General features: G+C 58.7%; 2 protein-coding genes and 1 long non-coding RNA gene across 4 annotated transcripts; 1 reads left to right on the forward strand and 2 right to left on the reverse strand.

The window, feature by feature from the left end:
- The first annotated feature begins 10,530 nt into the window (after nt 1-10,530).
- Nucleotides 10,531-27,068, forward strand: SNX7 (sorting nexin 7). Of its 2 annotated transcripts, none has more exons than XM_084865379.1 (9): nt 10,531-10,684; nt 14,497-14,679; nt 16,627-16,737; nt 17,259-17,423; nt 17,879-18,077; nt 18,203-18,402; nt 18,627-18,713; nt 23,209-23,361; nt 26,678-27,068. In XM_084865379.1, exons 1-9 carry the CDS (start codon nt 10,571-10,573, stop codon nt 26,753-26,755), a joined length of 1,290 nt encoding a protein of 429 aa, XP_084721505.1. In that variant the 5' UTR covers nt 10,531-10,570; the 3' UTR covers nt 26,756-27,068. The 2 variants fall into 2 exon arrangements, with proteins under 2 accessions (XP_084721505.1, XP_084721506.1); XM_084865380.1 differs by having other exon boundaries at nt 10,536-10,684; nt 14,569-14,679.
- A 3,679-nt stretch (nt 27,069-30,747) lies between these two features.
- PLPPR5 (phospholipid phosphatase related 5) lies at nt 30,748-58,179 on the reverse strand. Its single transcript, XM_084865394.1, has 6 exons — nt 57,966-58,179; nt 48,302-48,428; nt 47,115-47,365; nt 40,794-40,970; nt 38,511-38,630; nt 30,748-31,452 (listed from the first exon to the last, which is right to left on the reverse strand). The coding sequence occupies exons 1-6, from the start codon at nt 58,167-58,169 to the stop codon at nt 31,420-31,422; spliced, it is 912 nt and encodes a 303-aa protein (XP_084721520.1). The 5' UTR covers nt 58,170-58,179; the 3' UTR covers nt 30,748-31,419.
- LOC311612667 lies at nt 36,161-36,733 on the reverse strand. The gene is made up of 2 exons (XR_014793328.1): nt 36,557-36,733; nt 36,161-36,356 (listed from the first exon to the last, which is right to left on the reverse strand). It is a non-coding gene; the product is annotated as an uncharacterized lncRNA (long non-coding RNA).
- Nucleotides 58,180-69,338: the final 11,159 nt, after the last annotated feature.

Consider the following 69,338-nt stretch of genomic DNA (forward strand, 5'->3'; position numbering starts at 1 on the left):
CGTGTGTGTTTGCACATTAAGTCTGTGGACGATGAGGCCACATGCTGACCTGACAGCCCAGGGGAGGCCTGCGTGGCGGCTTGCAAACTCAGACCTAAAGCCACCACAGAGGACGGTCTGACATTAAACTGTAACTAAAGGCTGTGATGGTGGGCAGTCACCTCCTGGGCCTTATCTTCACCGACAAGGTCAGCCTTCACCTTACCTGAGCCTGTCAGTCTTTGCATCTGTGATAACACACCCTTGAGATGTCTGGGTAGCTTGTAACTTCCCTTTTTCCAGAGCCCCTGGGGCCCAACCCAATGTGGGCCCCAGGACAGAGACCACAAATCCCCTCATTACCATGTTAATTGTTCCTGCACCCACCTAGGCGTGTGTCCTGTCACTTTACTTTTTATCCAATCCCGGCCGTTATTTCTCTCCCCCCTTCCCCGCCCCTTAGCCTTCTCCTACCTCTGTCACCAATGGATTTCATGGAACCCACCCGAGTCTCTTTGGTGGCAATGTATAAACACAGGTGTAAGCCGCCCCTCTCCGGAGCATTATCTCAACTTACTGAGGTTCTGCTTCCCAGCATCTGTCAACAGTTTGGCTCCAATAAACTCACAGAAATTCTTCACAGGTTTCAGTGGTTTTTGACGTTAACAAGTTGTCCAAAATGATGTTCATGGAATGTGATTGCTTATGCTGGCTGCTGGGACTGGGTTGTGTTTGCACTTCCATCTTTGGGGTTTCAGCGTATTTTTTGAATTCTTTATAATGGACAGGTGCCAGTTTTTACTTTAGTGTGATTTTTTTTTTCTTCCTTAAAAAGAAACACAGGCCCTGGCTGACTTGGCTCAGTGGATAGAGCGTCAGCCTGCGGACTGAAGGGTCCCAGGTTCCAGTCCTGATGAAGGGCACAGGCCTGGGTTGTATGCTCGGTCCCCAGTGGAGGGCGTGCAGGAGGCAGCCGATCGATGATTCTCTCTCATCATTGATGTTTCTGAAAGATAAAACAGAGGGGGCCGGAGACTGGGATGCCAGGACACAGGCTTTATTGGAGAGCAGAGCACCCCTGCCTGCTGCTTCCAGAGAGAGAGAGAGAGAGAGAGAGAGAGAGAGAGAGAGAGAGAGAGAGAGAGAGAGAGAGAGAGAGAGGAAGAGGGTGAGGGGTGGGGTACAAGCACCTTTAAGGGGAGGGAAGAGAGGGGACGGGGCTTAGGGCACTCAGCACACGCTGATCTGTGGTTTCATGGAAGGCCTATGATTAGGGACCTGAGGACTCAGGAACCGGGGGCTTAGGGTGTTTGGCAGGTGCTGATGGGTGGATCAGTGCTCAGGAATGTCCGGCTACAGATGGGGTTTATGTCTGTCCATCAAATGGAGGAAGGAGGATCTATCATTTTCTAGCAGTGAGTCCACAGGAGCCTCCTATTGGCACAGAAGATGGCCTCAGGCAGATTTTCCCTCCACACCCTCTCCAGGCCCCTCCGGCTCCCCGGGGCCTCCCTGCCCGCCTGGCCCTCTGGCCCCGGCTTGCTCTCTCAGGCTTCGGGCCATTCCCGGGCCATTGGGACTCTAATCTCTGCCACTGACCGGCTCTTCCTCTGCCCTCTCCGTCATCCCAGCTGCCCCGGTAACGCTGGGTGGTCTGGTGACATTCCCACCGTCCTCCGTCTCAGCAGCCCACCCGTGTCTCCGCCCCGCCCTCCGCCTCAGCAGCCCACCCGTGTCTCTGCCCCGCCCTCCGTCTCAGCAGCCCACCCGTGTCTCCACCCCGCCCTCCGTCTCCGCAGCCCACCCATGTCTCCGCCCTGCCCTCCGTCTCAGCCCTGTCCTCCATCTCAGCAGCCCACCCGTGTCTCCGCCCCGCCACAGCTCAGGGGCTGGGTCAGAGTTTGTAGGAACAAACTGGTGCTGGCCTGATGACTTGTATTAAAGCTGCAGGTAGTGCTGGGATCCTAAAATGCAGGCATGAATAGCAAGCCTACAGGCAGGAATCCCAGAAAGTTGTTCCTTGGTTGGCTGGTTGGCTGGTTGGCTGGTTAGCTGGTTCCTGGTTAGCTGGTTAGTGGGGTTAGCAGGTTAGCTGGTTCCTTGGTTGGCTGGGTGGTTGGTTAGCTGGTTGGCTGGTTAGCAGGTTGGCTGGTTCCCTGGTTAGCTGGTTGGTTGGTTAGCTGGTTAGCCGGTTGGCTGGTTAGCTAGTTGGCTTGTTAACTGGTTGGCTGGTTGATAGCAGAGGCCTTCCCCAAACCCTCCCTCCATGGCACTTAGCAACCTCATTTTGTTCTTGCTTTTTGAGTAACTCCTTAAGATCACAATAAAGCCCTAACCGGTTTGGCTCAGTGGATAGAGCATCGGCCTGCAGACTGAAAGGTCTGGGGTTCGATTCCAGTCAAGGGCATATGCACGGGTTGTGGGCTCGATCCCCAGTAGGAGGTGTGCAGGAGGCAGCTGATCGATGTTTCTAACTCTCTGTCGCTCTCCCTTCCTCTCTGTAAAAAATCAATAAAATATATATATTTTTAAAAAGATCACAATAAAGCCCACTGTGTCCAGGGCCAACGAGCCCCACAGTACATGCCCAGTGACGCCACTTTGGATGACTTAGGAATCAACTGGTTCGTTAAAAGCAAAGTCACTCATTTCTAAAATAATTATTTTAGAAAGACGGAGTTCCCGCTGCCCTGAGGGACTCTGCTCCTCTCTCCGGGAAGAAGGAAATAACAGACTCGCCTTAAACCGGTCGTGGGAATGTGTGACATCTCAAGGACAGCAGCCCTTCAAAACGGTGCCACCGCGCTGGGACCCTGAAAGAGTCACGTGATGTCGCTCCCGCTCGGCTCCTTCCCCTTTAAACGCGGGGACGGACAGTGGGTTTTAAAGAACCATTCCCGCCGCCGCCCCCCCCCCCCCCAAGTCTCACAGACTGTGGCTTCCCAGTGTGTCACAGCGGCATCCACGCTTTGTCAAATGTATTATTTAAGGCTTCATTGTTTTTTATGCTACAGTAAGTCCAGCTTCTAAAGAATTAATCACTTGAACTGGTATTTATGACTTTTAAAAATCCTTACTGTGGAATGGCTTCAGTTTTGAAATGGATAGAAATCCGATCGCTAAGTGCCTTTGATGCCGTTTAAGAATTTAGGGTGAATTCTGATCCTGGGAGGGAAGTTCGGATAAAAAGCACGAGTTACCGGCACTGGGAGGACATGGCTTAGTGCCCACGATCATAAAAGGAGATCCGAATTGTCAAAATGCACTCCAAAGCGGAAAGTTGAGAACCTAATTAATTTGTAAAGGTGAATACTATTTTTATAGATTTGTAAAATTGAAATTCTACTTTTCTTTATAAGACTCTCTTGAATGTTTATAACTTACATTTTAATATCTTCTTATAATCTTTCAAAGTCACCTTAAACTTTTGTGAAAATTGTGTGTGTTGATACATAAGAGAAAGAAATAAACAGATTTCAAGAATTCCACTCAATTACCCAAACCAGGTTCACTTTTTGCTTGTTTGTTTTGTTAATCCTCACCCGAGGGTGTTTGTCCATTGATTTTTAGGGAGAGTGGGAGAGAGAGGGAGAGACAGAGAGAAACATCGATGTGAGAGAGACACATCGACCTCTTGCCTCCTGCAGGAGCCCCAACTAGGGCCCAGACAGGGAGGACCTGCAACCGAGATACGTGCCCTTGACCGGAATCGAACCTGAGACCCTTTGGTCCGCTGGCTGCTGCTGTATCCACTGAGCCAAGGTGGGTAGGCTGTGGTCACTTTTGACATCAACTTTTTTTCTATATCCCTTTCCAGCCGAATAACCAAAGGTCCCTGTTCTGTTCTCTCAGCGCCTTCCCGGCCCGTCTTACATCAGTCCTCATGGCTCCTTTGGCTTGCACTGAGGTGGCTCAGTAAGTGATGGAGAACCTCCTAGCTCAGTGGTAGCAAACTGCGGCTCGCGAGCCACATGCGGCTCGGGAGCCGCGGTTTGCTGCTCTGTTAACTAATGAGCTTACCAACCACTGCATAAGGCATTACCCTCACCCAGAAATTTTGACTTCAGGTTAAAGACATTAGTACATTATTAAAAATGTTTTTTAAGTGTTTTTCCCTAAGGCAGTGGTCGGCAAACTCATTAGTCAACAGATCCACAGTTTGCTGACCACTGTCCTGGCTGATCACCTGGCCTCCAGAATCCCCTGCTCTAAGCTTTTCTTCCTAGACAGCCAGAGTGAAGGCCCACTAAGAACAACACAAAAGCATCAACTCATTACCATGTGCTCTCCTGCTCAGCCTCACAGGGTAGGGGTCCAGCTTCAGAACCCAGTCCCAACTCCACAGCCGCACCTAAGGCACCTGAGGCCCCGCCTCCTGCCGCCCCCTCATCCCAGCCCCGCCCCCTCCTGCCGGCCCCGCCCCCTCACCTCTGCAAGGAGCCTCCTCAGTCTGCCTCTCAGCCCCACTGAGCTGTTCTGATTTCCCCTGGAGGCACATGCTCAGCGTTCCCTGGCCCTGCAGGGCCCGAGCGAGCTGCCCTTGGATTAATAAAGGATCCGGTAGCTTTTTAAAAAAATCAATGAATATTGGCTAGAAGCCCAGCTCCAGGAGCAAGGCCATGGTGGTGGCAGGTGCCAAAGGCACCTAAGAGCCCCTTGTTCAGGGAGGACGGAGAGAGGGCAGACACGCCTGAGCCCTCCTGGCCGGAGACCAGAGAGCTGGAGCAAATCCAGAAAAGAGGCCCCGCTCCTGGCACCTCCTGCACCTTTTGCTCAGCTCGCGGGACGCCTGGCAGTTATGTGGCCAATGAAGGGTTCAGGGTTGGGCTGGGGCCACACAGAATGGACTCGGGACTCGGGGCTCGGCGTCCTCAAAATGACCATTTATTCCGGGCACCTGGGTGCAGTGGACTGCCTCCGAAAGAGCCAGGGAGGGATGGGGAGGGAGCAGGCTTCTGTGCTCAGGGGGAGCTGCCGTCCGGGCTCAGCTAGGCCCAGGCCTCAGGACCCTGCCCTCCCCCGCCCCCATCGAAGTTTAATGGCCTTGCCCTTTGTCCTTCTGCTGGTGCCAGATGGCCTCTCGGCCTCTCTGGGGGCCGTGCAGGGGCAGAATCTTCACTCAAGGGGAGCGTGTGTGGGCAAGGCTCCGCTCACAGAACCAGCTCCCCCTCTGACATCCCCTAGGCTCCCTGAGGCTCACACTGTGTTCTCCAGTTACCCCTTCAGCCAGCAGTCTCCGTGCCTGGCCTCTGGCTGAGGGGTGCCGCCCTCTCCCTGCAGGAGGCATCTTCCTGTTCCTGAAGGCGGACTGGGAAGGCTGAGTCTCCCAGGCCCCGCCACCCTACCCCCCTGACAGGATCTGACAACGTGGAGAAGATGGCCAGATGGCCCAGAGAGAGAGAGAGAGCGTGTCTGTGACGAGAACGAAGCTCCTTCTGTTTGCAAGCCCGGGTTTAAAATCCTGTGTCACGGCAACCAGTTCCCAGCCTCCATCGCCTTCCGGGCAGGGCGGCCTCGGCCCTTTCCTGGAGCGCGCAGGCTCCTGGCCTGGACGGCCTCCGGCCGGAGGGCGGGGCGGGCTCGGAATGAGGAGCAGCTCCTTGGACAGAGGAGCGGATGTCGGGGAAGCGATGGCCTCCATTAGAGGAAAGTGTACCCATTAAAAAATCAATACCTCCCTCGGGGGGACCGCAAATGCGTCTGGATGCGGACGGAGAACAAATGGAGGCCTGGGTAGCATCTCGCCTGGTGCATGCTGTAGGCTGAGCACTGCCAGCGGACGTTGGGCCTCAAGAAGATGCTAAAAAAGCGGACAAAAGACAACCCCCTCCGTATTGATGGGCAAAGGATTTATGGGACCCACATGTCGTGAAAGTGGTAACTATAGAAACGAGACCCGCCCGGGCCATGTTGTTCACTGATGTGTTTTATAAGCGGGAGGCGAGAGAGGAAACACGTGAACTTCGCTCCCCCGAATCAGGCCGCGGAGGAGGTTTTCCGTGATGGGCACTGGCTCCGGGTGCGCGGAGGGCGCTGGAGAAATGTTCACGTCCGGCCTTTTCCCTGAGGGCCCTACAGCCTCACAGGTGCCATCCCACCTCAGGGGCATCGTGGGTAATGCAGCTCAAAGTCAATGCCAGTTCCCCGTCCCCATGGGGCCCAGAGCTTCTACAGGAAGCCGGGCCGCGCACACACAGCACCGGGTTTGTCCGGGGAGCCCCCTGGGCCAGGCAGACCGTGTGGTCAGCTGACGTGGTGAGTCCTGTCCTCAGGCTCCGGCGGGACGTCCCGCCTGCGGGACCAGACAGTCATGGACGCAAACAGCATGGCGGGACCAGTTACCGGCACTGGTTTCCTCCCCCTCAGCCCGTGCACATCACTGGCCTGTCCTCCCAGCAAACCAAAGGCACCGTCCCCTCGGTGCTCCCACCCCCACCCCCCCCTCCCACCCCCACCCCCCACCCCCACCTCCCACCCCCACCCCCCACCCCCCCTCCCACCCCCACCCCCCACCCCCCCCTCCCACCCCCACCCCCACCCCCCACCCCCACCTCCCACCCCCACCCCCCACCCCCACCTCCACCCCCACCCCCACCCCCCACCCCCCACCCCCACCTCCACCCCCACCCCCACCCCCCACCCCCCACCCCCACCCCCACCCCCCACCTCCCACCCCCACCCCCCACCCCCACCTCCCACCCCCACCCCCCACCCCCACCTCCACCCCCACCCCCACCCCCCACCCCCCACCCCCACCCCCACCCCCACCTCCCACCCCCACCTCCACCCCCACCCCCCACCTCCCACCCCCACCCCCCACCCCCACCTCCCACCCCCACCCCCCACCCCCACCTCCACCCCCACCCCCACCCCCCACCTCCCACCCCCACCCCCCCCTCCCACCCCCACCCCCCACCCCCACCTCCCACCCCCACCCCCCACCCCCACCCCCCACCCCCACCTCCCACCCCCACCCCCCACCCCCACCTCCCCTGTGCGCGGCCGCAGGAGATAAACCCAGTGGGCGCAGGTGTGCAGTGTGTTTGGGAGGTGGGTCACAGTGGCGAGATCCTGTGGGAATGAGGCAAGGGGGTGCCCCCAGGGGGCAGGATCTGACTGGACACCCGCCTGGTTTATCTGTTCAGGAGACAAGGAAGGGAGTATTAGCAACGTGAATGGTACTGCTTGCATACACGTTGAAAAAGACTGAAAGCAATTTGGGTGTATTTTTGTTTGTTTTAAAATATATTTTTATCACCCTGGCTGGTTTGCTCAGTGGATAGAGCGTCGGCCTGTGGACTGAAGAGTCCCAGGTTCGATTCTGGTCAAGGGCACATGCCCGGGTTGTGGGCTCCATCCCCAGTAGGGGGCATGCAGGGGCAGCAGATCAGTGATTCTCTCTCATCATTGATGTTTCTACCTCTCTCTCCATCTCCTTTCCTCTCTGAAATCAATAAAGATATATTAAAAAGTAAATAAATAATAAAATATATCTTTATTCATTTCAGAGAGGAAGGGAGAGATAGAAACATCAGTGAGAGAGAATCATGGATCACCTCCCCCCTACTGGGGACGGATCCCACAACCCGGGCACGTGCCCTGACTGGGAATTGAACCGTGACCTCCTGGTTCCCAGGTGGATGCTCAACCCCTGAGCCACGCAGCTGGGCCCGGATGTTCTGGTTTAGGAAACAATGAGACCGGCTGCAGAGCAAGGGTAGGTGCGGCCGCTGCAGCCAGATGCCCAAAGGCTCCCAGGTCTGAGCATGGACCTGCTCCCCTCCTCTCACCCCAGCCTGAGGCCTCCCGTTCCTTCTCCCCCCCCCCCCCCCCCAGCCCCCAGCCCTCTCGGCGCCCACAGACATCTCACCGAACGCACAGCCTCTGCTGCTTCCTCCAAAGGCGCGTCTTTCTCACCAGCCGGCGCCTATTAGCTCCAGTCCTCTGTCAGTGTGATTGCTGACAAGTCCGCTTTGTAAGCCGCCTTGTATTTCTCCTTGACTTTGCTTATCTCCCCCTGAGCCCCTCTCTCTAAATCACTCTTCCCGGGATTGCTTTCCCATAAACAGAGCCGGGCGCTCCGGTGATATAAGGCGCAGCCTTTCGGAGCCGGCACACGGCAATTTCTATCGATTGCCGGGCCCTGGGGCTTGACCGTCATACACCCCGCTGATCCCGGCTCTGGCCCTTTTGGGTTCCCCGCGGGCAATGCCGAGGCCCCAACGCTTCAGAGCGGAGCCCCAGCCCAGCGAGGCCTCAGAGGGCGGGCGCCCCGATGGGGCTCAGACCCCACCCCGTGGGAGGCCCCCCACCCCGGGTGCGGGATCCGGAGTACAATGAATCCCTCCCATCGGCACAGAGCCCTCGGTGCCCTGTGCCGTCCTTTGCCCCTCTCCCGTCCTCTCTGAAGTCCACGTCTGTCAGCGCCTCCTCAATCTGCCGGACTGTCAGCCAGGCATCAGCGTGATCACGGTTAGGATTTTGAGAATGTGTTCTCTCTGTTTCCCTCAACACGGGCATCTTTTAAGGTTACTTTTGCAAACATCACGTAATCGAAGATCTCATGCATGTCACCTGTTTTTCTAAAGAGTGTGTTTACCCCCCCGATACCCATGTTTTACCCTACACACACACACACACACAAACACACACACGCACGCACACACTCACATGCACACACACATAAACACACACAAACACACACGCACACACTCACACACATACTAACACACACAAACACACACACATGCTCACACACACACTCACACACACTCTCACACACACACGCTCACACACACACACGCTCACACACTCACACACACTCACATACACACACGCTCACACACACACTCACACTCACACATACACACAGCTCTTGTCCTCACGCTGGGCGGAGTCACACAGTAGGGCCACCCCCCTCCTCCTGGAGAACAGACTGTGCCCCTGGGAAGTTTTCCTGAGGGGATGGGACTGTCGTTCACTTCCTAGGGCGGGGGGCGGGGATGGCATTTGGGGACCGAGCACAGGAAGGACTGGCGGTCCCGGGCCGGCCCTCTGCCCCAGGAAGGTGGGCAGGCACTGACCGGCGGGCGGTGCGTGTGCGTGCTTGGGAGGGAGTGCATTCCTCAGGCCTGTCCCTCTTCATTTCTTTATTTTTTAAATATGTTTCTATTGATTTCAGAGAGGAAGGGAGTAGGAGAGAGAGAGAAACACCAATGATGAGAGAGAATCGCAGATCAGCTGCCTCCTGCACGCCCCACACTGGGGACCGAGCCCACAGCCTGGGCACGTGCCCTGACCGGAATCGAACCCTGACCTCCTGGTTCGTAGGTCCAAGTTCAACCAGAGCCACGCCTTAGGGCACGTTTCTCTGGGGCTGGAATGTCTCCCCTGGTGCTGGATCTTGGCCAGGGAAGGTCTGAGCAGCCCCTGGCTGTTTGGATATCTGACATTCTTCCCAGGGGATGGGAGGAAAGGCTGGGCCTGAGGGAGTCACCCAGAGCCCAGCCCAGTTCGGGCACATTCCTCACCGCTGGGATGGAGCAATGGAGGCTTCTGGAAAGTGTGGGCAGCAGCACTGACCGCGCCTCAGGGCGCGCAGGAGTCAGTTATCTTTAAAGTTTAAGATAGCGGCTCACCCCCGGGTCCCTATCCCACAGGGAAAGGTCCCGAATCCGGTCACCGGGTCCAAACCGGCTCCTAACGGAGAGGGAGCGCGGCCTTCTCCCCCCCTCCCCCTCCTCCGGGAGGCCAGGCGGCCCGCAGAGGAGGGGCCCGAACCCTCAAAGCCCAGCAAACAGATCGCTGCTCCCCCGGCCAGGCCGCTGGGACCCTGGACCCGCTGGGACCCCGGACCCGCTGGGACCCCGGAGGCCGCTGGGACTCCGATCCGCTGGGACCCGGGGCCGCTGGGACCCCGCGCGTAGAGGCCGCGGAGACGGTGCCGCCTCCGGGATCCTCAGGGGTCGGCGTCCCCGCCCCCGGGCCCCGGGCCAGGGCGCCGGGCGGGCAGTTCCGCGTCTGCGCTGCGGGGCTGAGGCCGCCGGAGCCAATGGGCGCGGGGCGGGGCGCGGGGCGGAGCGGCCGGCGGGGCGCGGGGCGGGGAGGCCGGCGGGGCGGGGAGGCCGGCGGGGCGCGGGGCGGAGCGGGGCCGGGAGGCCGGCGGGGCGGAGCGGGGCGCGGGGCGGGGAGGCCGGGGGGGCGGGGAGGCCGGCGGGGCGCGGGGCGGAGCGGGGCGCGGGGCGGGGCGGAGCGGGGCGCGGGGCGGGGAGGCCGGGGGGGCGGGGAGGCCGGCGGGGCGCGGGGCGGAGCGGGGCGGGGAGGCCGGCGGGGCGGAGCGGGGCGCGGGGCGGGGCGGAGCGGGGCGCGGGGCGGGGAGGCCGGCGGGGCGGGGAGGCCGGCGGGGCGGGGAGGCCGGCGGGGCGCGGGGCGGAGCGGGGCCGGGAGGCCGGCGGGGCGGAGCGGGGCGCGGGGCGGGGAGGCCGGCGGGGCGGGGAGGCCGGCGGGGCGCGGGGCGGAGCGGGGCGGGGAGGCCGGCGGGGCGCGGGGCGGGGAGGCCGGCGGGGCGGGCAGCGGGCGGCGGGCGCTCGGGATGGAGGACCAGCTCCCGGCGGGGGGCGCGGGCGGGGACGGCCCCTGCGCGCTGCTGCCGGCCGAGGCGCTGGCGCTGGACGGGGACGAGGACGACCTGGAGGTGTTCAGCAAGGTGAGCCCGGCCGGCCCGCGGTCCTCCTCCTCCTCCCTCCCGCCGCCGCCGCCCTGTGACCGGCCGGCCGGGCGGTGCAGGGCTGTGATCCCGCTTTGATCTCCCTCCTCCCGGCGGACTCCGGGGCCGCGGCCAAACCCAGGCGGCGCCCGCTCCCCGCCCCGCGCCTGGGTTTCGGGGCGGCCGCCCGGCCCGGGAGGGGCTGGAGTCCAGAGGAGGGACTTTGATTTCCCGTCCCGGTGCGGCTGCGGGGCTGGGGACACCGAGGTGCCTGCCTCTCAGGTCCCGGGAGAGGCGCCGGGCGCCCCCTCTGCGGGGCGGGGCGGGGAGCTCCCTGGGACCCCGGGACCCCAGCACCAGCTGCCCCCTCCCCGCCCCCGCCCCCGCTTCTGTCCGCCGGGCATCCGGGCCGGCCCTCCAGCCTGTGGAGTGGGCGGAGAGCGCTGCTCGGTTCACGGCAGACAGAGTGTGTGGACTGTGGATACAGTTGCTATTTGTAAAGAAAAATGCCTTTCTTGGTGGGAGGCGGGAGGCGGGAGGGAGGGGCGTTGACTGTCACCCCAGCTCCTCACCTGGCTGCCCAGGTGAGAACAGAAGACAGGCTGTATTCATGGCCCAGACGCCTGGGAGGAGCGGAGGGTACCTGGGGGGTTAGGCAAAGCCACACATGTGACCAGAGCTTCATTGTGGGAGAGCCACGGAGGGAGAAGGTGCCCAGGGAGACTCAGACCCAAAGAGGAGGAAAACGTGGGGGAACACATACAGGCAGGCCGGGCCGCGGCCCTGTGCCTTTCCCACGAGTTCCCCTCGTTTCACCAGGGGGTCCATGAAGGTCCCCTCGCAGCACAGAGTGAACCTGCCTCCACGTCCCCCACGCCCTCTCTGTCCAGTGAGGGGCAGCTGGCCGGCCTGGGAGGGTACGGTGAGCCTAGGACTGTCTCCAAGGCTCCACAGGGCACGTGGCCGGCCAGGGAGGGGCCGAGGGTGGGAGTGGCCCCGCCGTATCACCCGGGATCCTTCTAAACGTGTCACATGACTTCTCGTCCCAGATTCCGAGCGCCCCAGCCCTCTCGAGGCTCTCCCCGTAGGCAGAGGCGGATCTCAGGCGAAGCTGATGGGGCTGGAGCTCCCGGTGTGGGGCAGCAGGGCCGGGAACCGTGGGCCGTTACCGGGGCTGTGGGCGGTGTGGGTGGGAAAGCGGTGCAGCCGGGCCGTCCTGTGGGTCCTGTGTGTATTGTAGGTCCGGTTCCTAACCCCCCCCCCCCCCAGCCTTACAGCGGGCTCAGCGTTCTGGGGAAAGGGCTGCACGGAGGTGATTAAGGAGCCCGTGGACGAAAGGTAGTTTGGAAAGACATCGGGGGTCAGAGGAGCTTCCGCTGAGGGAGCTAGAAGACTCTCCTCCTTGACCAAGGACCGGTGCTTTGATTAAACACAATTTGTCCCGAGGCGAGGTGGAGACATACACTTCAAAGGGTACGGTGTCCAAGGGTTTGCAGAGATTGTCCGTTTCGGGAATAGCCTACAGTTTGGCCAGCAGGAGGCCATGCAGTGCCCTGAGCTGGCTGGCAGTTAGCAATCCTATTCAGGTTTGGGGGAAGTGCCTTAGCCGTTTCCAACAGGCAAACTCCCTGTGACTCCACCCTGCCGAGCTCCCCAAGCTTACCAACTTTTTGGTAAAACTCTTGTAATTATCACACGCTGGAATTGCATGGACTGGGGTGGCATTGGTTCACGAAACCAGCCAGGGTTCAAGTGGCATCTGACCTCCTGCCACAGCCTGGAGGGACCTGGAGAGCCTGTGCCGAGCGCAGTCAGCCAGCCAGACAGACAAGCACCCTGTGAGCTTCACGTCTGAGTGGAGCCTAGTGAGCAAACTGAACTGACGGACGGAATAGGAGCAGACTCCTGGGTGCGGAGACCAGCCTGGCAGCGGCGGAGGGGAGGGGGTGCTGGGGTTGGGTGAACAGGGGGCAGGATTAGGAAAAAAGGAGCAGGTGCATTTCTGAGTGCCCTCTCCTTCCATCGCCTGCAGCTGTCGGGGCCTGATCTCCAAGGCACCCGGCTGCGCAGAGGTTTCTTCATGCTAGCCGACATTTGTTCCCCACCTAATGCTGTCCTCGTACTTCTGCATCTTCTGAAAAGGACGGGGCCTCGGCCCCATCCCTGGCCCCGCTGCTTGTGAGTGCTTCCAGCCCCCTGTCAGGCCCCCAGGAAGGTGAGGAGCCGCCTGTGGCTCTTAGGCTGCGGCACCTGGCCCCTCGGTTTAGGAAAAGACGTGCCACTGGGGAACGTCTGAGAGGGCGCCGGGGAGCATGGAGATTCGCTGCCCGTTTATGCTAAGGTGACCAGACGTCCCGCTTTTGGCGGGACAGTCCCGATTTTTAACAATCTGTCCCGCGTCCTGCAGCGTTTTAAAACGGTCCCGATTTTTGGAAAGAAGGTTGGGTGTGGTGGGGATACACCTACAGCCGCCCGGACGGACTGAGTGGAAATGATGGGAAACTTTGGGAGTCCAAGGAGGGCCGTGAAGGCACAGGCAGGAGGCGGTGCTTCCGGGCTGCGGGAGTGTGTCTTGGAGGCTGTGTGTGTGTGTGTGTGTGTGTGTGTGAGGGGGTGTCTCTGCTCCCGTGACTCATCCCTCATAGGCCTCCTGGCTGCTGAGGGCGACAGGGAGGGGCCTGCTGGCGTTCCTCCCCCAGGGTGAGTTCCAGGTCCCATAAATGCGCCCGGAGTGGGGGCGTGGCTGGTCTCGGGCCTCCCCTGGAAGTTGGGGGAGAGGGGGGCCCAGCCGGCCTCAGAGGGGCAGGCGGACGGGCTGCATTCCCCGCGGGGCTGGGTGTGCAGAGGCAGGACCACATCATACTTTCCAGCCCGGGAGCTCTGAGTAATGGCCGCCCCTGCTGAGTCATCCCTGAAGCCACAGGCGGCGGGGGTTCCCTCACGTCCGTGGGATCCCCGTCCAGGGCAGGAAACCCCTCCCATGATTTGGCGTCCGTGGCTTTGAGTGTCTCTGGCACGTAGCTGCGCATGTCACATGCATGTTACATGTATGAAGGAGCCCTGCCCGCCTTTCAGCCTCCACATTTCACTTGTTCTTTCCTTGTTCTTGCTTCCACATGCAGCCACCTGCACCGAGCTGGTTACAAACATTCGTGAGTGAGTGAGTGTGTGTGTGTGTGTCTGTCTGTCTGTCTGTCTGAGGATAAGAGAAAAGGCCCCATAAGAAACGCAGTGCGGGAACCCAGTGAATTACACACACACACACACACACACACACACACACCCGGCAGAGGTCAGGGCGGCTGTTTGTGTCTGATTCCACGAGAAAGCTGCGCAAAGAGAATCCAGGCGCCATTTCCAGCCGTCAGCATATATCCTGTTCCTTTTAATGGCTCCTGCCTCTCTAACGATCGTTGGAATGTTAAAGGGCTCTCAGTGCCGCCGGGTCGGGACTTGGGTCCGAGGCTCCGGGCTCTCGGTCACCAGGGGCCTCATGTCCTCGCGCCGGGTCCTCTCCGGGCGGCTCCCCCGGCCGAGGCCCCGCACCGCCCGGCAGCCAGCCTCCAGCTCCCGAAAACGGCAGCTTCGCTCGGTCTCTTCCAGGCTCAGGCCTCTGGGTCCGGCTTTGTTTGTTTTTATCTGTGTCATTGCTGACGTCCGTGGGGTCCTGAGCGGCGCCGAGACGGAAACCTGCGTCCCAGGGCCCGCTGCCCCGGGCAGGCCGCCCCTCCGTCCTCCGGGTCTCAGGACAGCGGGGACCGGGACGGAGGCTCCGCTCCCCCCGCAGAGGCTGACGCCCGGTTCCTCCCCAGGATGCCTCCCTGATGGACACGAACTCTCTGAGCCCCACCATGCCCACGTCCCCCTTGTCGATGATCAACCAGGTCAAGTTCGAGGACGAGCCGGACCTGAAGGATCTCTTCGTCACGGTGGACGACCCCGAGAGCCACGTCACCACCCTGGAGACCTTCGTCACCTACAGGGTGGCCACCCAGGTGCGTGCGGGCGGCGGCCCCGCGGGCGGCTGTGCCCGGACCCGGGACATGCCGCCCGCTCACCGGGAACCCGCAGCGTCTCGGCTGAATCTATCCGGTTTTGTTTGTTTATTTTTAAAACCATTTTGTGTAAGATACTGCATTTTGGGGTGTAGATCGCCTGAGTCCGTTCGTCCTGAACTCCCAGGTGCCCAGGTTTGATGGGGAGACGTGGAAACGAAGCATTTACAGAACAGCTCCCAGGGGGACTGGTAGTGAACCTGTGCATATGTGCTGGTTACACAGAGCTGTTCAATAAGTAGATAGAGATATATTTTTTAAAACATGTTTGTTTATTTATTTTTTTATTTATTTTTTAGGGGGGGGGGGAGGAAAGGGGTAGAGAGATAGAAACATCAATGATGAGAGAGAATCATCGATCGGCTGCCCCCTGAATGCCCTCTACTGGGGATCAAGCCCACAACCCAGGCTTGTTCCCTGACCGGGAATCGAACCCGTGACCTCCTGGTTCATAGGTCGATGATCAACCGCTGAGCCACGCCTGCCAGGCTTCAGTAAACATATTTTAACGAGTGACTCTAAACTATGTTTTGTGTGCATATGTGTGTTCACGTGTATATATTTGCATATATATGTCCACATATCAACTCATGTGTATTGTTAAACTGCCTCGACTAGATCTAGTTTTCCTATTTTTAGCATTTCTATAACCTGTCCTTTTTTGCATAATAGCTAAGATTTTGTAGTGTTCTGTGAGCATTTAGTTCTTTAGATTTCTGCATCTCACTTATCCTCTTTCACTGAAAGGGGAATGTTTTCCTGAGCTGCATTGGGAGGTATTCCAAACATGCATTTTAAAAGATTAAAATCTTGGAAAGTATAGCTTAGGGGAGCCTTATTTCACGGCAATTACGGTTGCTCAGCTCTTGCACGGCTCGATCCTACAATTGTGCTTATCTGCGGGGTGGAGTGTGGCACATGCATGCCACGTGCTATTCTGTTCTTCAGAAAAATCTCAACCTTCCCAGGACTGACTGTGATTTTTAAGAAATATATATATTTTATTGATTTTTTACAGAGAGGAAGGGAGAGGGATAGAGAGTTAGAAACATCGATCAGCTGCCTCCTGCACACCTACTTCTGGGGATGTGCCTGCAACCAAGATACATGCCCTTGACCGGAATCGAACCTGGGACCCCTCAGTCCGCAGGCCGATGCTCTATCCACTGAGCCACACCGGTTAGGGCGTGTGATTTTTAATATGCACAAATGCAGCTACATAGGACCCTGGTGGGAACGGCTGTTTTCCTGAGGGGCGCATGAGTGAGGAGGTCTGCTGTTGTGTTTGGCTCGGCATTCGGCCGTGGAAGGGAGGTCGGCGTTACACCCGGCCGGCGTAGCGTTATGGTTTGCTGAGAAGAGACGTTTGAAGGGATTTGCTTAGCCTTTAGGAGCTCAGCATAGACCTCAAAATAGAATTCCTTGGGAAGGACGGGAGGGTTGTGTCTCCACATCAAGTCTCCTTTAATGACACGTTTGAAGCAGCGGGTAAACCACCCCGTCAGATGCCGGAATGTTCGCAGACCAAACGGGGGGTTGGAGCACATTCGGGGAAGCGTTGTTCCTGGGTTGTGTTCGGTTCCCTCCCACAGGGCACCCCGATCTCCTGAGGTGAGGCCCGTGTGTCAGCCTCAGACCCGTGGGTCAGCCTCAGTGCGGGGCGCAGGCTCCTGCGGTGGCTGCGTCCGGGGGCGGGGGCTCTCCCCCAGACTCCCCCCCCCCCCCCCCCCCCCGTGCGGGTCTCAAACCCGAGCCTGGGGTTTGCTTCCTGCGGGGCCCGCCGAGCGGCTGCGCTCCCTGCTCCGCACAGACTGCCCGAGGCCGCCGACCCCGGGGTCCGAGCCGCCCCGGCCCGTCCGGCATCACCTTCCGCCGCTCCCTCCGCAGACGTCCCGCGGGGAGTTCGACTCCAGCGAGTTCGCGGTGCGGCGGCGGTACCAGGACTTCCTGTGGCTGAAGGGGAGGCTGGAGGAGGCCCACCCCACGCTGATCGTCCCGGTACGTCCGCCCCGCCTTCCCCACCACGGCCGCCACCCTGTCCGGGAACCGAACCCCAGGCCTTTCCGTTCGGGGAGTCCATTCTTCTGGGAACATCCGCTCTACACGTTTCCCCCTAACTCCTGATTTGCTTTTTATTCTTTAATATTTTTGAATTGATCTTAGAGAGGGAGGGGGAGAGAGAGAAGCATCATCATAGATGAGAGTCATGGGCCGGCTGCGTCCTGCATGCCCCCCCCACCCCCCCGAACCCGGGCCTGTGCCCGGACCAGGAACGGAAAACCCTGACCTCCCGGTTCCCAGGTGAGACGCTCACCACTGAGCCCCACAGGCCGGGCCCCCTTTGCTGTTCTGTCTCGCGCTGACGCTTTGTCGTGTTTGGACCTAGCGTGTGCACTTGTAACGTGTCTTCACGTGAAGTGCAGGCATGTTCCCGTAGCCCGTAAAAACAGCACATGTGGCGGTTCCCTGCCCCCGCCGCTGAGCGGGCGCCGGGCTCACGGCGGGGCTGTTGGCCGCAGCCGCTGCCGGAGAAGTTCGTGGTGAAGGGCATGGTGGAGCGCTTCAACGACGGCTTCATCGAGACGCGCCGGCGGGCCCTGAGCACCTTCCTGACCCGGATCGCCGACCACCCGACCCTCACCTTCAGCGAGGACTTCAAAGTCTTCCTCACCGCGCCCGACGGGGTAACACCCCGGACCCACGCCCCCGCCCCCTCCCTCCCGGGCAGAGGCCGTCCCCTCCCGCATTGGCCTAATGGATAAGCCAGGCAGCAGGGCCCTGGAGTTAAGAAGGATTTTTTTTAAAGTTATATATATATATAGATTTATAGATTTCAGAGAGGGAGAGAGAGAGATGGAAACATCCGTGATGGGAGAGAATCATGGGTCGGCTGCCTCCTGCACACCTCCCACGGGGGATAGAGTCCGCCAAAGGGTCTGTGCCCTTGACCGGAACCGAACGTGGCACCCTTTAGCCCGTAGGCCGGCGCTCTATCCACTGAGCCACACCAGCCGGGGCTGAAGAAGGGTTTTTGGACACGGGAGGGACAGCCTTCAAGGGTAGCCCCGTGTCAGGTCTCCATCCAAACGCCCCTCCCTCCCTCCACCGTGTGGACGCCCCCCCCCTCCCCCTTTCCCAGGAGCTGTCGGCGCACAAGAAGCATGGCCCGGGGCTGCTGAGCAAGGTGGGCCAGACGGTCCGGGCCGCCGCCCTGGCCCTGCGGGGCGGCCCCGCACGCCCCGAGGAGTTCGAGGCGATGAGCGGCTTCATCGAGGCCTTCAGCCAGAAGATGGCGCTCCTCGACAAGGTCTCCCAGCGGATCTGCAAGGAGGAGCGAGGTACATGGCCTGCGTGGCCGCCGAGCGCCTGCAGAGCCGGACGGGGATGCGCTTCCGTCCTGCCGTCCGTCCGCGGGGACCGCCCGCCTTCCGTGCACCGAAGGGGTCTGTGTGTTTGCTTTCAGAGTACGTGGACGAGATGAAGGAGCTCGGCCCCATCCACGGCCTGTGGGCGGAGCTGGAGGAGGACCTGGCGGACACGCTGGGCGGCGTGGCCAGCTGCCTGGACCGGTGTTGCCAGGCCACCGAGCAGCGCCTGCGCGGCCTGGCCGAGGCCCTGCTGCCCGTCGTGCACGAGTACGTGCTCTACGGCGAGATGCTGACGGTGAGGGCCCCGCCGGGCGCACCCCGGCCTCCGTCCCCGCCCCGAGCCTGGGCCGCAGCGGCTGCGTCTGCCTTCGCCCGGCTCCCCGTCCCCGCGGACAGACGGCGTGGGCGCCCGCCGTGCGGTGATGAGCGGGAGATGCAGGCTTCGGTCCCTCTGTGCCCCCCTGCGCGGCGGCCGCCGCTACCCAACACGTCTGATGGCTCCTGTGTTTCCCCGCGCAGGGCGTCATGAAGCGGAGGGACCACATCCAGGCGGAGCTGGAGTCCAAGGCGGAAGCGCTGACCTACAGGAAGGCGGACACGGAGCTGGTGAGCTCGCACGTTCCGCCCTGGGATGGGTCGCCTGCGACTTGTCCCGGGGGCCGAGAGGGCTGTTACCGCTTGGTTTGCGTGTTCGGCCACAGGCACTGCCACTTCTCCCCATGTTTCTGTCCCTCCTGCCGAGTTCTCTAGGACAGAGACTTGGTTAGTGTGTGTGTGTGTGTGTGTGTGTGTGTACACACATATATGAGTGTTGAGGACACGAGTGGCAGGTGCATGGGGGTGTCCGTGGAACCCCAGGAATCCGTAGGGTTTAACCCCCATCCTGCCTGCGTCAGAGGGTCCCTCACTGGAATCATTTTCGTACCTAAGAGAGGCTGTCCTTCCTGTTTCTCACAGCCTCCCCCTCTCTCTCTCCTTGTCTGATCGGAACCCCTCGGGGCAGGGAGCTTTTATTTTCCCCCGGGCGGCTCTCAGCCCGCGTGGCGCGGGCACCGCGGTCACTCAGCGGGCATTTCGTGGGGGGCTGTCCGAGAACCGCGGGGAGACGTTGGCACCTGGAACCCTGGAGCCTCCACAGGGCAGAACCCTGAGATGTGACTAGGGGGACGGCGAGCTGTCCTCTGCCTGCGGGCGGGCTTCTCTCTGGGCTGAGGGTGTTTTCCAAAGTCCAGTTCTTTACCCCGAACCGGTGTGAGGCGCGGCGGGCTGCGTGGGCACTGGGGGAGAGAGGAGCACAGGAGAGCAGAGCATCTAAGCCAGGCTGGACCCTTCCATTCAGCCAGGGGTGTGTGTGTGTGTGTGTGCACGTGTGTGTTTAAAGAGTCCAGTAGAAGGAACAAGAAGGGGGACACGTGTTCCGAAATAGCATTCTTGTCTTTTGAACTGTAGAATTCTTTTATTCGTTAAACAATTTTAAAATATATTGATATTAGCGACGAGGTGCAATGTTGCGTGGACCAAACCCTAGAGAAGGGGCGTTAGCATTCAGGAGCAGAGCACAGCTTAGGGCCACCCGTCTGTTCAGAAGGAGGAGGCGCCGGGATCCTTCCCTTCCCGGAGTCCCCGGAGAAAGCCCGCCACGTCCGGCTCAGCTCTCCCGCCTCACCTAAAATAGCCACTTCCCCCCCCATTTGACTTGCGAATAGTTTGTCTTTTTCCTATAAAAGTTTCCTTGACATCTCATTATAACCTACTGATTCCTCTGTATTTCTGACCCATTTTTGTGTTTGCCAGGGCTAGCATAAAGGTTTTTGTTTTCTCCTGGCCAGCTGCTCTGTTGAGAGAGTGGAGAAATTTGCAGCGTTCATTGTCTGCATGACATTCCTAAGATGCTTTTAATGAACTAAGATGTGAAGCAGAGAGATGGGAGCAGTGCTGGGGCCATCGGGGGGCCTGCCTGGCGTACAGGCGCATTGAGGGGTTGGGGCGGCGGCCTCTGGCACGGACCCCGCTGCAGAAGCCCCCGCTGGGAGGGCACTTTCGGGGGAGCCCCCAGAGGAAGCTGGCAGCATTGGTCCCAGCACAACGGAAAGGAAGTTGCTTAGAAAGATGCAGGATGGCATCGCCATGGAAACGCACCCGTGTGAGGTCCTTTGGAAGGAGCCATCCTTTGCAGTCGCCATGGCGACCCTGGCAGAGAACTGAATAGAGCCACCCAGCCCGGGTGCTCACCATGGCAACTCAAGCAGGGCCCTTTCGAGCCCACCCCGGGGCCGTCTCTATGGCGACCCCGCCGAGCTGCCTCCAGAGCTCATCCCAGGCCCCCGAGGGTGGGACCCCCACTCGAACCCGGCTCAGGGCTCCGCGTGAGGAGGTCACTCACACGCAGCCCTCCCCGGACGGGCGGACCAGGGGCGCTGTCGCTACTGGTGGAGAGGGAGCCCCGATGGGAGAGCCAGGTGGGCGGGGAGGGGCCCCTGGAGACACACATGTGGGGGTGCTTAAGACAGGCGGCATTTACAGCAGTGAGACTTGTCGAGGTCACTGGAGGGAGACTGAAGGCCCCTGACCGCACCGGGCACTTCCCGGCACGGAGGGCCCGGCCAGGGAGCCTGATGCAAAGGAAGGCAATTGTCGCTTCGGCTGCTGGGGGACCCGACCGGCAAGATGAGCCGAACGTGAGGGTCATTCGACTTCTGCACCCACTTCTCCTGGGAGGCCTCTCTGCAAACAGCGGGCCTGGGATATATGCAGGCCTGGGACACGGGCAGGCGGGGGACACGGGCGGGTCTGGGACATGTACAGGCCTGGGACACGGGCAGGTGGGGGACACGGGCGGGCCTGGGACATGTGCAGGCCTGGGACACGGGCGGGTCTGGGACACGGGCAGGCCTGGGACACGGGCGGGCCGGGGACACGGGCGGGCAGTAACATGTCCCAGAGAAGCGGGGGGCTGTGTGATGAGCCCCGTGAAGAAGGTGCGGCACTGCGGATCAGAGCCGGGATCCGAGGTGGAGAGGAAGGGCAGCGGTGGCCCCGAGGGGGCGGGAGGGGGGGTGCGGCGCCGTGGTCTCTGCCGTTGGGTAGGAGTTCTCCGGGCAGAGCTGTGTGAAGGCGCTCATTCCCTCACCGCCTCCCCGTCAGAGGGGCCTCCGTGGTGCAGATGCTGCGGCCGCTCCCGGTGTTATTTTTACTTCTGAAAGGACGATTGATGGTGTGCCACTCAAGGCAGCATTCAGCTTAAATGCATATGAACGCCCCTGACATTCAGCATCCTGTGCACAGGATCCGCGAGGCGGGTCTGGAGCCGTGCCGTCGCTGTTGGGCAGGGTGTGGATGTGAGTGAAAAGCAGATTTGCATTTCCATAAGACCCGGGCCTGGGGTGCGGGAGCCGCACTCAGTAGCTGCAAACACGCGGGTTTGTTCTCCCGGTCCCTGCTCGGGTGGCGCTCTGTGAGCCAGTGTTCCGCTCTTGTCTTCAAACCGCGGTGGCTCGTCCTCTGACGCCTCGACAGTCCCCTGCCCGGCAGCTCCGCCTGCTCGCTGAGCGCCAAAGAAATGATAATATTGACAGAGCGTGCGTGTGCGTGTTTGTGTGTGTGTGTGTGTGTGTGCATATGTGCATGCAGGGAGGGGGGGCAGAGGTTGCCTCTACCTGTTCCCAGATATTTTTTCTTTCCTTTCTCTCCTGACCTTTTTGCGAGTGTCCTTCTTCCAATAGGCCTCATTTCCCAGAATCGGTTCTCTCTCTGCTGCTCTTTGTCTATTTGCATCTGTGTGTGTGTCAGAGACACTGGTACACACGTGCCCAGGCGTGCACACTCACCCTGTGTGTTGATGAGAGAGGAACACCGATTGGCTGCCTCCAGCACGCCCTCTATCGGGAATGGAGCCCACCACCCTCGCCCCCCCATCCCCACCCCGGGCCTGTGCCCGGAAACCCTCTCAGTGCCAGGCCAATACTCTACCAGCCGGGTCACACTGCCAAGGCACACGATTCTCTCTCCAAGGGTTTCTCTCAAGAGGACTCCTAGAGGCAGTCTGACATGACTCCTATTCGGTCTCATGTATTGGGGCCGCCCCCTGTGTGCAGAGGACTCAAAGGAAAGCATGTCCTAAAAGGGGGCCCCAGTGTTAGAGGGAGTCACGGGGACCCTCTGTCTGAGGGATGCTCAAGGCGTCGGGTCCTGGCTGGAGAGGGGACGTGTCCATGGCACCTGTGGTGTTTCTGCTCCCTTGTTACATGGCGTGTGTCACCGCCTACCTTCCACTTCGAGCTCAGAGTCCCCGTGGGTGGGGGGGAGGGGAAGGGGGGGTGCCTTTGGCGAGGAAGGTGCTGCTCGGTGACCCCATGGCTGCCTCGGCCTGTCTAACCGGAGCCTCCTCTCTGCACCCCTCTCCCCGCGCTCAGATCAGCAAACAGCAGCGGTCCTCGCTGAGGGCCTCAGCCGCCTGCGGTGTGATTGCTCTGTGAGGGGGCGGGGGCGGGGGCGGAGGGGGGGCTGTCAGATCTGAGTCGGCTATTGTCTCCTGGCAGAGGCCCATGCAATCTTTTTATTTAAGCGAATTGTTTTCAAGAACGTTTCCGCGTTCTGGCTCTCCTGATTATGAAGAGATGTTTAGCGCTTGAATAAATAGGGTGGTTGATTTTATTCCATAAAAGGAAATAACAGAGAAGCCATTTCACACAAAAAACAAGGTCCCCCTCCCCCGAGTCAGAATAGCTGTGATGCTCAGATTGAATTGTTCCGTTCAGAAGCGTTGCTGCTGTGTGCCTCTGGGGTGGGGGCAGGCCCGTTTCAAGTGTCTGTGATTGTATTTATTTATTATCATTATTTATTCATGAGAGAGAGAGAGAGAGAGAGAGACATTGACTTGTTCCACGTATCGATGCCCTGACAGGGGGTTGAACCCGTAACCTTGACCTATCGCGATGTCGTCTCACTCACCAGCTGAGCTGCCTGGCGGGCCAGGCCTGTGTTTCTGTGATATTTTAAATAAAGAAAAGAAACCTTGGGAAGGCGGGAGGGAGCCAGACTGACTCGCCGCCCGGTGGCCGGGGCCCACAGACCCCCCTCTCTCTGTGTCCGTCCCGTGCAGCTCCGGGAGGAGGTCGGGAAGCTGGAGGACAGGCTGGAGTGCGCCAACACCGCGCTGAGGGCCGACTGGGAGCGCTGGAGGCAGAGCATGCGCCACGACCTCACGGCCGCCTTCGCCGCCGCGGCCGAGCGGAACGTCCGCTACTACGAGCAGGTGACTGACCGGTGGCGCCCTCTCCCCTCCGCCCCGGCCCGGCGGGGAGGGTGGGGGGGAAGCAGGTGCCACGCTCCAGGGCCTCTCAGTGGCTCGGTGCCCACGGACTGGCCAGGTGATGGGTGACGCCAAGCCCGCCGCTGAGACACGCGTGGGGATGACCAGGGAGGAGGGTGTGTTTTCTGTCATTCTCTCCCGCACAAGCCCCCGGGGGCTCACGCAGCTGAGCACACCATGCGAGGACATGCCCACGTTTCCTCTGTGTCTTTCTCCTCGTCTCTGGTTCTGGAGGATCCGGATTCCTTATGAGCACTTCATAATGCTTCCTTGTCATCTCCTCCCTCATTTCCTCTTTCTCTCCTTTGACATATTTTAATGGATTTCATAGAGGAAGAGAGAGAGATAGAAACATCAGCGATGAGAGGGGATCATTCATCAGCCACCTCCTGCACACCCTCCCCCAGGGATGGAGCCTGCCACCGGGCCTGTGCCCTGACCAGGAATCGAACCCTGACCCCCTGGCTCATAGGTCGATGCTCAACCACGGAGCCATACTGGCCAGGCTCACCCTTTCTTATGTGATAAAGGGTTTGCAAAGTGAGGAAAGAAAAGAACAATTTTCTTAGAAACGATTCGATTAGCATCACGTACCATATTGCCGTTTTGCAAGTTTAACACTTACCTCCAAGTAAATTACAGTTCTTTTTAAATTTTTAAATATTTTTATTGTGTTTTTAAAATTGATTTTAGAGAGAAAGAGAGAAGCATTGATGTGAGAGAAAAACTTTGATCGCTGCCTCCTGCAGCCCCAAATCTGGACATGTGCCCTGGCCGGGAATTGAACTGGCAACCTTTTGGGGTTTGGTATCATGTTCAACCATCTGAGCCACACCAGCCAGGTGTCAATTATAATTATAATGAGAGGCCTGGTGTACGAAATTCGTGCATTGAGGGGGGGGGGGGGGAGCATGTCCCTCAGCCCAGCCTGCACCCTCTCCAATCTGGGACCCCTCGAGGGATGTCCGACTGCCCTGAGGTCAATTTGCATATTAGGCTTTTATTATATGGTATGTGTGAACTTTATTATAACTTCAGAAAAACACCCCCAGTTAGTTTTTTCCCAGGTAACTTCTCAGTGGTTGGCAGGTCAGTCCCAGCCCTTCAGTCCAGGCTCGCTCCCTCACTGGCACACAGACTGTGCGTGGGCCTGGACCGCCCCCACCGCCTGCTGTTGTCGTTAGCTTCAGCATCTCTCAGACACGCAGGGAAGTGGGATGTTCCAGAATCGTCCCCTTCCCTTTGTGAGTTTAATCACATTCTTATGGAAATACTTCTTTTTTCATCAACGTTTGCACAGACAAAGCCCCAGTGGGGTTTGTTCCCAGTGTGATGGATGAAATACAGAACGCGCATTTGCCTCTGGACTTACTTTTATGAAGACAAATTGTCACAGCTGGTTTATAACATAAAATTTAAATACCAAAGTGATCGAGGAAAATCAGATTATGAATATAAGGCAGAGGTCTGTACCAGAAGCCAATTACTGTCGTGGCGAAATGTGCTTGGATGTGCGGATTTACCCAGCGGCGGTTGACAGCAAATATGAAGCAGGGATTTTATAAAATGAGGTCATTCCCACTTTGTCCTGTAGGATCGATAAGTAGGATGCATTTATTGAGTCTTTTCTTTTTTTTAATGAGAAGAGCAAAACAATGAAACCTCAAATCCAGTTGGACGTGAGTGAATCGTTTCAAAGTCTGCTGGTACCCAGGTAGCTGAGGACAGCCGTTCCCTGCCGCAGTGTGAGGGAGCACAGCCACAGCCATGCTGGATCAACATGGCCGTTTCCTAGTTGTTCTCAGCAGTAGCTGTTTGTGTCATTGATGCTGATGATAGAAATGATGGTGTTAGAGATGCTGATATAGTGATGCTGATGACAGATGATGATGATGACAGAGATGATGGTGTTAGAGATGCTGATGTCAGAGATGCTGATGATAGAGATGCTGATGATAGAGATGCTGAGATAGAGATGCTGATGACAGAGATGCTGATGATAGAGATACTGATGACAGAGATACTGATGACAGAGATGATGGTGTTAGAGATGCTGATATAGTGATGCTGAGATAGAGATGCTGATGACAGAGATGCTGATGATAGAGATGATGGTGTTAGAGATGCTGATATAGTGATGCTGAGACAGAGATGCTGATGTCAGAGATGCTGATGACAGAGATGCTGATGACAGATGCTGATGATAGAGATGCTGATGATAGAAATGATGGTGTTAGAGATGCTGATATAGTGATGCTGATGACAGAGATGCTGATGATAGAGATGCTGATGACAGAGATGCTGAGATAGAGATGCTGATGACAGAGATGCTGATGACAGAGATGCTGATGATAGAGATGCTTATATAGAGATGATGAGGGCATACCTCACATGATGGGCTTGCTATGAGTAAAATCGATGATGATACGATGCAGCAAAAGTACACATGGAAGAGAAATGCCCCTGGATTGGCCCTTCCTGTGAGACTCTCCATGTGAGAATGAGAAGCGGAACAAAGGAAGTCCCTGCTCTCTCTTCAGCAGACCTGGAGTGAGAGCGGGCTCACAGGACAGAGCAGTAAAGCAATGGGCCACCAGGTGGCGTGTCTAGCCAATCGGTCCTTCTGCCTCCACCCTTGTAGTTCCTGTCTTCACAGAGGCACAGGTTCACTCAGATTCTTGAGAGAGAGAGAGAAGCAATTTTTAAGAAAATGCGCAGATCTCGTCATTCTTAAGTTATTGGCATTCCTAAAATCATACGTTGGCAGACGACTCTTAGACGTTTCTAATTCTCTGTCCCTCTCCCTTTGTCTGTAAAAAATCAATAAAATATATTTTAAAAGTCAATGGAAAAATATGCTCCGATGAGATTAATAGAGTGTTTTAAAAAAAAGAATTAAAGTGTGTGGAATACGCCGAAACTGGTTTGGCTCAGTGGATAGAGCATCGGCCTGCAGACTGAAAGGTCCCAGGTTTGATTCCGGTCAAGGGCATGGACCTTAGTTGCAGGCACATCTCCAGTAGCAGGCGTGCAAGAGGCAGCTGACGGATGATTCTCTCTCATTGATGTTTCTAACTCTGTATCCCTCTCTCTTCCTCTCTGTAAAAAATCAATAAAATATAGTTTAAAAAATAAAATAAAATAAAATAAAATGTGTGGAACAGGACAGGGGTCTGGTAAGCTGTGGGAGAGGGTGGGGCTGTGGGCGGGTGAATGCTGACTGGAGCCACTGCTCACTCCCTGTGTGTTCCCTCCGCAGTGCCTTGCCACGTGGGAATCCTTCCTGGCCGCACAGAGCGACCTCTACGCCAAAGAGCCCCCTGAGGACAAGCCTTAGTGCCGCGGCCGCCGGCCTCGGTGGCCCCGGAGAGACCCACCGCCTGGCCGAGCGGTTCCCTCGGGATGGCCGTGTCCAGCGGGGGACAGAGAGCGCTCCCTTCGGTCTGGGACGCCGGCGGGCGGGCGGGAGCTGGGAGCTCAGATCGCTGGCGTGGAGCGGGGTGTACGTGTACCGCCCAGTTTCCATTCCGTTCTTATGTTGGTGTGCCCACCGTCCGTGAGATGGAGAATGCTTTGAGTATTTGTCCGTGGAACGTGTCATTCTAAATATATTGTAAAGACGCAATTTTAATAAAACATTTGATACAAAAGGACGGGCTGTGGCGTGTTCTTTTTCTGCGGAACCGGAAGGAGGTTCTAATGTGAATTCAGCGGACAGTCACCTTGACCTCATCCCAGCTTCCGGGAGTTCGCTTCTACCTGAAGTATCGATTCCAAGGTCGGGTGGCCATCGCTTTTAGGTGCTCTATCGGGACCATCTGAGACGGTCACGTCTTCTGAAACCCTTGGCCTGAACTGTCGCCATCCATGCATCCCCTCGGTGCTAAGGCGCTGACTGCACAGACACTCCCCTGCTGACAGGTGCCCGCCCGCCGTCTGGGCGGCTGGAAGCAGTGATGGTCAGTTACAGAAGGGCTGCCAGCCCTCAGGAGCTTCAAGGCCCATGAGGAGACAGACATCGCACACAGACAGCAAGACATCTCCATGGGGGCCTGCCTGGGTCCCTAGGGTCGCCATAAGAAAGTCCCCCTCAGGACAGCAGGGAAGGGCAGTTAGGGGTGAACAGGTCACCAGGGGAGAGCAGTTAGGGAAGATCAGGTGGGCAGGGAAGAACAGTTGAAGGCGACCAAGCCGACAGTGGAAGGCAGTTGAGTGGGACCGGGTATGCAAGGGAGGGTAGTTGGGGGGGGGGGTGCAGGCTTATAGGGGAGGGCAGTTGGGGACTACCAGGCCTTCAGGGGAGGGCAGTTGGGAGGACCCAGGGCTGCAGGGGAGGCAGCTGGGGGGCCCGGGGCTGCAGGAGAAGGCCGTTGGGAGGGGGGGACCAGGTCTGCAGGGGAGGGCAGTTGTGAGTGACCAGGCTGGCAGGGGAGGGTATTTTGGGGTGACTTGGCTGGCAGGGAGGGCAGTTGGGGGCGATTGGGCCGGCAGGGGAGCAGTTAGGCATCAATCAGGCTGATAGGTGAGTGGTTCAGGGGTGATCCCGCTGGCAGGCAGAAGCAGTTATGGGCAATCAGGCAGGCAGACATGCAAGCAGTTGGGAGCCTGCAGTCCTGGATTGGAAGAGGGATGTCTGACTATGGGTTCATCAGCCTAAACGCCGGAGGGGTCCCCGTTTGGAGAGGGTGCAGGCTGGGCTGAGGGTGCGCCAGGCCACTAGTTTCATTATCATCTGCCTGCATTTCGTTGGAGACAGCTCTTGGGGGAAACTCAGTCCAACCACAAATATATCGGGGAGTCAGGGGGCTAAGATAGGGGTGCAATTTTTATTCTCTCTCTGCTCAGTCTTGGCTGCGGGCTGCCAGGGACCTGGAGCTCCCCGAGCAGACGCTGCCCTTTGAGCGTGTTTGACCAGGAGATGCCCTGGTCCGGAGAACGTGCCGTCCGCCCGAGCTGGTTTGACTGTGTTTGAGGTTGTATCTTGTAAACTGCTCTGAAAACGGCCACTTTATCCAAAACCGCCAACATCTGCACTGAAGGTACGCCCTCCCCATGGAGCCCACAGGCACCGGGCGGCGGATGGAGTGTCTCCCCCACCAGCCGGGTAGCTGGACCCTCTGCTCTTAAAGGGCCGGGAGCCGCCATCCCAGAGGGCGCGTGGACACGCCTGTGTCAGGAATGAACGAGAAGGGAGCTTCCCTGGTGCCAGGCAGCTGTGTCGCCGGCGGGGTGACGAGCACAGATGGATGTCTCCTGTAGGGCAGTGGGAGGAGGAAACCGGAAAACAGCGCCCACGGGCGCCCACAGAGCTTGGGGTCCCGTCATCGCTCCCACCTGCGTGACGTTCTGCCCCGGCTGCTAAGGGACCCGGTGGATAGACAGCGCGTCACCTGTTTCGTGAGGCCTCGGGGCTCAGGAAGGGTTTGGCGGCTGGTGTTTCAGGCCAAAACCACAGCGGGGTCTCCTGGGGTCACTGGTTCACACTGCACACCAGGCAGTGGGTGTACGTGGCCGCTCTGGCCACTAGGAGGAGCTGCAGGCCGCTCCATCCACCCACCGCACATCACCCAGGACCCTGCTCACCTGCAGCAGCCAAAGACTTCAAGTGCCAGCGTCCTAAAGCGCTGGCATCGGCCCGGCCAGGGTGGCTCAGTGGAAATACAGGTCCTCCCATGAAGGTCTGGGCCCTGAATGGAGGTCTGATATCTAGACCGAGATCTGAGCCTTGGGGGTTGGTCTAGTATTTTTTTAGAATCTTTCCAAAAATCGGGACTTTTTTAAAACGCCGCAGGGCGCGGGACAAATTGTTAAAAATTGGGACCGTCCCGCCGAAAGCGGGACACCTGGTCACCTTAGACTGGCCTGCATATTTAGATTCCAGTAAAGGTATAGGCAGTGGGTTCTAGTCAGGGTGCCTGGAATGGCCTTCTGGTCCTCGCCATAAAAGTCTAAGACCCAGATGTAGATCTGAGCTCCGGACGAAGGTCTGGGTTCTGGGAGGGAAGTTCAGGCCAGGGAGGGAAGTCTGAGCCTCTGGGGGTGGTCTGGTACCTCTCCTGAACCTTTGGGTTATGGAAATGGTGGTCTGGGTTACAAATTGAGAAGAACACCCAGGATACAAGACGGGATTCTGTGTTTGAGGCCTGGGCCCCGGGATAATCTTCTCGGCCCCGCCTTGAAGGACTGGGACCCAGATGTAGGTCTGAGCCCCAGATGTAGGTGTAGGTGCTCAGGCAGGGTGTGGCCACTAGGGGGCGCTGTAGGCCCAGGTAGAAAGTTTGGGGCAAGGGCAGGACCTCGGGATGATGAAATGCTGGCCAGGACTAGCCTGGTTATGTGGACTCCAGTTAAGGAACAGGCACTGGCTTCCAGTATGGTTCCCGGAATGGCCTCCTGGTCCTCGCCCTAATGGTCTGCGACCAGGAGGTAGGTCTGGGCCCCGGACAGAGGTCTGGTCCTGGGAGGGCCTTGGGGGCCAGGGAGGGACGTCTGCGCCCCTGGGTGTGTCTGGCACCGCAGCTGGACCTCCGGGTTATGGAGATGGTCTTCATGTGCTAACTCCTCCCATAAAGCGGACCCAGCGGTGCAGGGTGATGGGGGACGGGGCGGGTCTGGGGTGGGACTCGGACACGGTAGGACCGGGATAAACTGAGTGAAACGATGAAGGTTTAAGGAATGAATCTCAATTTATAACAGTATTGATTCCGATCAATGGCCACTCGGACCCTTTACAGACAGCTGGTCTGGCTCCCCTTGTGTGGGTGCCTCCCCACGTGGTCACATTCAGGCAGGGCCAAGCAAGCCCAGCAAGGCCAATCAAGGCCAATCAAGGCCAGGCAAGGCCAATCAAGGCCAATCAAGGACAATCAAGGCCCAGTGTGCTTGGTGTGCCTTGGCCCATGGGAGACGCGGAGGTGGTGTGTGTATGTGTGAGGGTCTGGGCAGACCAAGGGCCGGCCTCTCTCCCGGGGCTCTCATTCCCTGTGTGTGTCAGTGCCGTGCTCCGCGCCATGCCGCCCCTGCCAGTCGGGCAGGGTGCCGCGTGTCTATTAACACTAGGGGCAGCCGCAGGGCCCTCGGTGGCCGTGCGTGTGAACCAGGAAGAAACAGGGAGCACTTGGGGCTGAGACGGAGGGCTGACTGGTCCTGCGGGAGAACCCAGTGGAACCCGCCTGGGTAAAAAGCCCCAGCATGGAGCTCTGACCAGTCTCAGGACACTGTCATACCGAGTTCGGGCCATCACTGGACCCAGCACCACCGCCCGCCCCCCAGCCGCCCCGTTCAGAAGCCGCCCGTCCACGGCCACACCACAGTCGCCAGGAACCCACGTCCAAATAAATAGCTTTAATTATGGTACATTCCTGATTACAGCAGAAATTGGCATCTCCCCTTCCGAAGCAGAAGCACCAGTCTGAGAGGGACCGAGAACGGTGTGGTCGGGGGTGGAGCGGGACCGCGTGTGCACACGGGGCTCGTACAGAGCACACGCTCAGAGGAGGGCCGCTCGCACACGGAGCTCGGCGGGGCGGCCTGGTGCCATGCGGCCGAGGAAAGGCCCCCAGGCACTCCGAGTCCGCCGCACGGAGGCCCGGCCTTCTCCTCCGCCTTCCGACGTGAACGGTGACAGAGCCGACGGCCCCGCACGGAGGGGTTCCTCAGGCAGGTGTGACCCGTGTGTGTGCGGCGGTTTCTCTTCCCGGAGCCTGGGGGATTCTGGGAGGAACCCGGGGGTGCTTCACGTCAGGGCCCAGGGGCTCAGCCGAACGCCTCCTGTGCGCCTGCCGTGTGGCCCCCGGCGGGGGGACCGGGGAGAGGGGCCCGGCCGCCTCGGAGGAGCTCACAGTCCAGGGGGGAGACGGAGACGCTGACACGGACTTTAGACGGAGGAAAACCATCGGACAACGGGAGCCGCTCCTGCGCGGCCGGACGGACGCTGGGTGCTAGGAGTGGACGGTGAAGAGGGAGGCTGTCCAGTGCAGGGACGGCCCGGCGGCTCCGGGATCATGTGACTTCCGCGAAGGCCGTGATGTGGTTCTGCGGGGAGAGAGGGAGAAGTCAGGGTCTGGGCGGGAATCAGTGCCCCTGCCGACCGTCCCCACCGAGCGGACGGCCACGCCCGTGGGGGCTCAGGCTGCACAGCACACACGGTGTAAGTGTAAGCTGTTTGCTTAGGACGTTTTTTAAAAAGGTGTGTGAGGAGCCCGGCCAGCGTGGCTCAGGGGGCGAGTGCCGACCTCTGAACCAGGAGGTCAGGGTTTGATGACCTGCTGGGAAGCGGTTAGGAAATGAACTGGAGACTCCTCCCTCGGCGGCAAGGTGGGGAGGGGAAGGCGAGGCGGCGGCAGCTAAAGAGGAAGGAGAGGAGTTAGAGAGAGAAGAGAGGAGAGGACACGGACGGTACGCGGGGTCCTCTGGGCCTGGGTATGAAGGAGGCGGCACGGGGCCTCTGCCCGGTCCTCTCACGGCCAAGAGCAGGCGCAGCCGGGCCCCGGCGTGGAGGGCGGGATGCTGATCACCGTCGGCTTTGCAGAACGCGATGGCTCCCCTTCGGCCCGGGCGGCTCTCCTGGCGGCAGCTGGAGGGGACGAGCCAAGGACTCCGGTCCTCCCCTCCCCGCCCACCAGGCCAGGAGTCCGCAGCACAGCCCCTCCCGGCCCTGGGCGCCCGGACAGAGGGCAGCGGGCCGGGCAGGACGTGTGCGCCGGCTCCGTCCCCACCAGCACCTCCTCGGGGACGAGAGAGACAGAACCGCGTGGGTCACCGTGTGGGGAACGGGCTCCCGGCACACAGGGCCCGAGCGGTCTCCTTCCCGTCCGGCCGCACCGCATCTTGCAGCAGCCGATCTTACTAGAGCAGCGTTTTTCAACCGCTGTTCGGCGGCACACTAGTGTGCCGCGAGATGTTGCCTGGTGTGCCGTAGGTGCAGACAAGAATTTTATAATTTTTCACTATTTTGTTTACTTAATATTTCATAATAAAGTAATTATAAAATACTTTCTTTGTGTTTATTTGATTCCTATTCAAGAGAATTACTTTATATATAGTCAATATAGGCACAGAGTTAAATTTTTTAACATTTTCTAATGGTGGTGTGCCTCGTGATTTTTTTCATGAAACAAGTGTGCCTTTGTCCAAAAAAGGTTGAAAAACACTGTACTAGAGAACCGTGCACACACACAGGGGCCACGCCAACACGCACACAGGAAAGCACGTCACTCGGAGTCCCGAGAGAAGGAGGTGCTCAGGGCGTCCCCCCAGAATGCACACCCCCTCACGGCGGACGGCTCCGCGGACGCCTCTCTCTCTCTCTCGGACTGAACGCGCTGCAGTGGGTCAGCATTCAGAGTGCAGGCATTTTGGGGGCACACCCTGCGTACCAGGTACCAGCTCGACGGCTGCTTCTGCATCACACAGTCAGAGGCTTGGGGTCGGGGGGCAGGCGGGAGCCAGAGCTGAGAAAGCGCTGTCCCCCTCAGAAAGCATCGCCCAAGTTCACAGCAAGCCCACGAGCCAAATACCGAACCCGGTCCCTGAGGGCAGAACCCGGGCGGAGGGAGCCAGCACCAGCCCTGAGAGCAGCCCCAGAGCCCCCGCTTCGGCCAGTGCCGAGGGCCAGGCAGCTCGCCAACTTCTGAAGCTCTGTGCTCTCCGGGAACATCTGTATCCCAGCCCTGGCTGGTGTGGCTCAGTGGAAAGAGCGTCGGCCTGCGGACCAAAGGGTCCCAGGTTCGATTCCGGTCCAGGGGGCATGCTGGATCCCCAGTAGGGGGCGTGCAGGAGGCAGCCATTCAATGATCCTCACTCATTATTGATGTTTCTATCTCTCTTTCCCTCTGCCTTCCTCTCTGAAATCAATAAAAACCTATTTAAAAAATAGTCTGTCTTTCACTCTGGTGATTTCAGACAGCTCTGCGTTTACTTACGATCCGCAATGTGGGGGTGACTTGCCACCAGACAAGGCATGCCACTGGCGGTTTATTTATTTACCTTTGGAAAAATAGGGGGAAATGCAAAAAAATAAAAAATAAAAAAATAGTAATTCATATAGGAAAACAAGAAAAGCCATTCTGGCCCAGCCAGCATGGCTTAGAGGTTGAGTGTTGACCTATGAACCAGGAGGTCACAGTTAGATTCCCGGTCAGGGCACACGACCAGGTTGCAGGCTTGATCCCCAGTGTGGGGTGTGCAGGGGGCAGCCAATCCATGGATTTTCTCTCATCACTGGTGTTTCTATTTCTCTCCCTCTCCCTTCCTGTCTGAAACCAATAAAAACGTGTGTGTGTGTGTGTGTGTGTGTGTGTGTATATATATATATATATATATATATATATATATATATATATATATATACAAGAAGAGCCATTCCAGCGAGGGCTGTTGGGCTGGGGATGCTGAGCTCCGCCATGCGTGCACGCTCAGTGGAAGATAAAGGAGAACGGTGACCCGAACCCAGACCCTTTGGGAGCCGTGGGCCTGCCCAGAGGGACGCGTTTCCGTATTTGCCTGAGCCGTCAGCTCAGCTCACACCAGTGCGCGCGCTCGGCGCACCTGCGTTTATTGCCTTAATCGGAGGTGCTCCCTGCGGCCCATCCCCAGGAGCCAGCCGAAGAGCCGAGCCAGGCAGTCCTTAAAGGGCCTCCCCTGCGCGTGCTCGTCGCTGCCCTCCACAGGCTGGCCGCGGGACACCTATAAGACGCAGCACAGCCATTACCGGTGCCTCTGTCCCTGTGACTCACTCAGCGGGACAGGCCGAGTCTGACGCCCTGGACCCGGTGTTAGGCCGAAGGCTGCAGTCAGGCACAGCCCGTCTCCTTCCCTTCCAGCCGCTCAAAGGCAGCCTCTGTGTTTGAACAGGAGGCTGTCAGCGTCGGCGCAGGTTTGGGGCATAAACGGAAACCGGGCTCTGTGCGTCAATGTCTTCCATTCAAGGACTCGGTCTTCGCTTGGCCTGGGGAAGCTGTGTGGCCAGTGGGCTTCGGAGTTTTTGCATGTGGGCCCCGACCACAGCATGTTCATATGCAACGCAGCCTCTCTGAGACCCGGCTCTCTGGTCCGTGCAATGGGGGGAAGACCATTTACACGTGTGTGTGTGTGTGTGTGTGTGTGTGTGTGTTTTTAATGAAGAGCAAGGGAGATCATATACACACACAAAGGTCCTGGTCTTCGCTAACATCTCATTATAGGCGTCTGTAAAAGCCAGAGATAGCCTGACCAGCGTGGCTCAGTGGTTGAGCATCGATCTATGAACCAAGAGGTCCCAGTTCGATTCCCAGTCAGGGCACATGCTTGGGTTTGGGGCTTGATTCCCCAGTGGGGAGTGTGCAGGAGGCAGCCAATCCATGATTCACTCTCATCATTGATGTTTCTATCTCTCTCTTCCTCTCTGAAATCAATAAAAGAAATATATATATTAATTTAAAATATATTTTATTGATTTTTTTTTTTTTTTTTTTAGAGAGAGGAAGGGAGAGGGATAGTTAGAAGCAGTGATGAGCTGCCTCCTGCACACCTCCCACTGGGGATGTGCCTGAAAGCAAGGTACATGCCCTTGATCAGAATCAAAACTGGGACCCTTCTGTCTGCAGGCTGACGCTCTATCAACGCGGCGCGCGGGAGCAGAGGGCGCGAGGAGGGCGGGCGGAGAGTCCACGGTGTGCACTGCCAGCGACTCCTTCACCCGCGTCCTCTGACCGCCTCCCTGACTGCCGGCCGCAGGAGCCGGGATCCGGAGATGCAGTCGGCAGCTCGCTAGCTATTCCCTCCACAGAGATGAGCAACATGGCTTGTGCTCAGAGGGAACTTATTGAGAAGATGCTTTCATGAAAGGCCTGTCAGATAACGCTGAAAACACCCGGCTTTTAATCTGCTGCAGAGCGGATTATAACTCGTAAACAGCGTGGAGAGGTAAGCACCGGGTGTGGGGGGGCACACACAGGGAAGGGGACACGGCAGACCACAGCCACGCGCACGTGTGTCCTCCGAGCCCGCGATGCTGATGCCCGCTGGGACGTTTCCCTCCCCTTTTCAATGGGCTCTTTAACACGAAACGAAACGAGACACAGGAGAGCCGAGCACAGCACGCCAGCGCTGACGGACGGCAAATACGTCTCGTAAGTGCTCGAAGCTCCGGCGAGAAAAACTGGCGAAAATACGAGGAGACTCAGTTCCTCGAACTATCCCAATAGCTGGTCCCTAATAACGTGGTTCTGACAAGCTCCTGCGGAGGGTTTCCGTTACAGCTCGGCGGCTCAGTGAAAGGAAGGTCTGCATTGGAGGAAAGCAGGCACGGCGCAGATGGATTCCCAGGCGTACCGGTGCAGCATGCGGACGCCTCAGAGGGCCTTCTCCCCGGCAGCAGAGTCACGGGTAATCCCGGTGGCCTTGGCAAGGAACCACAGGGCTGTGCTGCTGTTGCTATGACACTAATCTACTCGGCATTTTTTGCTCTAAGACTTCCTGCCATATGCTCTACGCATGGCACAGACAATCTGCATAAACATGCAAGTCCACAAAATAGCTCTGTGGGGTATCCCAGTGCGAAATACAATGGAAATCCTAGTGAGGGAGTCATTCATTTTCCAGGAGGGAGCTACTTTGATTTATGCACCAACTGCGTGCCAAGAAGCTTGTGATCTGTCATTTCAAACAGAGTGTGTGTGTGTGTGTGTGTGTGTGTGTGTGTATATATATATATATATATATATATATATATATATATATATATATATATATATAGCTAATATGCAAAGTGTCCCCTAAGGAGTTCGACCAGGGACCGGGAGTCCGACTGCTCGCTATAATGTGCGCTGACCACCAGAGGGCGGTGCAGAATGAAGGAAGGCCCCAGCTGGCAGCTGGAAGGCTCCCGATTCGCCCCTGAATGCCGGCCAGGCCTAGGGACCGCACCCGTGCATGAATTTTGTGCACCCGGCCTCTGGCTACCCTATAAAGCAGGGGTCCTCAAATTTTTTAAAGTGGGGGCCAGATCACGGTCCCTCAGAGAGCTGGAGTGCCGGACTATATGAACTACTAATTCCTACTGTAACACCTCGGCTGCGCTCACTGCCCAAAAAACCTGGCGGGCCGGATCAGACTCCTCTGAGGGCCGCATGTGGCCCGCGGGCCGTAGTTTGAAGACCCCTGCTATAAAGGAACCATAATTGTACCCATTTTGTTCAGGTAAGGAGAAAAGGGGGAATTTGTCTGATCCTACTTAGACTTCATGTAGCCAAGCCAACCCTCCACCCCAGGGCTGCCCGCACCTGCAAAAGCGTGGCTCTCCCCCGCCTCCCCCTCTGCCTAACCTGCAGCTCAGTCTTCACCTTGACCCTGTGATGTTCTAACCTTCAAAACAGCCCGTGTGTTTGCTTCGCTGGGTCACTGCGAGTCCCCTCAGAATATTCCTAGCCATGTAATCGCCCTCCTCGGTTGCCACGGGAACGGAACATGGTAATTTCCGTCCGTGACGGCACACACTCCTGGCATCCCCCGCTCTGGGAACCGTCCTCGCTGCTCGCCACCTGCATTCAGGCGGCGCCAATCTCAGCCATGGCGCTCTTACACGCACAGCATCATGGGTAGTCAGGCTGGGGCCCTGTACCGGAACCACAGGGCTGTAATTTGCAAACTATTCCTGGCATTCGCTCCCCTTGCTTGTCATTGGCAAGGACTTCCCTTTGATTCAGTGAGATCACCTCAACCCAAGAAAAAGGAATTATTTTCTCGAAGAGCATTTCCTAACGGTAACCGCTGACTTACCGCTCAGCGTTATCCCGAATGGCCGGGCGGCTCCGGAGGCCTGGCCTCGCTGCTAATAAAGCCTGTGGACACCAATTCCTCTGAGATCGGTTGGAACTACCCCATGTGCTATCCAATCCCACCCATGGCTTACGTTTATTTTGAAAGGTTTTTGGGAGGAGAGAACGCCCCTTCCCTCAGACGTTCTGTACGGCAGCCGCTGGGGTCAATAAGGCACAGGCGTGCATGGCTGACGTGTGCTCGCCTGTGCGGAGCTGAAAGCCGCCTTACAGGGAGACGCGTGGGGGCAGGAGGGACAGGACAAGCCTGCCCAGCGCTTTGCGGCTGCCATGACAGCAGCCTGACCCCAAGGGTCCTGGGCCAATGTCATGGACTCCCTGCGATTAGGTCTGGGCAAGAGAGCCCTCTGAAGGGAAGGCAGGAAAATGCAGTAGGTGAAAGGGCAAAGGGTAAAGGGGCAGAAGGTAAAAGGGCAGAGGGTGAAAGGGCAGAGGGTGAAGGGGCAGAGGGTGGAAGGGCAGAGGGTGAAGGGGCAGAGGTGAAAGGGCAGTGTGTTTGCTGGAGGGTGATGGGTGGTTTTCTCAGTGACCCCACCAGCAGTGGGTCCTGTGCCATGGGGGTTCCTAAGCAGGTTCAGGGACCCGGTTGTGGCCGCCCCGAGACGCACCCCCCTCCCGCCTACTGCTGCCGCGGCCTGGCGGCCACCTGGGAGAACGCGCCATGTTTCCGTGATGAGCAGCACACGCCGCCCTCCTACCGCACAGGGGGCTGCCGGCGAGGACGTGCCCTAAGCCAGTCCTGGGGAGAGAAGCACATTTCCTCATTTGCTGACAAACCTGCTGGACTGGACGGCAGGTCGGACCGTCTTGGTCACGGCCGCCTGTCCACCGAGGAGGGAGAGGGCCGTGTTGTAGGAATGAGCGCACGTCCTCAAGCTCAGCCCCCGTTCTTAGTCTCTGCAGGAGCCCGCCGCCCCGGGCCTCCCGGCGCCCCGCTCCCCACAGCCCCAGCTCTCCGGGCGGTGCTCAGCGGGCGGGGGAGCCGGGACGTTTGGGGGGACCTCTTTCCCCCCCGGGGGTCAGGAGCTGAGTCCTCGCTGAACGCCGCTGAGACGGGCAGCCGAGCGGTGAACGGGAAAGGACTGCGGTGGCACCGGGGACAGTCCTCCTCCGCTCCGGGCGAGGACACATCCCGGACCTCACCGTGACCTCACCGTGACCTCACCATGACCTCACCATGACCTCACCGTGACCTCACCATGACATCACCATGACCTCACCATGACATCACCGTGACATCACCGTGACCTCACCATGACCTCACCCCGGCGTTACCTTCTCCAGGGGGCTCGCCGCCCGCGGGATGCTGATCGTCCGCGCGTGGGCCAGGGCCGCCCTGGGCAGGTGCTCGCTCTCGGGGTGCCTTCCTCGGAAGTTGTTCACCACGCACACCACCTGGCGGTCAGAGGAGACGCAGCGTTAGCAGAGCCAGGTGCTCTCGACAATGACCTTGGAGTCTCTCCGTAAGTCGAATCCTGATAAGGAAGCACTAACACTACTTGACTATGATGTGTACGCGACTTCACACCCAGACTTCGCTGGTATAAACCCGAAACAGTCACCCCAGGTGCGTGTGTGTGTTCAAGAAAATCCATCCATCAACGTTAGCTCAGCCCGGGTACAAGCCCGCGGCTGAGCATCACCTAGGAACCGGGAGGTCAGGGTTCGATTCCCGCTCAGGGCACAGGCCCGGGTTGGGGGCTCGATCCCCAGTGGGGGGCGTGCAGGAGGCAGCCCATCGATGATTCCCTCTCATCGTGGATGTTCCTCTCTCTCCCCCTCCCAGACTCTCTAAAGCCATTACAAATGTGTTTTTAAAAAATGCGTAGCTCCGTTAGTCATGACAACGTTACGATTCCAAAATGTTCATTAGATTAGTTAACAGCCCATGCGCAAACGAATCCAAAAATAACGTCGTAACCTAATAAAGATGCAGAGCGAGCTGACCTTTCCCGGCGTGGCTCACCTACAACGTAATTTAAATGCTAATTATTTCCCCTGAGCCAAGGTCACGGAGCTCTCCGCAGGAACCCGCCCCACGCCACACGCGCCTCCAGCAGCGCCTCCACCTCCGCCTGAGCCCGGCTACCCTCTCCGATCCCGTCCGCGTGGATGCGGCATTTCCCCAGCGGCTCAGGCCACTCCGGAGCCGCAGGCCTTTCTCCGAGAGGGCGGCCCCATGCCGGCGGGTGGACCCCAGGGACCCAGGGCCTCGGGCTGCGGCTCCCGGCCCCGCCTGGGTGACACCCCGGGGTTCCTGGGCGATGCCCTCTGTCTGGTTTGGTTTTGCTCCCCGTGAACCTGCCTCCGTGTGGAGCGCGAAGGCGGTCCCGCGTCCACGGGCTGCTGGGCAGGGAGGGGGCGGGAGGGACCCGTCTCCCGGGGCCTGGGGGAGCCAGAGGGACGGCATCGCGGGGAGAGCAGCGGGGCACACGCTGGGGACGGGACACAGCGGCCCCTCTACACTAAGGTGACCAGACGCCCCGCTTTTGGCGGGACAGTCCCGATGTTTAACAATGTGTCCCGCGGCATCTTAAAAAAGTCCCGGTTTTTGTGCCGCGGGACGCGGGACAAAATGTTAAAAATTGGGATTGTCCTTGCCAAAATTGGTTTGGCTCAGTGGATAGAGCATTGGTCTGCGGACTGAAAGGTCCCGGGTTCGATTCCGGTCAGTCAAGGGCATATACCTTGGTTGCAAGCACCTCTCCAGTGGGGAGTGTGCAGGAGGCAGCTGATCGATGTCTCTAACTCTGTATCCCTCTTCCTTCCTCTTTGTAAAAAATCAATAAAATATATATTTTTTAAAAAATCGTGACTGTCCCGCCAAAAGCAGGACGTCTGGTCACCTTACTCTACCCAGGGCGTCCCCGAGGAACGCCCCTCTAACAGGCCCGGCACGTCTGGTTCCCACGCGGCCGGCCCCACACGGGGCATTCCACGGTGGAGGCGGCAGGGAGCACGGGGGACTGCGGAGCGATCCAAAGGAAACCGACGGGAAGGTAAGAGCATCCTCACGGCGTCACTGCGGAAACGGGCTGCGATGGAAGTGGGCGCAGCTTTCCATCGGGGTCCAAGGTCCGCCACTCCTGCGGATGGACCGGGAACCCCGCAGCGGGCGGGAGTCATCTCCCAGCAGCCATCGCTACAAAGCGCTCCAGGGAGAGTGCCAACGAGGAGCGACAGCTCAGGCCGTGGCCAGTCCCCGGGTGCCCTCTAACCCCTGCCATGGCCGCTGGGAGGCGCCTGGCCTTGGGAACATGGGGTTTGGTTACTGGAGGGATCCAGGCCCTGTCACCAGGGAGGGCCCCTGCTGGGGAGACTGTGGCTGTGACAGGTGCCCGTGGAGGGTGCTGGCACAGGGGCGCCCACCCTGGTGGTAGGTTCCATCCCCGGTCCTGGTAGCAACCCATCGGAGTGTCCCTCTCACATTGATGTTTCTCTCCGTCTCTCTCTCCCCCTCTCCCTCCACTCTCTCTAAACACTCAATGGGAAAACATCCTCACTGAGGATGGACAGCGGCAAACACGCCCCACGCTCTGCCAGTAACCGTGTACTCACCAGGAACACAGCGATGGAGATGCCGACCAGGAAGCCGGCGATGACGTCGGCCCAGTGGTTGCGGTGCTCGGCCACGCGGTTGAGGCCGGTGAGGAAGGCCAGGCACAGGAGGCCCAGGCACAGGACGGGCTTCGCCAGGCGCGTGCCCTTGGCGTTGATGGTGCTGGTGATGTACATCTGAAACGCAACAGAGACACGCTGTGCACGGGCAGGTCCACGCGGGCGCCACACACGTATGTATGTGCACATGTGTCTACAGGCGAGCACATGCCCACGGGGCTCAACCCTTCACGACGGCTTATGAATCCTCTGGAGGACGCTTCTTTAAAGCGGAATTTAAGGGCAGAGGTTATTTAATTTATTTGCCCCAAATCTACTAGCAGCGAGTTCTTATGTGATATGTTCATCACTCAGGAACACCGAGCCCAGCCCTTCCACGGGGCTTTGTTTTAAGCATTCAGTGCTCCTGTTTCATATGAATTTACATTTTAGATCAATGTTGTTAGCAGGGGAACACTGAGGAAGACATGTTATTTTTTATTTTTATTTTATTCGAGAGAGAGAGAGAAAGAGAAAGAGAGAGAGAGAGAGAGAGAGAGAGAGAGAGAGAGAGAGAAACATCGATGTGAGAGAAACAGATTGCTTGCCTCCTGTATGTGCCCCAACCGGGATTGAACCCAAAACCTAGGTATGTGCCCTGACCGGGAATCAAACCCACCACCTTCTGGCATACAAGATGATGCCCCAACCCACTGAGCAACACCGGCCAGGGCTGAAGACACGTCCTTAACATCTCCATTTCATACACCATCTGAGAGGACGCATACTTGACAGAAGCAAAACTTGTGGATATAGTCATAAAAGTGAAATGGAGCAAACTTTTACTACATAGTACATTGACGATGGCATTTAAGGTTCAACACGGCGCCAAGACCTGTTTTCAGGTGGCTATCTGAAATTGCAATTTCAGGTGCAATGACTTTACATTTTATTGGCCACAATTAGGGCAACACAGAAACTTAAATACAGACAGAAAATGTCAGCTAAAAACAAAACAAAACCCTGAGCAGATGCGTACCTATGTGGTATGCTCACATGTGTAAAACAGTGAGCAGACACGTACACCTGCGGTATGCTCACATGTGCAAAAAGAACATGTCAGCTGATGGTAGTGAGTGGCATGTCCTCCAGTGGCCAGCACGACACTCACGAAAAACTCATTCTTCCCCGAATCTGATGGATTCTGTGGCACAAGTGCTCATCCTTTACCTGGTGTTACTATGGAAACCAGTCGGCTGACTGCAGGGGCGGCCCATTATTATTCACGTCATGTGAGGGGATGATAAAAGGATGCTCTGACTGCCGTATGTTTTTAGGGTGTCGATGTCGGTACGTGGCTGATACCGATAACACAGACTCAGAAACACACTTCCTGTGGTCCTGAGTCCAAGAAAAAAGGCGTTTGCCCACCATGGCCGGTGGCTCCATGGGTGAGAGCGTCATCCCGATAGGTCAAGGTTGTGGGTTCGATCCCCGGTCAGACCACTTATAAGAAATCACCCAATGAGTGCATAGATCAGTGAATCAACAAATCCGTGTTTCTCTCTCTCCCTCTCTCTAAAAATAAAAAAATAAAAACTTGCCTAAGAGAGGAAACAAAGACCGATGCTCACAGTGTCCGTTCCTAGCACCCATTTTAGAGGCTATGAAATCCCGCGATCACATTCTCTCCTGTCGCTGGTGATTGTGTTTTACTTTTTCCTGGGCCAAGTCTGCGGCCCTGTTGGCTGTGGCAGAGGCTGTCTGATGTGAACAGCAATGTGACCCACAGCGTCTATCCCGCCAGTTTTCAGCCCATCTGCCCCAGGTGCCCGTCTACCCCAGGTGCCATCCCAGGTGCCCGTCTACCCCAGGTGCCCATCTACCCCAGGTGCCCATCTACCCCAGGTGCCCGTCTACCCCAGGTGCCCATCTACCCCAGGTGCCCGTCTACCCCAGGTGCCCGTCTACCCCAGGTGCCATCCCAGATGCCCGTCTACCCCAGGTGCCCGTCTGCCCAGGTGCCCGTCTGTGCCAGGTGCCATCCCAGGTGCCCGTCTGCCCCAGGTGCCCGTCTACCCCAGGTGCCCGTCTACCCCAGGTGCCATCCCAGGTGCCCGTCTATCCCAGGTGCCCATCTACCCCAGGTGCCATCCCAGGTGCCCGTCTATCCCAGGTGCCCATCTACCCCAGGTGCCATCCCAGGTGCCCGTCTACCCCAGGTGCCCATCTACCCCAGGTGCCATCCCAGGTGCCCGTCTATCCCAGGTGCCCGTCTGCCCCAGGTGCCCGTCTGCCCAGGTGCCATCCTCCAGGGAGAAACAGATGCTGCCTGCACCCAGGCCTGTGGCCGGGCTGGCGGGTCTGCACACTCCCCAGCTGGGAGAGCTGCCTAACCCGGGGTCGCGGGGGGGAGCGCAGGGAGGGGGCACGGGAGGGGGCAGGGGAGGGGGCCCGGGGGCGGCGGGAGGAGAAGACCCGCTGCGGCTGTCCTGAGAGGCGGTGAGCGCGCTGCCCGCAGGGACAGCCAGGCGAGGACACGGCCGCCTTGGCCTCCGGGGAGCGTCTAACGCTGCAGCCCCAGCTCGGCCCCTGCCCGTGAGCGGGGAGGGAGATTGGGGCTGCTTGTGAGAGTTTCATTCACACGGTGCTGAGGCTGACTAGCGGATATTTTAGAGAGAGATAGGGAGGGGGAGAGAGAGAAACATCCATCGTCTGTGTCCCGCACGCCCCACGGGGGATCCAGCCAGAAGCCAGAGCGTGTGCCGGACCGGGAATGGGACGGGGAATGGGACCGGGGACCCATTCAACCAGCAGAGCCACGGAGCCAGGCTAAGGAGCTCTCGTGTTGCATTTCCTCACACCTGTGAGAACTCTCAACACAGGAGGAAAGTTCCAGAGCTTTCCCTTATCCGGGGCAGCCCTCCGGTGCTTTCCGGCGCCTGTGAGCCAGTCTAATGCTGTTATCTTTACAGAACGCCTGTCTGACCCGAACGGGCAGGAGAGGGAATCATGGCATAAGAACGGAGCGAGCGAGTTGGGCACGGGACAGGAATTGATTATTTATGCTCGCTTGGTTTTTAATTCACTTAGGAAGCCATCTAGGCTAACCAGATGTCAAAATGCAGCTAAAACAAAGCACAAACAGAAGGGCCCAGAAGGGCTGGGAGCTCAGGAGACTTTGCAAAGAAAAGGGATGCAGAATGTCTCACCGGTATTTTCAGGCCTAACTTACCGGCAAGGGGGCAAAGGGCCTCAGACAGACGATTGTATTTGAGAATCAAGAGTAACCATCTACCCTGGCCGATGTGGCCCAGTGGATAAAGCATCGGTCTGTGGACCAAAGGGTCCCGGGTTCCACTCCGGTCAAGGGCACGTAGCTCAGTTACAGGCTCCTCCCTGGCCCGGGCCCTGGTCGGGGCTCCTGCAGGAGCCAACCCATCGATGTGTCTCTCTCACATCAGCGTTGCTCTCTGTCTCTCCCTCTCGCTTCCACTCTCCCTAAAAATCAACGGGAAAACATCCTCAGGTGAGGACTGACAACAACAGGAAAGAGTAGCCATCCCCTCTTCTGCAATGCCCTGGGGGCGGGGACTGTAAGGGGCACCGAAGTGCTTCCCCCCAGCGGGCCCTGAATGGGAGGCAGCAGTGGAGTCGCAGGCGGGAGCTGAGAACAGCCTCCGTGCTCAGGACCAGCCGGCCGCGCAGCGAGGGTCGGACGGGCCCAGGGTGGCGGCCGTCCCGGGCCAATGGCCGATGATGGCTCGGCCTGAGCAGCAGCCCCTTTGTGGCCCACACGGCTGCCCCGTTCCCGCCGTGAGGCCCTGGCTGGCTCCACGGGGGCCCATTCTCCCCCCTGACCCCCTCTCCCTCCGGATAAATATACTGTCCCCGAGGCCAGGAGAGCAAGAGCCCTCCGAGGGGCGCTGTCTGTCACCTGCAGAACGGAGAGCCACGCCCAAAGTGCTTCTTTGTCTGGGACACGCGTGTTACATGGCTGCCTCCTGCATGCCCCTACGGGGGATGGAGCCCACAACCTGGGCCCCGGCCCTGATCCGACAATCGCACCGCGACCTCCTGGTTCATAGGTCGATACTCAACCCCTGAGCCACACGGGCCGGGCTGAAGTCCATCTTACTTTCCCTGGGGAATAAACTTGACCCATTTTATAGGAAAACGAACGCCACCGAGCTAAATTTCAATAGCATCCCAATGCCACTCACCCTGGATCACAGACTTAATGACGGAGGGTTCGATACCTTCAGGACGGTTTTCCCTCTTGGGAAACCAGCTGCAGTTGCAGAAATGGGCGTAGGGATTTCCCCCTGAAAGTTCTTGGGGAAGGAAAAGGGAGGACGTCTGCGATCCAGTTACCCCCAAGCCCTTCGGGAAAGCCGGGGCTCAGGGAGAGGGACCTTCCTTCCTGTTCTTCACGAAACCACCAGGAGGAGCATCAGGCAGACAGCGGTGCTCACCCACAGGCGCCGGCACAGGGCTCACCGCTCCTTCCCCGCTCACAGCCGCGCCCCCTGAACGCGGGGCGCGCCCGTCCCGCCATCACGGAATCACTCCCTCCGAGATTTACCTACTTAGCACAACCTGGCAGGCGCTTCCCGAGACCGCACTCGCCCGAAACACCCCAGCGCGCCTGTTGTGAAGTCCCCCGAGCTGCCTTCGGGGCGGGAACAGACCTGCACAGGTTCGAGGAGAACAGCTCAGCGGCTGGCGGTGCCCACGCGGGCAGCGGGAGGCGGGCTGGGTTGCCATGGCAGCCGCCCACACGCTCGGAGTGGCGGGGACGGGAGAAGCCGTTCGCAGGGAGCAGCACCTATTGTTACAACGACAGCGAGCGGCTCCCCGCCCTGTAATTACCGGCCCGCTGTGCGGACGCCGGTGATGTGAGACTCCCGAGTGCCGGGGCGTTCCGGAACGTTTCTTCCCTGAACGTCTCTGCCCTCTGAACCCCGGCCTCTGACCTCAGGGAGGCCGGGACCGGGCGGGGGCAGGGAGGAAGTCACCTGACCCCCCCACCCCCACTGGTGGGGCTCAGGGGTGAGGGACCCCCTCTCTGGAACATTCTGAATCACTGACGTCTCTGAATCACTGACGTCGGGGCAGAGTGTGGTTCTACGGATCCGGGCAAGTCCCTTCGCTCATCCTCATCCGTGAAGTGGGCATGGCGAGAGGGCGTGCTGCGTGCGAGGAGCCACAGGGAGAGCCCAGTGGGTCAGTACAGAGGACAGGTTACATAACTAATGACAGTAAGGGAAGAATACACTGTAATGATGCCCACACAAGAATCCTAGCTGATAATATGCAAATTGACCATCACTCCAACACACAAGATGGCCACCTGCATGTGGCCACCACAAGATGGCCGACAAGAAAGGGCAGTTGTGGGCGATCAGGCCAGCAAGGGAGGACAGTTGTGGGAGGCGGGGGGGGGGGGGGGATCAGCCTGCAGGGGAGGGCAGTTGGGGGGAACCAGGCCTGCAGGGGAGGGGAGGTGGAGGGGACCAGGTCTGCAAGGGAGGGCAGTTAGCGGTGACCAGGCTGGCAGAAGAGAGCAGTTAGGGGCAATGAGGCTGACAGGGGAGCAGTTAGGCATTGATCAGGCTGGCATGGCAGTGGTTAGGGGGCAATCAGGCAGGCAGGGGAGTGGTTGGGAGCCAGCAGTCCCAGATTGTGAGAGGGATGTCTGACTGGGGTCAAGCATAAACGGGCAGTCAGACATCCCTAGAGGGGTCCCAGACTGGAGAGGGTGCAGGCTGGGCTGAGGGACACCCCCCCTTCCCATGCACAAATTTCATGCACTGGGCCTCTAGTTGGTGTATAACTTAGCAACAGTCCAGCACGTTGTGCCTGGCACTAGTACATGCTCAGTCCATGTTATTGTTATCATTACAAACATCCCCGAGAGAACTTTCTAGAGAAGGAGGACCCCTCTCCCAGCCCCATCAGAGCCCATCGGGGCGTGAGGAAGCAGCGAGGAGGCCGGCGCCCTCTCTTCTCGGTGCTCCTGCGAGTTCACGGGGACTGACCGCCCCGGACAGCTGTGTCCATCCCGCCCCGTTCACCACGAGACAGACACCGTCTCCAACGGAAACGCCGGCGGCCATGTTTCCCAACCACCCACTCCCCACGCGTCACCTCACGAGCCTCGCTTTCCTCCCGGTGCCGACAGCTCCGACTGGACCGGCCGCAGCAGCTGCCGCAGGGGCTCCCCGCTGGGGGAGGCGGCCCGCCGCCGGGGGCCGGGGGGCCGGGGCCGGGCCCACTCACCGTCAGGTACACGGCCGCGTACACGCTGAGCGCCGCCTCCTTGGAGGGGAAGGTCTTGCGGGCGCGGAGCACCAGCTCGGGGTCGCCCGTGCAGGCCTCCTCGCCGCTGATGAACTGCGTGAGCTGCTGGCAGCCCAGCGCCGTGTAGTTGGGCCGGCACAGGGCCAGGAAGTGGGGCGCCAGGTTCCCCGTCACCACCTGCCCCGCGTTCGCGAAGATGTCCGTGGCGAACAGGCCGAACGTGTAGACGCCTGGAAGCGAGAGGCAGCCGTGAGCGCCCGGGGCTGTGTCCCGGTCCCCGCGAGCCGGCGAGCGGAGACCCCAGGGCCCGCACGGAGGCACCCATCCCGCCGCACACGGCTCCCCACGCACCCTCCTCCCCTCCACCCGCCCCGGCCCTGGGGGCGGCGCTGCGCCAGCGCACAACCCGGCCGCCCCCTCGGCGCTCCGTGACGCCTGGCGGGCTTGTCAGACAAGAAGGCACCTTCCGAGCCTGCGTGTGGGACTGGGTTTTTGTGAATGGAGCCAGGGCTCCCGAGCGAGGCCGCCGACTGTCACCTCAGTCTTCATTAGTCCCCGTTTTGAAAGTATTTTTTTTAAATGTATTTTTACTGATTTCAGAGAGGAAGGGAGAAGGAGAGAGAGAGAAACATCATTGATAAGAGAGAATTATGGATTGATGGCCTCCTGCATGCCCCACACTGGGGATGGAACCAGAAGTATATATATATATATATATATATATATATATATATATATATATATATATATATATATATTATACATATATATATAAATATATAAATATATAAATATATAAATATATAAATATATAAATATATAAATATATAAATATATAAATATATATATATATATATTGTATATATATATAGAGAGAGAGAGGGAGAAAGAGAGAGTTAGGAAGAGAGGGAGAGAGAGAGAGGGAGAGGGAGGGAGAGAGAGAGAGAGAGTTAGGAAGAGAGGGAGAGAGAGAGGGGGAGAGGGAGGGAGGGAGAGGGAGGGAGAGGGAGAGTTAGGAAGAGAAACATTGATGGGTTGCCTCCGTATGGACCTCACCAGGACCGAACTGGCCAGCTTCTGGTGCCGGGATGACTCTCCTGCCCGCGGAGCCGCCGCCAGGGCCCCAGGCTGTCTCTAAAACGAAGCGAGCACAGCTCGGGGCACACGTACCACCGTGCGCCGCACCAGCGGGTTGATGTAGCAGCAGTCCCCGGTGAGGATGGTCTTCTCCTGGCTCTCGAAGTCCCGCGTGGCCAGCTGCAGGCAGAACACCGCCGTCTCGCCCACTATGATCTGCAACGAGACAGAAGGTGAAGGGACATGCGACTCTGACCCACACGAAGCGGGACCTTGTCTCTAAAGAGCAACAGAGGCGCCTCCCCGCGGGGCAGGAATCTCAGGGCTGCACGGAGCCGCCTGCCTGCAGAGCCCGTGATTGTAACGGAGTCCCCTCGTGTAGAACCCACACTTCCCTCAGTCCGGGGAGTCTGAGGCGGTTACGTTATGAGCACGAGTGGACTGTAACAGTGTTGTCCCACGGAAGACCGTTAAAGTGCTGGGACTCTGTCCTAAGAACACCATCAGAGGAACGTGTGCGCCCCTATGCTCACAGCGGCACAGTGTGCAATGGTAAGATCTGGAAACAGCCCACCTGCCCATCGCAGGTGAGCAGATAGACCAGCTGTGGGGAGTGGAAGGAGGGGGAATTGGTAATATATGTACACATATAATACCTTAATAAAAAAAATGAAAAAAACTAAAAATAGAAAATAAATTATTAAAATAAACACCCTGGAAGACTACGCGGCTGTCAACACAGCAGGATCTGTGACAGGATGGAGGACATGGAGAGCATGATGCTGAGCGAAATAAGCCAGTCTGAGAAGGACAAGTGTCACATGACCTCACTCACACGTGGACCCTGATGAACAGCATACCCTGATGAACAGAACGGCACGGGAAACATGGACACCTGGCCCCCGGCTGGCCGGGGCCCGAGGGGACACCTTCCCCTTGCCTCAGTGTCCTGCCCTCAAACAGCGATGACAGAAGCTCTGCCAACGCGGCCGGGGGGAGGGGGCAGGTGCTCAGGTCCCCTGAAGAGGGCCATGGGGGCCCGCAGCTCACACATGGCCCATTCGATGGCCTCGGAGGCCCCCCACCCCAGAGCCTCCGAGGGGCTGGCCCTCGGGGTGAGGGGTTCTGGGAGAGGGTGCAGCGGAGAAGAGGGTGCTGGGCACGTGGTGCCAGAGACAGAGCCGTCACCTGGGAGTCCACACGTGCACCCCTGTGCTCATGTGGACCAGCGTCACCCCAACACATTTAATCAATAAAAATAAAGGACATATCTTTGTGGGGGGAAAACAGCAGCTGAGAGAGCGGGAAGTCCCAACAGGAATCTCGTGTGTGTGAATATGTGTGTGTGTGTGTGTGTGTGTGAGTGTGTGTGAGAGAGTGTGTGAGTGTGTGTGTGTGTGTGTGTGTGAGAGAGTGTGTGAGTGTGTGTGTGTGTGTGTGTGTGAATGTGTGTGTGAGTGTGTGTGTGTGTGTGTGTGAATATGTGTGTGAGTGTGTGTGTGTGTGAGTGTGTGTGTGTGAGTGTGTGTGAGTGTGTGTGAGTGTGAGTGTGAGTGTGTGTGTGTGAATATGTGTGTGTGTGAGTGTGAGTGTGTGTGTGTGTGTGTGTGTGTGTTTTGATGGGGGTTGGGGGTAGGGAGAAAGGGTTCCATTCCAGGTCCAAAAAACGAGCTAAAAGTTACAAGTTCTAAGCCTGCCCAGAGAGTCACAGGGGCACAAGATTCATAGTCCCAGCTGCCCCGGGGGCATCATTTCCCGCCTTCGCTTCACAGAGGAGCATGGACGGCGCGGAGGCTCTGTAGCTGAGGGAGGTCACTGGGGAGTCAGTCCCGGGCAGGGCTCCCTCCGTCAGCCAGCTCCGGGCCGGCCTGCCTGACGCCGTCTCGGCTCCGGCTCCGGCTCTATTTTGGGAAGACGCGGCTGGCGGCTCAGAGCCCTCCTGCGTGACTTCCGCAGAGGAGTGTCGCTTCCTCCCGTTAGCTCTCCCGTGACGGCCCGCGGGCCCGGCTGCCGGCATCCTGCTTACGGGGCCTGAGTAACCCGTGTCCTGGGCACGGCCCTGGTGTCCGGCCCGGCCTGGGTCCCAGACACGCTGGGGAGAGTGAGAAAACGCCAACGGCTTCTCTCTTCTTAGGAGAGACTGGCCTTTGGGGAGGACAATCGGGCAAAAGCACCAGGCTCTGCAAGAAGGAGAAGCTGAGAAAGGCCAACTCCATCGGCCCCTCCATGCCTAAGAGGAAGAGGAGAGGAGAAAAGCAAAAGAAAAAAAGAGGCTGGCCAGTATGGCTCAGTGGTTGAGCATCGACCTAGGAACCAGGCCAGGGTTTGGTTCCTGGTCAGGACACATGCCTGGGTTACCCAGTGTGGGGCATGCAGGAGGCAGCCGATCCATGATTCTCTCTCATCATTGCTGTTTCTCTCTCTCCCCCTCTCCCTTCCTCTCTGAAATCAATAATAGGAATATGTTTTTCAAGAAGAAAAGAAAGCCAGGGTTTGTTCCCACAACGGGAGAGAAAGCTCTTACTCTGACCAGGGACACAGGTGGGAAATCTGAGGGCATTCAGGTGGGGTTTGAGATGTTACCTGTGCAGCCTCCCAGCGCCCAGTTTCCGACCCCCACCCTTTCCAGGGCCCGGGCTCAGCGCTGCACCTGGCGGCCGAGGGGCCATCTATCGAAGCTGCGTGCCAAGCGCTGCCTGCCCACACGCTGACTGTCCCCTCGCCTGGGCCTCCTCGGTCCTCACTGCACTACCGGCTCCCAGGCTCTGCCATCAAACCCGGCCGTTGCCAGGGCCGCTCCAGACCCCTTCTCCTTTGGGAAAATGAGACCTACATCCGGCCCTGGCCGGCGTGGCCCAGTGGATAGGGCGTCGGCCTGCGGACCAAAGGGTTCCGGGTGCGATTCCAGCGAAGGGCATGTCCCTGGGTTGCAGGTTCCTCCCCGGCCCGGGCCCTGGCCACCAATCGATGTGCCTCTCTCACATCGGTGTTTCTCTCTGTCTTCCCCTCTCTCTTCCCCTTTCCCTAAAAATCAATGGAAAACTATCCTCGGGTGAGGACTCACAACAAAACCCTCCACTCGGCATCCTGCCTCCCTTCTCCGGGGCCAGCTCTTCCCTCCTGGCCCGTCCACCCTGCAGCCGGGCCCCGTTAGCGCCGCGCGGCTCCTGCTCGCCGCGCCCTTCACCGGCTGCTCTCCGCGCTCCTCCGCAGCCGCCATGTGCCTTCTCCTGAGCCCCCTCTCTTCTCCCTTCTGCACAAAGCCAAGGCGCCAACGAGCGTGTGCACATCATAACGTGTGCCGCCCAGCGAGTCCCCGAGGCTGGCCGTGCCCACGCCGGCCGCAGGGACCCTCAGTCACCGCCCGGCACGGAGCCCGCCGGGACAGGACTGCCGGGAGCCGGACAGAGCTTCCTGCAGGGAAGCCGAGCACACGTGTCCTTCGCTCCGTCACCGGGACCGGCTCGGGGCTCCCCGGCCCAGACCAGCACGGCTCCGCCTCACGTACGCTTCCCGCCACACTTCCCGAGAGAATCCCAACAGCGTGTCCCCAGGTGTCCCCAGCCACACACAGGTGTGTTCCCCTTAGTTTCCAGAGAGGAGACGGAAGGCATTCACCGCGCAGGCGAGCACACTGGCATGCTAATTAGAAAACGCAAGTCAGGCCGACCGAATTGCAGAGGCAAAGCAGCGACAGGAGCACTAACAGCCTTGCCCGTGGAAATGTTAGCTGTGTGTGTGCGCCAGCTTCCACACGTGTACCAATATTGACCCGTTAGCTAAATGTTTTTTTTTATAATCGATTTTAGAGAGAAAAGAAGGGAGAGAGAGAGAGAGAAACACTGATGAGCGAGAAATATTGATCAGCTGCCTCCTGCACACCCCGTGTTGGGAATTGAGCCTGCAACCTGGGCCTGTGCCGCCCGGGAATCGAACCGGTGACCTCTCAGCGATGGGACGACGCCCAGCCCGGAATCGAGCCGGCGGGCAGATGCTCTGGGATGAACCTGGAAGAGGGAATTACTGTGCCTCACTCCCTGGGCCTGCCTGAGCCCGCGCCCCTCTGAATGGGCAGGTGCTCAGGTGCCCAGGTTTGATATTTCACCCTAATCGGGAAATCCTGGATTTCCGTGAAACGTCCCCATAGACAATGAAATCCTGCTTTCCGTCCCCCAGGCCCCCGAGGTGAGTGGCAGTCATAGCGGTGATCGCCGGGCCCGAGCAACCCTGAGTCTCCTCTCTACGCATCAGCATCGTTCTGCAGAGCCCCCCACTTTTTATGCCCTCCCCGCCCCCAGAAAGCAACGCCTGTCAGAGAGAGAGCTGCCTGCGCCGAGTCCCCGGGTCCCCTCTCGCCTGATCGCTGAGGAGCGGTGCCGAGCTGAGTCACAGGCCGGCGGGGGGAGGGTGACTCACTCAGCACTCCGAGCCCGGAAGCGGGTCCAGGCCCCCGTGGGCCGCTGTGGGCGGGTGGGCGGCTCCGCTTGCAGAACAGGAAGGAGGTGGTGCCCGGTAAGCCGGCCAGGGCGCTGTTTGGGGAAACGGTCCCGGGACAGAGAGTGGGTCTGGGGAAATGAACTTGGCGGTTCCAGAGGGGCCATGCGAAGGTTTTCACGATTTTCTAAACAAAACGGCAGCCCAGCCCGTGTGGCTCAGTGGTTGAGCGCCGTCCCACGCACCAGGAGGTCACGGTCCAATTGTGGGTCAGGGCACAGGCCCAAGGTGGGGGCCGGATTCCCAATGACAGACGCCAGGCTCTGGGGGCTGATGGAACTCGCCAGAGACACTGCCCGCCCGGGAGTGAACAAGCGTAAGGGGCGTGAGGCAAACAATAAAAATGTATACCTATGAAAAGGAGCAAATGCATCACACACACACTCACGTCCCAAATAATAAGAGAGGAATGTGCTAATTATCCTCACGGCATAATGACTGACCTTGTAACGACCGGATCACGGGTCTGCGGGAGGGTGGAGCAATGAGCTACAAGCAGGCGGCGGAGACCTACAGGAGGGGGCAGGGCAGCAGCTATGGGGGTGGGCAGGGGGAGCTACAGGAGGATGGGCCAGTGGGGGGAGCCACAGGAGGGCGGCAGTCACCTCCTGGCACAGGGATTTGTGCGCAGGGCTGCTAGTATACATATAAAGTAATAAAAGCATAACATGCCAATCAGACCGGTCCTCCTTCCTGATAAAGCCGGGTCTGCGAGGGAAGCCTGATTCTTGGGTGGGTGCCCGCGGAAAGGGGGCTGGCCGCCAGGAGAAGGAAGGCCTACTCCTGCATGAATTTCACTCATCGGGCCTCCAGGTACATACACCGAGGGGCCAGATGATGATGACCTCTGAAGGCATAATCATCTGGCCACTCCGTGTATGTGTGTGTGTGTGTGTGTGTGTGTGTGTGAGGCTTGGTGCATGAATTTGTGCATGGGTGGGGTCCGGCCAGCCTGGCCAGGGGGAGGGGACATGGGCAGTTGGCCGGCCTGCTTACTGGTCGAACTCCTGGTCAAGGGGACAATTTGCATATTAGCCTTTTATTCTATAGGATAGACACTGAGTGGCCAGATGATGATGCATTCAGAGGTCATAATAACCTGGCCACTCAGAGTGTGTATATGTGTGTACACACACACACACACACAGACACACACACACACACGCACTGAGAAATGTCCACCCAAGGACTGTGTTGATCGTCTTAAATACACCTGGTCTGCAAAATAGATTTCCTTCCACAACTCTGTTTGCACAGAACAGCAGGCGACTGGCCTGACAGAGCCTCTCCACTCACCCCTGTCACAGGTGACGAGAAGGTAGCCGCCCGCCGAGGAGCGGCCGCCGTCCTGCGGGAGGGCCCCGTCTGTGCGAGGAGTCACACCCGTGGGAGCCCTGGCCCGGAGTAACGGGTTCCCGCCCTCGATGGGCGTGTGGCCACCGGGGCAAACGCCTCAGCTCCCAGACGCCCCGGGAGAGGGGGGGCGCGAACAGGAAATGGGCCTCCCTCACCCTCAGGCGCGATGAGCACGCCCCGTCCTGCCCTGCACACAACCCATAAACACTAGCGGCGTCTGCGTGAGAAGCTCCATCACTACTCAGTACGGCACGCATGCTTACTGTGAATCCTTTAAAAGAAAATTATATATATGTTTATTGATGTCAGAGAGGAAGGGAGAGGGAGAGAGAGATAGATACATCAATGATGAGAGAGGGTCATTAATTGGCTGCCTTCTGCATGCCCCCCCCACTGGGGATCAAGCCTGCAACCAGGCATGTGTCCTTGACCAGAATTGAACCAGGGACCCTTCGGTCCGCAGGCCGACGCTCTATCCACTGAGCCACACCAGGTAGGGCAATAGAGTGATTCTTAGGGAGTATCCACTATGGGCCAAGGGTGGTATTTACCTATGAAATCTAAGTTAATACTCAAAATCCTGTGACTTAGAAAACTGAGGCTTAAGGAGCAACTTGTCCAAGGTCACCCTGATGTTCAAGGTCACCAGCAAGAAGGATCCCCAACTTTTAAGACAACAGCAGGACGGACTTGTTATCTAAAGCCAAATTTGTTAGACTCAAACCCGGTCCCCAAGTCACCACCAGAAAAAAATGACAGAACTGAAAAGGTGCATTGCCTTCGATGCTGAGGTACCCACGTGTACCGAGCACGAAACCGAGCCTCCGCTGGGGCAGTGAGAGGAGCCTGAAGCTTTGGAGGCGAGTCTCGGACCTGAAGCCACCTCTCCAGAAGAGCCTTCCCCCCCGCGGCCCCCGGCGGTGAGCACTGGGGAAGGACAGGGAGCGCATGCTGGTGGAACACAGTCCGGGAAACCACGTCCGCCTGTGGCACAGGCCCGGCAGAGCCGGCCACACTCATGGCACAGCGTGTGAGGCTGTGGTCTTGGGCAAATGACTTCATCTACGTCTCCTCTTCCCAAGTGCCAGCTGACAATAATAATAATAATAATAATTGCTTTCAGTCCGGCCAGTGTGGCTCAGCGGCTGAGCGTGGACCTAGGAACCAGGAGGCCAGGGTTCAATTCCTGGTGAAGGGCACAGGCCCCGGCTGTGGACTCCATCCCCAGTGTGGGGCGTGCAGGAGGCAGCCGACCCATTCATGATTCTCATCACTGATGTTTCTACCTCTCTCTCCCTGAAATAAAAAAATATATATACATTAAAAAATAATAATAATTGCTGTCAGAGAGAACACAAACACGGGGTGGGTAGAAGGTAGCGAACTCAACCAGGACGGCAGCGCTGCCATGACCATTAACAACAGCGTGTTCACCCACGTGACTGCCACCCCAACCCTGCAGCGGCATGGAGCCGCCCGCCGGCCCAGCCTGGCACACTGCCCACCGTCCCAGCCACAGAGCCCGGGCCAGCCGAGGCCCCCGCCCAGGGAGCCCTAAAACCAGCCGCCCTCTGCACACGGACCCCAGGCCCGTCCCCGGGGCCAACGAAACAGGGCACACACGTGGGCCAAGCAGGCCCGCCCCTCAGCCACCTCTGGGCCCCCTTCCGCATCGGGAGACCTGACACGGGTCTCTGGGAACCCCACCGCCCCCCCGCACCTGCCCTCTGCTGCGGGGCCCTGGCTCACCCGGACCTCAGGGTCCTCCACGCTCCCTGGAGAGCGTGTCCCAGGAGGGCGCTCTGGAAGCCCATGAGGCTCTGCGGACATGGACACACACACACACACACACACACACGCACTGAGCAGGCATGCCCCTTTCCCCTCCTCAGTCCCCCAAGCGGCCAGAAGTCAGACATCTTCGGGCCTTGGCGTCTCCACTGGCGCCCGCCACCGCGGACCGAGGAGCGGAGGCTCGGAAAGTCTCTCGTCTCAGTAAAACCCGCCCAGCACGGCCCAGGCAGCCCGGCCTCACCGGCGATGGTGCCAGGGAACCGGCGTCGGAGGACAGGCTATTTCCCTAAAAACACGCCACCCGGGAAGCCACGGGAAACACGTGCTGGGACCAGCGCCTGCAGCAACGGCCTCACGGGAAACTGACTTTTTTCCCAGTGGGAGCAAGAGAGCACCCCGGGAAGCCGGGCCGGGTTTGGGGGCCTCTGACACACGTGAGCGAGTGACAGCCAAGCCAGGCAGGACATTCGGGTGCGAGGGCTGCCCCCACCGCAGTCACCCAGGCCAGCCCAGCCGCGGCCCTCGCTGCTGCGGAAGCCCCAGGTGCCCGGCGCTGTCCGCGGTGCTGACTGCCTGAGTGTTTCCGCTAAAACCCAAGACAACAGCCACATCCAAGCAGCTGTTCCCAGCATTCCTCACTGCTGGGGCAGGCCCAGCCCCGAAAATAACACTGCCTGCTCGCCTTTAATTTCCTGTTTGTTGTCTGTGTTTGTGTAGGGAGGGGGAGGGGGAGGTTGGGGAAGGGGGGGACAGAGGAGGGAGGGGGAGCCGCGGGAACGGAACTCCAATCCTCTGACCAGATCACAGGAACCACAGCGTTTTCTGAAGAAACACACCAATCCTCCCCGCAGGACCTGGGCGTCCTCTCCACATGTGCAAACGATCACATGCTTATTAATAGAGCATGTTGGCTCTATGGCATTTGCATATCAACCTAATAACTGCCTCTGCATATGCGTGCACATGGGAGTCCGTACACACACACACACACTCACACACATTCACACACATTCACACACACTCACACATTTACACACATTCACACACACACACTCACACACACTCACACACACTCACACACATTCACTCACACTCACAAACACACTCACACACATTCACACACACACACACACACATTCACACTCACACATTCACACACATACACACACACTCACACACACACACTCACACACACACACTCACACACTCACACACACTCACACTCACACATTCACACACACATACACACACACACACACTCTCACACTCACACACTCACACTCAGAGTCTCTGAGCCCAAAAGGCCTGTGGCCAGCCAGGCTGTGGAGTCGGGAGTCGGAGGGAGCAGCCCAGCAGACCCTGGGCTAACAGCGCCCCCACCCCAGCACCTCCCAGCTCAGCTTCTCCATCTGGGGGCCTCTCTGCTCCTTTAGGGGGGCTGCGCCCTGGTCAGGGGAACCCCAGGGGCGCCTTCATGGACGGGGCAGGAGGTGGTGGAATGGGAACAGGTGTCCCCAATGAGGAGACGGTCCCCTCCACACCCCGGCAGTGGATCCCCTGTTCCCGTCCAACCTGGGAGCCAGCTCCGCGGCGATGGAGTCCAGATGCACCCCAATGCTCACCCCCACCCCCAGGCCCCAGCCCCCACCCCCACCCAGCGTCTCCCCAGCCCTCCGCGCCCCTCCCCCGCCGGCTGCGGGACCACAGGGTGCGGATGGCACAGGGGGAGGTGATGGGAGCTCCCTCCGCACCCACGGGGGCGCCCTAGAGGTCCCTGGGGAGGGGGAGCTGCCCGCCTCACAGACACACGGGAGGCCAGGGCTGGGGGCCTGCTCCCCGCAGGAAGGCAGCGGGGCCGGGTTCGGGGCGCGGGGCGCGGGGCGGGGGCCCGGCCTGGGCTGGGGCGGGCGGCGGGCTTACCACGAGCGCGGGGCCGGGCGCGGGGCGGGAGGCACGGGGCGCGGGACCGGGTTCGGGGGCGCGGGGCGGGGTTCGGGGCGCGGGGCGGGGGCGCGGGGCCGGGTTCGGGGCCGGGTTCAGGGGCGCGGGGCCGGGTTCGGGGCGGGGGCGCGGGGCGCGGGGTCGGGGTCCGGGGGGCGGCGGGCTTACCACGAGCGCGGGCACGCCGGCGGCCAGCGAGTAGAGCAGCGCGGGCGGCACGGCGCTGCGGGCCTCGGGGCCGGGGTAGGGCTGGCGGTAGGCGCTGTCGTGGCAGAAGAAGCCCTGCACGTTCACGGCGAACGTGTCGGTGTACTCGAAGTAGTAGGCCAGCATAACCGTGCCCGCCATGATCACCGCCTGGAAGTAGAGCATGCTGCGGGCCGCTGCGCCTCCGCCGCCGGCGGCTCCTGCGCCCTCCCCGCCCGCCCTCCGCGGCGCCGCCCGCCGGCGGGGAGGGGGTCCGGGGGCGGGGAGGGGGTCCGGGGGCGGGGAGGGGGATCCGGGGAGCGGGGTCCGGGGGCGGGGAGGGGGTCCGGGGGCGGGGAGGGGGTCCGGGGGCGGGGAGGGGGTCCGGGGAGGGGGTCCGGGGAGCAGGGAGCGGGGAGCGGGGTCCGGGGAGCGGGGAGCGGGGTCCGGGGGCGGGGAGCGGGGTCCGGGGAGCGGGGAGCGGGGTCCGGGGGCGGGGAGCGGGGTCCGGAGGCGGGGAGCGGGGTCCGGGGGCGGGGAGGGGGTCCGGGGGGCGGGTGGCGGGGAGCGGGCGGGAGCTCCGGGTGCAGCGGCCGCGGTGAAGCCCCCGGCGGCGCGGAGGAGGCGGCGCTGCGCCCCTCGGAGGGCGCGGCGGAGCGGGGGGCCGGGGGCCCGGGGACCCGGCCGGGGGCGGGGGCGGCGGAGCGGGAGCCGCTGGGAACTCCCTCCGGCGGCGCGGGCGGCTCAGGAAGCGGCGCGGCGCGGGGAGAGGGGCGCGCACGCGTCTGCGGAGCAACCGCCGCCGGGAAGCGCACCCCCGAGCCGGCGCTGCGGGCCGCCTCTCCCTGGCGCGCAGCGGCCCCTGCCCGGCCCCGGCCCCCGCCTCTCAGCGCCCCTCCATGGCCAGCCGCCTGGGAGGCAGGCCGTGCAGATTCCGGGGTCCAGGGAAAGGGGGGCTGCGGGGGGCGCCAGGGGGAAAGGGCGTTTGCCTCATCTCGCTGCTCCCTGATTCCCTGGGACCAGGAGACCGGGCGGGCACACCGCATGCACACGGACCATGCACACGGACCATGCACACAGAACATGCATATGGAACATGCACAAGGAACATGCATGCGGAACGTGCACACGGAACGCACCCTGCGTGCGCGGACACGCGTGTGCGTGGAGGGAAGTCAGGGTGGGCCCCACATGTGGGTGCCTGTCTTGCAGGATGTTAAGCGGCACATTTTTGGGCGGGGGGCTCCCCAGAGCCTGGCACTGCTCACAGGCCCCACCCCGGAGAGCCGGTAAGGAAGCAGGTGTAGGAGGCAAAGGGGTGGAGGGGTCCTGTCCGTCTCAAAGCGCGGCCCTGCCTCCCGGTTTCTGGAATGTTCGTCTTAAAAGGCCAGGTACATTTGCAGGGGACGGCGGTTTGGGGTGCTGTTCTCACCGCGGTGTGAGTCCCCCCACATCGCTGCAAACATGTTCAATAAAGCGGGCCCAGGCGCTCCCCGGGCAGGGACACCGGGCAGCGGGCCATCTGGGCCGCGCAGTGACCGCCCCTCCACGCCGGTGCCGGGAACGTCGGCTGCACAGACGTGGGGCTGCCTGGGGGCCTGGCGGATGCTCCCTTCAGAGAGCCACTCCGAGGCTGCCAACGCTCCTCTCCTCCGGGGACTCCCCAACCTTCCCCCGGAATGAACTTCCGGAAGGATGGTGTTCGCTTTTCAGTTCGCACCGTTACCTTGGGGTGAGGGAGCGTTTCCTGTAGGGGGTATTCGTGCATAACCTCCTAAATGAAGATGCATTGTGGTCCAGTAGTGAGTGCCCAGCACAGCCCGTAACAGAGGGCCCTGTGTCATGTCCCTGCTCTGCCCCCAGGGGGAGCCCCGTCTGCACACTAGGCATTCCACAAGGACCCCTTGAATAAATAAAAATAAATCAATGAGCCTACTCCTTCAGGAACAGCAGCGGAGGGTTCCCACATAGACTGTGTGTGTGCTGTGCCGCTTTGGGAGGACTTAGGGCAGCGGTCGGCAAACCGCGGCTCGAGAGCCACATGCGGCTCTTTGGCCCCTTGAGTTTTTAGCAAAGGCCAGCTTAGGAGTACCCTCATTGAGGTAATAATAACACTGTGCCTACCGATATAGTTTAAGTTTAAAAAATGTGGCTCTCCAAAGAAATTTCAGACATTGTCCTGTTGATAGTTGGCTCTGTGGACTAATGAGTTTGCCGACCGCTGGCTTAGGGGAAGAGGAATTGAATGTTGCTTATTGTTTTGTTGACTCTTCTGATTGTCCCTGAATTGGGTTCAACAAATCACATCTCGTTGTACTAATCCCATCATTGTAATGAGTGCGTCCACGGGGAACAGTGTCCTCCATGTAACGTGATGGGTCAGAACAAAACACTGCAGTCCGGGCTCTGCTCAGCTGAGGACTGGCTGTAATATTTTCTTGACTCAAATAGATAGAGCTCGGATAAAAATAGAACAGGGAGAGTGAAACCTTAATTAACTCCGCGAAAGCCTCCTGCAGAGAAGGGTGCCCAGGGGAAGCACGGCGCTCATTCCTGAGCACCTTCCCGCGTTCGCCAGGACTCTCCCCTCCGGCGCCGAGCGGCGGGGGCCCCGTTTGTCTGCCATCTGACAGGAGCCGCTCGCTGGAAGCCCGGTCTCTGCTCATTCCTGCGGGAGGCGGGGTTTTGTCACTGTGACGGTGGGATACACTCTGGACGTTTTGAGGGGGAAATGCCTAAAATAGGTGCTTGTTTTCTTAAAACAATAGCATTGATTGACTACGATACACCAGGAACAGGGGTGTGTCTCACTCAGATATCTCTGCCCCCCACGCCTACCCCGGTGCCCCCGAGAGGTGCCACACCCTCAGACTTGGCTTCAGTGTCTGTGGGAGCCCCCACTCACCCTCATCCACTCACTCCGGGCTTTCAGGGTGTGGCGTCCAGGGTGGGTGACTCGGGTGTTAATCAGACACCTACATACAAAGAACTCATACAACTCCACACCAACAAGATAACGGACCCAACGGACCCTGGGCAAAGGCCCTGGGCAGACCCGTCGCCACAGCAGACGAATCGACGGCCAGCAGACCACGGAAAGGTGCTCAGCGTCCCCCGGCACCAGAGAGACGCAAGCGGAAGCCACCGGGGGGCGCCCCCTCCAGCCCGACGGAGCGGCCGCGTCAGTAAACCCGCACACACGCGCGGGGAGGAGGACACGGGGACCAGGAGACCCTCTGACTGTGGTGGGAGGGCGGAGGTGCGGCCACCGTGGGAAAGGGTATGGAAGCTCCTCAGACCCTTGTTTTACCCTCTCCTGTTCTGTGTTCCTAAAGCTTCCTGTAGAAAAGGGTCACATTCCCAAGGGAAAAACAAAACGGAACAAAAGCGGTGCCACCGAGAGGCTGTAACCCAGGTCTACGCCGGCCGGCACATAAGCTGAGGGGATTGTACCCAGGATGGCAACGAACCGAGCCCACCGACGCCAGACCCGCTCCCGGGGCTCCGTCACAGCCCCCCACCCCCACCCCCCGGCTGCGTGAGCGGAGCCTGGGCCGGGCCGGGTTTCCCAGGGGGAGCATTTGGGCAGGACTCCCCACATCTCCGAGTTCTGGGCGCAGGAGGCAGGTGCGAGCAGGTGCGCTGGGAACTGGGCGTGTCCAGGCCGGGGGGGCCCCCCCGCACTGGGGGAAGGGGAGACTGTTGGGACTGGGAGGCTGAAGCAGATGGTAGCGAGCCTGAGCAAAACAGGCCCAGCTGTGTGCGTGTCACCCCCAAAATAACGGGGCGTCATCTAAGCCGTCTCCCTAGGAAACACGCCTTCCGAGCGGCGCCTGGTGAGGGCTCGGTGGACGCTGGTTCGCTCCTGGGGGTGGGCTTGGAAAGCGGCAGGGGCGTGAGGGGGAGCGGGCAGCGGGGCCAGCTCTGAGCTGCCACCCCACCTGCTGCCCTGGGGAAGGCTGAGGCCTCACTCTCCCTGCAACAGCCCGCCTCCTCCCCAGCGTCCTGCAGCACCGAGGTCTGGCCTGCAGAGGGAGCACGTGAGCGGCGCCCTAAAATAGACCAGGCAGCCCAGCTGGAAAGCTGAGCCTTAGGAGGAGGCACAGGGGAAGGGAGCTGGGTGTCCCGGTTTGAACCCAGCCCCCCTGAGAAACCAGCTGGGCCCTCAAGTTGAAAGGCTCCCTCCTGCTTCCTGCCGGCCCCTCCCGCCCCCAGCCCCTCCCCCTCGGCTCTTAGGCTTTGGGAGGGAGGGATGAGGGGGGGCAAGGGGAGCACCAGGGCTCAGCACACGTTTATCTCTCTCCTTGAGCAGCCAGAAAGCATCTGGTGGCCGAGGCTGCTTTCTCATGACCGAGGCTGCTTTCTCATGACCCGCCAGCAGAGCCACTCAGTCCTGCCAGCCCACCGCTGTCCTGCTTTCTCCCCGGGCTGAGCTCAGCCACGTGCCACCCCGCTCAGCGCCTCTGAGACACAGGCCACGCAGAGAGCACACCCCTGGGGCTGTGGGCACCGTCCCTCGCTCGTCAGTGAAAACCAGGAGCGTGTAGAGAAAGACAACACGCCAGAAAGACGAACACGAAGGAAAAGCCATTTCGTGTGAAAAGGAGAGGCCAAGGCCACGCGGCTGGCGGGTAGACGGGTGTAGGAAGGAGCCTGGCGTTTCCAGGAGGACTCCCTCCCAGCAGCGAGCGGCACAGGGACACCAGGCTCACCAGTTACCCCCCGCATCGGTCCCCGGGTTAGAATCAGGGAGATGAAGGGCCAGGAGGAACAAGGCAATTCAGTGATTTCCACCGACTCAGCAAGTTCTTATCCATCAGAATGGGCTCTTCACGTGCAAGCATGGGTGACAGGAGGTCCGGGCCCTGGCAGCTCCCGGGTGTGGGGACAGAGAGAAGAGCTTTGCCCTCATCTAAATAATGCCGTGTGGCCCTAGCCGGTGTGGCTCAGTGGATAGAGCATCGGCCTGCAGACTGAAGGGTCCCGAGTTCGATTCCGGTCAAGGGCATGTACCTTTGTTGTGGACATGTCCCCCCCAGTGGGGGAGGGGGGTGTGTAGGAGGCAGCTGATCGATGTTTCTCTCTCGTCCTCATCAATGTTTCTAACTCTCTATCCCTCTTCCTTCCTCTCTGTAAAAAAATCAATAAAATATATTAGAAATAAATGAATAATGTGTTTGGGGCGTTATTGTGAGACAGTCAGGGAAAATCCACAGCTGAAATGTGCGGACCGGAAGGTGTTGGATGTGCTCACAGCCATTAGGTTGTGGCTCTCATTGGCGCTGCGCTTCTCCCGTGCTGGCCCGTAGGAGCGTCCTCACGCCGGCTGGCTGGCCCTTCCGATGGAGTTCTAACGCCCGGGGCTGGTTTCCCAGCTTCTGGGGGGAGAGGAAGGTCCAGGACCGCCCCAGCTCCGGGCTGGCCCACCACACAGGCTGCCGGGGGCGGGAGGGGGGGGCCCGGGAGGCGGTGCCAGCAGCGCGTTGGAAGTGACACCCCCCTCCCCCCTTTCCCCACCCCCACATCCCCCCCCCCCAGCTCAGAAGAGCTTTCAGGAACTAGGAGCTGCTCCTACTACCATGGACCTTGACAGACGGCCAGTGGAGGCAGCATGAGGTCAAGGTCAGCCTCCCAGGGAGGCCGTCTTAGTACGGGAGGCAGGACTGACCCAGGAGACGCAGAACGGGGGGCCCCCTGGGCACGGACGCGCAGGTCAGCGAGTGGCGCCCCTAATTAGACCAGGAGTGACGGCTAGCCCGGACCCAAGGGACAGCTCTCCAAGGAGGCTGGCAGGGCGTGGCCGCGCAGCGAGGTGGAGAAAAGTAGGACGTGCAGGTCGCTGCTCCGAGAAGGGCCTGGGACTCGGCCTTTCGGGGTTGGGGCGGGTTAGACGTTAGCTGGCTCCTTTAAGAAGCAGTAGATGCCTGTGCTGTGGGTAGAATCATGTCAGTTCTCCCCCCCACCTTACCCCCTCGTAAAGATAGGTAACCCCTGGGCCTCAGCATATGGCCTTATTTGGAAACAGAATCTTTTTAAAAATATATACTTTATTGATTTTTTACAGAGAGGAAGGGAGAGAGACAGAGAGTCAGAAATGTCCATGAGAGAGAAACACCCATCAGCTGCCTCCTGCACACCCCCTACTGGGGATGTGCCCACAACCAAGGTACATGCCCTTGATCGGAATGGAACCTGGGACCCTTCAGTCCACAGGCCAACGCTCTAGCCACTGAGCCACACCAGTCAGGGCTGGAAACAGGATCTTTAGAGAGAGAATCGATTTAAGAGGAAGTCATGAGGGTAGGCTCCAGTCCACGGGACTGGTGTCCTTATAAAAAGGGGAAATTTGGCCCAAACTCGTTTGGCTGAGTGGATAGAGCATCAGCCTGCAGCCCGGAGGGTCCTGAGTTTGATTCCGGTCAGAGGCACAGGCCCGGGTGGCAGGCTGGATCCCCAGTAGGGGGCGTGCAGGAGGCAGCCGACCCATGCTTCTCTCTCATCATGGATGTTCCTCTCCCTCTCCCTTCCTCTCTGAAAGCAATGACAATATATTTAAAAGAAAAGCGGGCGGGGATTTGGACGAGATGGACACACACACAAGGAGGATATGAAGATGGGGTGAGGCACCCACAAGCCAAGAGTTGCCCCAAACCCTGAAGCTGGAGGAGACCGGCCGGACCAGCACCTGCCTTTCAGACTCGCCGCCACCCGCTGTGAGCTGACACAGCTCTGCTGTTTTCCGCCACCGGCCTTCGGGGCTTGGTCGTGGCGGCCCCAGGACGCCAGCCCACCCGGTGACACCAGTGGCGGCGGTTCTCCGAGATTGCAGATGCATCTGCCACACTTTCCGGAACATCACAGACACTGGACTGATTCACAGGTTCATGAAGCGCCATGGCCTGGTCATCACACCAGCAGCCTCTTGGTGCGTGAGATGATGCTCAACCCACTGGGCCACACCAGCCCAGCTTGCACATGTTTTTAGAGTAGAAAAGTTTGGAAGATTGAACACCCGTTTGCCTGGGTATTTCGCCAGCTCCCCTCCCCCAGGAGCTTGGTTCAATTAAATGCACAGCAGCACGTGGGGCTGGCCACACGTGTTACCACTGTGGCTGTGGTGTGGGGTGTTATTCACACACACACACACACGCACGCACGCACACACACACACACACACACACACAGTCCAGACGCCATGAAATGGCCCGTACAGACCCTACGGCAGAGCCTCCGGGTTCCCTTACCTCCACGAAGATGAAGCAGGGCACCATCGTGCGGCTCCTGGCCTCCCGTCTCGGAGGACTCGGAAGCATGTTTTCCTGTGGGGACGGCGGGGAGAAGAGGGTGGTTTTGAAATCAGCTTGTACCTGGCCCTAGGCCTGTGGTCGGCAAACTCATCAGCCAACCGAGCCAAACATCAACAGCACAACAATGGAAGTTTCTTTGGAGAGCCAAATTGTTTAAACGTAAACTTCTTCTAATGCCACGCCTTCAACATAGACTCGCCCAGGCCGTGGTAGCGCGGGACTAAGTTTTTAAAAAGGAGTTTATAATTTAGTTTCCAAACCTATTCTTTTTTTAAAAATATATTTTATTTATTTTTTACAGAGAGGAAGGGAGAGGGATAGAGAGTTAGAAACATCGATGAGAGAGAAACATCAATCAGACACCTCCTGCACACCCCCTGCTGGGGATGTGCCCACAACCAAGGTGCATGCCCTGGACCGAAATCGAACCCGGGACCCTTCTGTCTGCTCTATCCACTGAGCCAAACCGGTTAGGATTCCAAACCTATTCTTAATAGGAGCTGGACAGGCACATTTTAAATTAAGTGTTTACTGAAAGGTGATTATGAGGCTCTACACCAGCAGTCCCGTCTACCAGTGTAATGTATATGCTCATATATCAAGGATACTACGTATATATCAGCCACAGTGACCTGATATATGATGACTCCGGCTGGGCCATTATTCAATAATGCTGTATACATCTTTGCTATCAAATTCAAGGAGAGCCTGTAAACTTCTATATTTTCGTAGTTATTCCCCTTTCAAAACGGCGCTGCTCCGAGTACATTCCCTCGGAATGTCACTTTACAAATTCTGGATCATCTTGCAAACCTTCTTTATTTATTTACTCATTTTTAAAAAGCTGTGCATATTTAAGAAGGAAGCAATTAAGTGCAAGGATGTCACGGTTTCTTCTGGAAGTGACCACGGAAATGAAAATCAAGCAGAATTCTGACTCCCTTTACAAGTTACTTTACCGATCAGCCATGTTGCTAAATTGCTGTTGACAGGTAGACCAGTTGGCCGCCGTTTCCATTGCTAACAGCCTATTTATAGGCACCACATAAATGTTTCATGGGTCGATCTCCTGTCGCATTTTGACCTAAAGCAAAAATAAGGATTTTTTTTTTTCTTTTTTTTGTCACCGAGCATCGGTAGGAATGACTGTACGACATGCAGAGGTAGGAGTTGAGGCTCCAAACCCGCAGCTATGGGGAACAGAGGTAGGAGTGAGTCAATGATGTAATATAGGAGTGAGTCAGTGCCTGCTAGTGGTAACCAATTGATGTGAAATTCTCACATTGATGTTTCTCTCTCTCTCTCTCTCTCTCTCTCTCTCTCTCTCTCTCTCTCCCCTCCCTTTCTCTCTTCCACTCTTTCTGAGAAAAAAAAAAATGAATGGGAAAAAAAAAAAACCCAAGTGAGGATTAGCAAAAAAAATAAATAAAAAGGAAAACAAAACAAAAAATTTAAAAAGGAAGCAATGAAAATTTAAATGGTTAACCCACGTTTCTATCGTGATCCCTCCCCTTTCCTCGCTCTCTAGAAATCAATGAAGAAGTATTTGAAAAAGAAAAAAGAAAGGCGTAAACCCCTATCCTTCACCTGTAATTCTGTCCACTTTTTCTACCCGAAACTCTTGTAGGCGTGTCCGTAGATAGACGCTGCACCGGCTGAACACAGGAAGACAGTTCTCTGGAACGTGGTGTTTCCTTGCCCCTAAAGTTGCAGAGATCAGGAATATATCCCGCATTTCCGGCTGTTCCCCATCGTATTCCGGCTTCTTCCTTCACTGGGAAGTGGTTCATTTCCCACGGTCATTTCTCGACGGGGCAGATAGCAATGGGAGCTCACAGACCTGCTGGACTTTCCCGCTGGCCTCGACCTCTACCGGGACTCCCATTGCTGTGACCTCCTCCTCCTCCTCTCCCACCCGCCTGTGCGCCTGCACCATCTACAGCTTTGCCAGGAAAGACTGTGGGCTCCCTGCCTGTTCCAGAAATCACCAGGCGAGACACTGTCTTTATCCCTCCTCTGTGATCCTTATTTTGGGGGATCATTTCAAACAATGTAATCTTAGGGTAAACCTTCGGGGCAGATGCTCTGCGCAATGAGTCAGAGAAAGACAAGCCCTGCATGGAATCACTTACATGTGGGATTTTTAAAAAGCCAAACCCAGAAAAACGAAGCAGAATCCCGGGGGGCAGGGGTTGGAGGTGGGGGAGACGGTTTTAAGGGGGCCACCTTGCAGCCAGTGGGTAAATAAGTCCTGGCGATCTAGCGCACAACTTCGTGGCCACAGACAACGGCACAGCCCGGAGTTGCTAAGAAATCGGATGGTAATATTCCCACCACACACAGACATGACTCCCGTGTGGCCTGATGGAGGAGTTCGCTAACTCTACAGGGGTAATGAGATTGCAAAATATCAACACCAAATCAGCACGCTGTACACCCTACTACACACACATCATGCTGCATGTCCATGAAAATAACTGTAAGCCCAGCCGGTGTGGCTCAGTGGTTGAGCATTGACCGATGAACCAGGAGGTCAGGGTTCGATTCTGATCAGGCTCATTCCCCAGTGTGGGGGTGCAGCATGCAGCTGATGGATGATTTTCTCTCATCAGTGATGATTCTATCTCTCTCTCCCTCTCCCTCCATGTCTGACATCCATGAAAAATATATACTTTTAAAAAATTAAAAAGTAAATAAATGTAAAAGTGTCACTATGACCTAGCTGGCGTGGCTCAGTGGTTGAGTGTCAACCCATGAACCAGGAGGTCACGGTTGGATTCCCAGCCGGGGCACCTGCCGGGCTTGCAGGCTCCATCCCCAGTAGGGGGCGTGCAGGAGGCAGCTGATCAGAGATTCTCATTATTGATGTTTCCTCTCTCTCTCTCTCTCTCTCTCTCTCTCTCTCTCTCTCTCTCTTTTTTTCTCTCTCTCTCTCTCTCTGAAGTCAATAAAAATATATATTAAAAATAAATAACAATGCCTCTGTGAGCAATCTTAAACTTGGTTATAATTAAGAATCAATTATAATTTTCACCTGGAGGTGACCACCGAACCAGCCAGTGTGGATGCCAGGGAAGTCCTCCCACAGCCGGGTCAGTGGAGGGAGAGACAACGGTCAGCAAGCCTGAGCTCTCTGCAGAGCAAAGCGGGGAGGACAGGGGCGACAGGGGTGCTCCCCATCGCAGCGCAGCAGGACAGCACCCCGACTTCCCAACCCGGAGCCCAGCGAACAGGGTGCCAGGCCGTGCGGGGGAAGGAGTGGGGGGCAGCGGGTGTGCAAGGAGCAGGTGGGGGGGTAAAGAGCGGAAGAGGCCAGGGTCCGAGGAGGAGAGAAGGTCGGAGGCCCCAGTTCCCTCCCGGAGTGAACATGTACCAGGAGCCCGCATGATGCTGTCGGTGCAGACACACACACACACACACACACACACACACACCGCGCCCCAGAGCGGTGAGGCGTTTTCCTAGCAGTGGTCGGCAAACTCATCCGTCCACAGAGCCAAATACCAACAGCACAACGATGGACATTTCTTTTGAGAGCTACATTTTTTAAACTTAAACTTCTGCTAACGCCACTTCTTCAACATAGACTCGCCAGGGGCCGTGGTAGTTTGTGGAAGAGCCACCCTCGAGGGGCCAAAGAGCCGCATGTGGCTCGTGAGCCGCAGTTTGCCGACCACAGTGCGGAGGGGCCAGCGAGGCTCGCAGAGGCACTGGCGCTGGCGCTGAGCCTTGAGCCTGTTCAGGCAGCAGCAGAGAGAGAGGGGAGGTGTCCCCGGAGGAGGTGGACCCGCCTAGAGCATCATTCCCTGGAAGGAGGGTTTGTGGGCGCAGTTCTCCCCTTCGCCGCTAGGGGGCGGGCGTTTCCAACCGCAGCCAGAGGGGCTGCAGACCCTGCGCCCGCAGGACACCTTTCCTGGGCCCGCAGCCCTCGGCCCAATCCCGCTTCCCATGTCCTCCTCGGGGCCGAGCACCGTGACTGTGCTACCGGGACAAACCCGCGTGCAAACGTGCAAACGGGCCTGCTGAGCGGAAGCCCCCGGCCCTCGGA

The sequence above is a fragment of the Pipistrellus hanaki genome, assembly GCF_964339955.1.
Source record: "Pipistrellus hanaki genome assembly, chromosome: 18".
In the NCBI taxonomy this organism is placed as follows: Eukaryota; Metazoa; Chordata; class Mammalia; order Chiroptera; family Vespertilionidae; genus Pipistrellus; species Pipistrellus hanaki.

Bases quoted from the DNA above. Each gene is read 5' to 3' on its own strand.
- SNX7 (XM_084865379.1), top strand. From the start codon at position 10,571: ATGGAGGACCAGCTCCCGGCGGGGGGCGCGGGCGGGGACGGCCCCTGC. The intron at 17,424-17,878 runs GTAACACCCCGG...CCCCTTTCCCAG, and splicing joins TCCTCACCGCGCCCGACGGG to GAGCTGTCGGCGCACAAGAA. The intron at 18,403-18,626 runs GTGAGGGCCCCG...TTCCCCGCGCAG, and splicing joins TCTACGGCGAGATGCTGACG to GGCGTCATGAAGCGGAGGGA.
- PLPPR5 (XM_084865394.1), bottom strand. From the start codon at position 58,169: ATGCTCTACTTCCAGGCGGTGATCATGGCGGGCACGGTTATGCTGGCC. The intron at 48,429-57,965 runs GTAAGCCCGCCG...GTCTCGTTGCAG, and splicing joins CCGGCGTGCCCGCGCTCGTG to ATCATAGTGGGCGAGACGGC. The intron at 47,366-48,301 runs GTGTGCCCCGAG...TCTCGCTTCCAG, and splicing joins GGTGCGGCGCACGGTGGTAC to GCGTCTACACGTTCGGCCTG.